Source organism: Sinohyriopsis cumingii, chromosome 17 (assembly GCF_028554795.1).
Source record: "Sinohyriopsis cumingii isolate HCF-2022 chromosome 17, ASM2855479v2, whole genome shotgun sequence".
Classification (NCBI taxonomy): domain Eukaryota; kingdom Metazoa; phylum Mollusca; class Bivalvia; order Unionida; family Unionidae; genus Sinohyriopsis; species Sinohyriopsis cumingii.
Window position 1 is genome coordinate 91898506 of NC_142977.1, and position 60948 is coordinate 91959453.

General features: G+C 35.5%; 2 protein-coding genes across 2 annotated transcripts; one reads left to right on the plus strand and one right to left on the minus strand.

Annotated features, from left to right (window-relative positions):
- Nucleotides 1–23317: 23317 nt before the first annotated feature.
- Nucleotides 23318–24339, minus strand: LOC149779422 (uncharacterized). Its single transcript, XM_089938431.1, has 2 exons — nt 24058–24339; nt 23318–23851 (listed from the first exon to the last, which is right to left on the minus strand). Exons 1-2 carry the CDS (start codon nt 24337–24339, stop codon nt 23318–23320), a joined length of 816 nt encoding a protein of 271 aa, XP_089794557.1.
- A 6984-nt stretch (nt 24340–31323) lies between these two features.
- LOC149779423 (uncharacterized) lies at nt 31324–56747 on the plus strand. The gene is made up of 3 exons (XM_089938617.1): nt 31324–31716; nt 51921–52001; nt 55406–56747. The coding sequence occupies exons 1-3, from the start codon at nt 31606–31608 to the stop codon at nt 55682–55684; spliced, it is 471 nt and encodes a 156-aa protein (XP_089794743.1). The 5' UTR covers nt 31324–31605; the 3' UTR covers nt 55685–56747.
- The last annotated feature ends 4201 nt before the right edge of the window (nt 56748–60948 follow it).

Sequence of the window (60948 nt, forward strand, 5' to 3'; positions counted from 1 at the left end):
TGTACCCTACAGTGGCTATCCATTCGATCTGGAATCAAATACAAAATTTGTTCTCTGTGCTACGTTTCACTGTTGGACTCTAGTCCAACGTACCTATCCGATCTCACCCATGTGTACACACCAGCAAGATACTTACGCTCCTCTTCTGACAATCGTATACTCATTATTCCCACTATGAAAAAAGTCACATGTACAGCGTTCTTTTGCATACCAGGGACGAGCAACGTGGAATAAATTGCCCACTGAACTTAGACACAAATATACAGTGATCACATTCAAGAGGGCTCTCAAAACTCACTTATTTCAACTGCAAGAACAAACTTAAAGACCTAATGATGTTTCCTACCTGAAATATTCTCAGCATGCTTTTTATTTTATTTTTTAATGTTTTTCTAATTTCATGGTGTTTGTTTTTGTAATAATATTATTATATGTTTTTTTAATCTTATATGTGTTGTCTAATTTTATGAAGCGCTTAGAGCTTCTAAAGATTAGGCGCTATACAAAGTCATTATTATTATTATTATTATTATTATTATTATTATTATTATTATTATTGCGTGTGGGTCAGAGAGAGAGAGAGAGATCAACATGTCAATGCAATCTACATGGCACATCTTTTATTACCTTCCCCATGATCATTAGTAACACTGCCACCTGTTTCTTGGAGTCAATAACTGCGTAAAGCATTACATAATATAGGTTAGTTTGAAGGAACATAAACTGACAATGTGCCATACACTGGATTAAAATACAGAGAATATATAGTAATTTCGACTGCTGAGACCAATCCCACCCCCACCCCCAAAAGAAAATAATTAAAAGTTAACTATTTTGAATTAAAAAAACAGCCATAAGTCTGTACAATTTCTAAATTTGTGCACTATAAATATTTTCCAGGTCAAATGAATAAGGTTTTGAACAGAGCCGGCCTGAGGCCTATTGGACCGATTTGGCCCACAAAGCCCTTGTTCATTAGTAATTTTAAAAAATATATCTATAGACAGAAAGCGATTTAAAGCACACAAAAATTAAGTTCAATATCATATAAAACATGTTTAAAAGTTTATTTCCAAATGCCGTGCTCACGGGCCGGGGGGCGGGGGGGGGGCGGGTTGCACATAAGAGGGCCCCGCCATAATGATCCAAATCGGACCCTTTGTTTACTGAGGACGTTACTGCTTGTGAAACACAAGTGAAACTTTTACGAAAAATATGATTTATCCATCAGAAAGAGATTTATCCGTCGGAAGAGAGATTTATCCATAGGAAAGATTTATTCGTAGGCCTTTACGAGAAAGGATTGTCTATCAGCTTTTATGAGACGGATTTTCTCGTAAACTCTTGGTCAAGCTTTATTCAAAACCCAAACGGAGAGAGAGAGAGAGAGAGAGAGAGAGAGAGAGAGAGAGAGAGAGAGGAGGAAAGACTAAGTTCAATCCTCTTGAAAGAGGTGTTACTTGACGATAAAGATGTGGCTACATCTGAGGAATTTGCCTTGCGACGGAACGGGATGCTGTAAAGACAGAAGCCTGTTTGAGTTTCTGGCGAAGGAACTTTTATTGAAATACTCAGCATATAAAATTACATTCCAATATCAATCTACATAAGCTTAAATTACGGATATAAGAGATACATATAAAACTACGATATTCTTTCACTTACCAACATCATACATTGTATAATTTCTGCTTTTTAAAAAATATAATAGAGATAATTAAATATCGAATAAAGAGTATTTTATTTTTAACTTAACTATTACTGAGTATGAAGTTGGTAGCGAACGTTGCTTTTTACTATAATCAGCAATATAATTACAAGTAAATGTAAGTTCTTCAAACAATTAAACTTCCCAATACATTATATTAAAGAATAGTAAAGAAATATTAAAATAATCTAATGTTTAATCATACTGATGTAAGATTAGCATCTTAACAGTAAAACTTCTTATAACACTGAAAATCCTTATACTATATGAAAGATTGTACATAGACGATAATCTTACCTGTAAAGACAGAAGCCTGTTTGAGTTTCCGGCGAAGGAACTGGCATGCCCTTGGGCTGGGGCTTTTTATATCAGTTTCTTAGGTCAAAGCCAAATATGGACATGTGCCTAGCTCTTGCGGTTGCCAGAATCTCAAGGTGAAGCTTTATAGTTTCTAAAAGACTATCGTCTGGGTCTATGTACGTCATTACGTAGGTAATTCTGCAAGATCAGCGGATTGCCGTCACGAAAAATTATTGGAATCTGTCTAATTCGTCTATTTACGCAACCTACCGAATGTACTTTTTGCTGACTTTAAGATACGGGGGAAATGTATGTATAAGACGGTTTGTATTTGTTCATAATCTGTATTAAATAGTATCTAATTGTAATACCGAAATAAATGGATTTAATCTCAGTATATTTTAATAGAAAATTACTTTCAATATAATTTAATCAAAACTTACTTTTAATACAATTTAGAGAAAATTACAATCTTATTACTTGTACTAAAAAATTCTGTCCTAATAAAACTATTAATTTACTTTACCGTATTCAAGATGGGAAAGGCAGTGTTACACAAAGTGATTTAGCGTTTACTTTTTGTGATCAATACGCCTGAGTCACAGGGCACTACGGAATAAATCAGATGCAAAGTTTCAAATAATACAAGAAAGACTCAACAAGCTCAGTGGATATTATGGTGATAAATATATAGGGTTCTTTATTTAATACAACCCAGATTAAATGTCGTTACCCTAAGCTGAATTACATTGTACCGTGATAATAGCTAGGGATCCGTATTTAATACAACCCAGATCTAATGATGTTACCCTAAGCCGTGTATTTCAATTTCTTTGTGGTCTACATGTGTGATCTAGTCCGTACGGGTTGATTTTTGATCTGGTCCCTCCATATTTGCAGAAGACGCTGTATCTGATATATTTGGTACGATCATGAGAGTTGGATAGGATAGTGTTAACGTTTCTTTTTTTTTTCTTTGTGTACCCTGCTAACAATAAATGCAAAGACTATTGTAAGCATGGCCGTCAAAAGGGGCGGGATATACAGAAGACCGCCTGAAGCGCCAAGCCCGAGGGAGGGGGCATTTCGAGGAGTTTGCGGGTATTTTTTATTTGAGAGTTGGAGTCGCCAAAGGCGAAACTCACCCGGGGCGCTCTTTCGTTTAGCCCTAACTTGCGATGGCCCTGGCTGTAGGTACAATATCGTCTGAGACGATGCGTTGTCTTCGGTTGCATTTTAGGCTGAAGTTGACAACTGCATGGCATTATGCTCCTCTAATTGTTTTAAAAGTGTGCATACAGTAAGTAGAATAAACCAATCAGAGGCGGGGAATCCAATGTGGGAGTCAACTTCCGCCTAAAAATATCCATTGTACAACACGATGTAAGATTTTCGATGGCATTTTACAATAAAAGCAGATGAATTTGTTTCATGCATGGTAGAAGCTATCAAACTGTAGTATACTTGTTAAATTTAACTCATGCTGTCTGTAGATGTATAGCTTCGAGAATTTGATCAGTCTGATCAGTTTGCTGGAAATGCAGTCTCTGCACGATATTTTTTGTAAGCATGTTTCGGTTTCGTTTTTTTTGGGTAGTTGGGGGTTGTTTCTTTTTTTCTTTCTTTTTTTTGGGGGGGGGGGTATTTTAGTAGCTTTATGTATATAGGCTTACTGGTGATCTGCTGACAAATGGATCACATTTCCGGTGTTCGTGAGACCGAATATAACTAGCATCCTCCATCGTAGTTAATGTTCGGAATCTCCGGACTTTTTCCAATGATAAACCTCACACATTAATCTAGTCTCCTGTTTAGTATCTTCCCAGTTAAGCACTCCACTACACGACTAACTAATCGAGAGGAGAAATCTAGGTACCGATGCTTTTCAAAACTGATCACTTCCATTAAGGCATTATGGGATTGCAGACTATATGAAAAATTTACTTAACTCCGCAACCGAAAAATTTGATAATGTGTAAAACAAACGCACGTTCGAAACTGAAGATCTGACAAAAATGTGCTCTAATGAACATAGCGACATTTACGATTGCAAAAGCATATGTTAAAAACATTTTAAGAAGAATTTTACTTTCTTCTAATTTCAATCAAGACATTTAGATTGACTTTAGCAAATCATCACGACAAACACGATAAAGGGGACAAATGTAACTTTTTTTCGTGTAGGCAACTGCTCGCATATATGGGTATTTTGTTTTGATTCGAATGTTTGTTAAAGTAAATTTATTTGGCACACTGGAACAAGAATTCCAACGAGTTTTAATATTGCATTTATCAAAGACGTTTTAAAAATGCTTTTTTCCCCTTCAAGATACGGGTTACATAGAAAACCAAAAATGACTGACTCCCATCATTGTTTATCATCATTAAATGACAATTTAATTGGCATATACTGGCTGATGATAGCGACGTTGACAACGATTTCTACACTTTTTAAGTATATCAGATTATTTCAGACTGGAAAGTGTTACTGGAAATACGAGTGAGTGGTTTTGAACCGGAAAATGATGCTGAATAAGAATCCGATGTACATTCATGATGAAAATAAAAAAGGGATATACCGATCAACCCGATATTAAGAGGTAGTTTGAAATTAAATGTAGAAAAGACAGAATACCAAGCTTAATTAAATAACATGCAATTTAAATGTAGAGTGCAATTTTCATTTCTTTTTTCAAACAATTCAGCACTGATGGATCTTTTAGTACAAAATTACATACCACATGAAGGTAAGGGCTAAGATAAAACGAATAAATAAGAATCTAAAAATATATTAAAAAGGAAGAATATTCATTTAATCAGAATACCTTTGTCTGAATAAGCAGACTATGGCATTGTCAGACTTAACACCCTTAATATAGCATTTTGAAGGAAATAAAAAGCTTGTGTAATAGCCAGCAAGCAAGCAAATTGTGAAAGGGGGTTCTCAGCACAGAACAATTTTCATACACAGATAAGGAATAGATTAATCTCGAAAACAAGCTACATATTAATACTTATACAGCTATAGTGGTCGGCTTTTGAGGATTTTTATTTCAAGATATCTCAAACAGACTGGAGCAGGAAGAAATTAGATGGATATGTTCAGCCATTTACTACCAAAATATCTAATAATGTACACTAGCTAAATGACTAATAATGTACACTAGATATCGTAAAGTTTAAGGCAAGTTGGGGATGGTGAGGTTTGATAATTGGTGCAACAATTAGTAGATACCAGTGTACAGGTAAGTAAAGTGAAAACGAAATAAATTATAAGATATTACTATAAGTGAACTAATTCATGATCGAAATATTATTTGTGGTTATTTCAAGTGAATACAGTCAATTATGTGCCTCACAAACCAACTATAAGCAATAGTTGATCCGATATCATCAACATGTGAAATTTTCCAATATGTGTAAACAAGGCTGTACATTTCCATTAGTGGAATAGGTTCAAATACTTATTAAGATCAACTGTGCAAACATAATTCAATTAATCATTTGAACATTTCTAGTGTATTTCTAAGACTGTCGATTTAACAAATTTCAATTTTAATATTTCATTGGAATGCCTAATTGTTACAATGATATTGGAGAGGAACGGATCTTGTTCCAAGTAAATGCACGAGGAGCCTAGTGACCAAATAGTAAACGAAGAAGAAAAAAAAAAAAACGGCCACATAAACCTCCAAATATGTACAAATGATGCAGCCGAGGTCAGCCGGAAAGGCTATGGGACCAATTCGGTCTCATTCATGTACGACTTGCATTAAAGAGACGCGTGAAATTAGTAACACAAAAAATGCTCAATGAGGACAAAGTAATATCGCTTAGAAAACATATCCACAAAAATATGACTTCCTCCTGTGGGTCGTATGTGGTTTTTGTCCTATGAATACCCGCAGGAACAGAGGCTTTAGGTACCGAAGTGGACATTTTACTAAAATGTATCAGAAAAGTTCAAATATCTGTCATTTTAGCACACGTCAATAATTCGTAGTAATAGATACTGAACTTTTGATGGTTTAAATACGTCTTTATTCAATCAGCATATTCCACAGCGTATTAAAAAAAAACACACCAAAACCTCCTTAAATACGATTAAAAAATAGAAAAGAACTGAGATCTGTGAATGAAAACAATCAGTTCTAAAAGACTAAGAATAGAAATTAAAGAGAAGAAAAAGTACATGGGTATAGATTTTATGATGAAAACGTTCAAGATTTTATGAAATATATAAACGATATTGAACACAATATTTGAAGAAAGAAATCATCAGGAATCATGAGCATCTAGACTGAGTAAAGGTTCAAATTCATTTAACGATTACGTTTATGAAGTGACCAAAGTAGTACGGACACATGAGTAAATAAAGAGACTTGTACTGTAGACGGAAAGATGAGTACATACAGAGACTTGTACTGTAGAAGGAGAGATGAGAAAATATAGAGACTTGTACTCCAGATGGAAATTTGAGTACATACAGAGAACTGCACTGCACACTGAAAGATGAGTACATACAGAGAACTGCACTGCACACTGAAAGATGAGTAAATACAGGACGTGTACAGTAGACGGAGAGATGAGTATATACATATAATTGTACTGTAGACGGACAGATGAGTACATACAGAGAATTGTACTGTAGAATAGAGATGAGTACATACAAGGAAATGTACTGTAGACAGAAAGATGAGTACATACAGAGAATTGTACTGTAGACGGAGAGATGAGTACATACAGAGAATTGTACTGTAGAAAGAGATGAGTACATACAAAGAAATGTACCGTAGACGAAGAGATGAGTACATACAATGAATTGTACTGTAGACCGACAGATGAGTACATACAAAGACTTGTACTGTAGACGGATATATGAGTACATACGGAGAATTGTACTGTGGACGGATAGATGAGTACATACAAAGAATTGTACTGTAGACGGACAGATGAGTACATACAGAGAATTGTACTGTAGGAGGAGAGATGAGTACATACAAAGAAATGTGTAGACAGAAAGATGAGTACATGCAAAGAATTGTACTGTAGACGGAGAGATGAGTTCATACAGAGAACTGCACACGAAAAGATGAGTAAATACAGGACGTGTACAGTAGACGGAGAGAAAAGTACATACAAAGAATTGTACTGTAGACGGACAGATGAGTACATAGGGAGAATCTACTGTAGAAGAAGAGATGAGTACATGCAGTGAAATGTACTGTTGACGGAGAGATGAGTACATACGAAGAATTGTACTGTAGACGGATAAATGAGTACATACAAAGAATTGTACTGTAGACGGATAGATGAGTACATGCAAAGAATTGTACTGTAGAAGGATAGATGAGTACATATAAAGAATTGTACTGTATACAGATAGATGAGTACATACATATAATTGTACTGTAGACGGATAGATGAGTACATTCAAAGAATTGTACTGTAGAAGGATAGATGAGTATATACAAAGAATTGTATTGTATACGGATAGATGAGTACATACATATAATTTTACTGTAGGCGGATAGAGGATAGATGAGTACATACAGAGACTTGTACTGTAGACAGATAGAGGATAGATGAGTTCAACAGAGAATTGTACTGTAGACGGATAGACGAGTACGTACAAAGAAATGTACTGTAGTCGGAGAAATGAGTACATACAAAGAATTGCACTGTAGACGGATAGACGAGTACATACAAAGAATTGTACTGTAGACGGATTGAAGAGTATCTGTGTGTGTATGTGTGTGTGTGTGATTTGGACTTTTTAACGTAGCTTTAACACTTTTTCAGGGGGGCCCCGAGCGGCCGAGTGGTCTAAAGCGCTCTCCGTTACAGATCACTGCCATCTCACCGCTGTCTGCGTGGATTCGGGTAATGTGGGTATGTGAGAAAGCTTGCCAGTAGCTTCTCGTGGATCGGTGGTTCTTTCCGGGGTTTTCCCGGGTTCTTCCTCCACCATTAATACTGGCCGCCATGTATAGCCTATCGTGTGCTGAATAATGGCGCTAAACCCTACAACAACAACAACACTTTTTCAGTCATGTAGCTACGATGTCTGCAGTGTGGCAGTTTATAGCGATGTCTAGCACTGGGGCATCATGGCGCAGACATGTTGCTTGATGTTCCACCCAGTCACATTATCCTGACACCAAGCCGACCAGTTCTAACACTAACCTCTTTATGCTGAGCGCCAAGCGAGCCAACTGTTAGTACCATTTTTGTAAGTCTTTGGTACGAGAGAGAAGAGTACATACAGAGAAGTAAGTGTACGAGAGATTAGTACAACCAGAGAATTGTACTGTAGACGGAGAGATAAGGACATACAAAGAATTGTACTGTAGACGGAGAGATAACTACATACAGAGAATTGTACTGTAGACGGATAGATGAGGATATACAAAGAATTGTACTGTAGACGGAGAGATGAATACATACAGAGAAGTGTACTGTAGACGGAGAGATGAGTACATACAGAGAATTGTACTGCAGAGAATTGTACTGCAGAAAGAGCTGAGTACATACAAAGAAATGTACCGTAGACGAAGAGATGAGTACATACAAAGAATTGTACTGTAGACCGACAGATGAGTACATACAATGATTTGTACTGTAGACGGATATATGAGTACATACAAAGAATTGTACTGTAGACGGACAGATGAGTACATACAGAGAATTGTACTGAAGGAGGAGAGATGAGTACATACAAAGAAATGTGCTGTAGACGGAGAGATGAGTACATACAAAGAAATGTACCGTAGACGGAAAGATGAGTACATACAAAGAATTGTACTGTAGACGGAGAGATGAGTTCATACAGAGAACTGTACTGTAGGAGGAGAGATGAGTACATACAAATAATTGTACTGTAGACGGATATATGAGTACACACAAAGAATTGGACTGTAGACGGACAGATGAGTACATACAAAGAATTGTACTGTTGAAGGAAAGCTGAGTACATAAAAAGAATTGAACTCCGGACGGAGCGATGTTTCGATGCCAAGAATTGAACTGTAGACGGAGAGATGATTATGGACCAAAAATTGAACTGTACACAGACGATTATGTACGGAGAATTGTACTATAGAAGTAGAGATAAGTACATAGAGAGGACTGTACTGTAGACGGGGAGATGAGTACATAGAAATAATTTTACTCTTGACGGAGACGTAAGTACATACAAAGAATTGTACTGTGAATGGATTGAAGAGTACATAAAGAGAATTGTACTGTAGAAGGACAGATGAGTACATACAGACAAATCCTAACGTAGAAGGACACATGAGTACATACAAGAAATGTACTGTACACAGAGAGATGAGTACATACAAAGAAAGGATCTGTAGACGGATAGATGTGTACATACAGAGAATTGTACTGTAGAGTGAGACGTGAGTACATACAAAAAGAACTGCAGAAGGAGAGATCAGTACATACAAGGAATTGTTGTTATGTTATTGTTGTTGTTATAGGGTTTAACGCCATTTTTCAGCACACGATAGGCTATACATGGCGGCCAGTATTAATGGTGGAGGAAGAACCGGGAAAACCCCGGAAAGAACCACCGACCCACGAGAAGCTACCGGCAAGCTTTCTCACATATCTACATTTGCCGAGCCCGAGACTCGAACCCACGCAGACAGAGGTGAGATGGCAGTGATCCGTGACGGACAGCGCTTTTGACCACTCGGGGCCCCTACAAAGAATTGTACTAGAGACGTAGTCAGTATATATATATATATATATATATATATATATATATATATATATATATATATATATATATATATATATATATATATATATATTCAACGGATCATTATATATATATATATATATATATATATATATATATATATATATATATATATATATATATATATATATATATATATATATATATATATATATATATAATGATCCGTTGAATATTGTCTTTTTTTACTTTGTATTTGCATGTAACAGTTCCTAGACATTGCTGTGTGAATGGTTATGAAACTTAATACGTGCATTGTCACTTATGCATCATACAGTAAACTGAGGTTGTAATGATCTACCTTTCTTGCTAAACTGGCTTTTCTGAGGTTTTGGATTATGTTCCGGTGAAAAAGACGAAATGCAGTGGTCTTCAGAGTTTGCGGCATTTCCTTCTCAACACATACCTTCAGATTTTATCAATTATAAACGTCATAAAGATAAATCCTTAATATGGACTGATTGTTTGGTACAATATTTTACTCGCGTCTTCTCTTGGTACTTTCCGAAAGTACAATGTTAGTCTTGTTAAATAATGAAACAAGTAATGACCACGTAATTAGGATGATTTCTGCACGGACTATGGCAGCTCACTGGGCATGACCGCTGGTCAGTTATTTTGGAACTCGCTGCATCGTGAAGAGGAAAACGCAAGTAAATTGCACCTTCCAGGACGAATAAAGCGAAATAATGTTATTTTCACTTCAAAGTATGGATACAATATTTTCCATGCACTTTTTTATAATTTGTATGTGAACGCGAAAAATGCATTTAAGAGTTTGAATTTTAACTTACGAAATACGATGTACATATTTAATATCATGACTTATAGTCACTTGCACTTAAACTCAAATTTGCAAACTAATTTGAAACCATTCGAGAGATAATTTATTATTCTTGGGGCACTATATGAAGCGTTTATCAAAAGAATTGCAGCATTACATGTACTTTTATATTATTAAGACTATGGGGTTCAGAAAGTGCGACCGTTTGGAATAGAACGTGCAGCCGTGTATAGGAGATAGTGCGCCCATTTATATCCTCCTTATCGGATTTTAAAGTTTATAGTCTCATCATGACAACACGAAGGGTAAGCTATGCGTAAGTCAAACTCATGAATCGATCGGGTAGAATGCTATGCCCAAAACAGTGTCACTGTTTCATGATGTTTACTTTTTCCAATTTTGCCTGTCTGTCTGAGCCCAACCTAATCCACATCTTATCTAGACAATCTCTTTGCCAATAAATAAAAATCATTTAAATTTGACACTTCTTTTATGAACATGGTGTGAATACCACCCGTTTCTTTTTTCGGTGGAGGGATTATCTTCCAAGGATACATGTATTCCCTGTGTAAAATCCGTCAATAGTTCTTTTCCTGTGTACAGATGTGCATTCTGAAGGAAATAAAGAGTTTCCAGTAACCACGTGTAAGAAGCAACTTAGAAGATGAAGAAATATCAAACTTTAATGTATTCAAAGAAAATACGACCTTTGATAACAGAAGATACATTTAATACCAATGTAGCTTTCCAGAAAAGCTGTTAAAATAGCGACGCATGGTACAAAAGAGGAGCAAAGCAATTGTCCGGTCCCTCTTCATTTATGTTCCAACTTTCATAGAGTTCTGTATAACATTACTGTACATTGTTCACTAAAGTGCAATTCACCATAGTGCATTGCCTTGTCGCTACGGTACACTACCTTGCTTACTATCTTATGTTACGTGTTTAGGCTCTAATAAAATGTAACAAAAGACAGAGTGAAAACAACAAGCTTTGAAAAACTTAACAAATATTTATTTCCCTGGAAAAACGCTGTCAAATGAGAAAAAAGAACTTACGGTTTTAAGAATCAAATCCAAAAATAATCCAAGAATAATACATGAATTAAATTTTAGAAGTCCTAGTGATGAAATGTTCTAATGAATTCAAGTTCGATTCCTGACGAAAAATCCAAATTGGAAGGCGATGACGTATACTGTAGTCAGTATAGTGCTGATGATTACATTCTTTTGTGAATCACAGAAAATAATATTTCGGCGTTTGAATTCCGAATAAAATTTAAATAAATGTTTTTGTCCAAGAATTCTGTATCAGCACTCAAATATTTCCAAGAAAAAGTTAGTCTTTTAGAATCCAACTAATCTGAATAAAAATTAAACTAAAAGTCCAAACTGGTCACAAACAAACACTTTACGATGTAAAAGCCTAACTGAGAAAAATCTACATAATATAAACAACGGTTATACAGTAACTTGAGACGCAAAACAGAGCGTGTAATGTCAATATCAAAAGCCAAACATTCCTTCTCGGTTGTTGAATAATTTCTTTGGTGCTAATTTAATTTCTTAGAAAAATAGCACACTGGATGATCAATACAATTTTCGTCACTGCATCAACAGACAGTTTAAATGATTGGATTTGGAGCTGTAAGAACTGTCGCGGTTTTAAGTATGGCTTTTAACTTATCAAAAGCCTCCAGACATTTTTTTTCAGTCCAATGAAACTTGTTTTTCTTACTCAATAAATTTATCGGGGGTTCAGCAATTATTAAAAAAAATTGGAACAAAATTTCCGATAGTATCCGGCCATATCTAAAAATCGCATCAGTTGCTTTTTTATTAACAGGAACAAGGAATTCAGAGACAGCCTTGACCTTAGCATCTATAGGTTTAACTTGTCCATGTCCCACGGTATGTCCTAGAAAAGTTACACTAGTACGACAGAGCTCACTTTCGGATAAATTAATTGTCAAACTTGCATCAGTGAGTCTGTCAAATAATTTCCGAATTGGTGCTCGATGTTCTTTCCAGGTGTCGTTTTAGATGATGACATCATCGATGTACCACAATTGTCTAGACCATATATAAACATGTTTATGAGACGTTGGAAAGTACTTGGCGACTCTTTCATCCAAAACGGCATTACTTTATATTGATAAAATCGATCTGGAATCACGAATGCCGAAATTTCCTTTGCTCTTTCCGTTAGTGGAATTCGACAATATCTTTCAGAAGATCAAATTTGGTGACATGCTTGGCATTTCCTATCTTATCAATACAGTCATCGATTCTTGGTAATGGAAATGAATCTGTTTTTGCCACATTATCCACCTTCCTATAATCTGTGCACATACGGAAAGTTTTATCTGGTTTTGGAACAAGTATGCTTGGTGAACTCCAGTCACTTTAACTGGGCTCTATCAAATCATTCTCCAGCAAATACTTAATTCCTTTTTTAAAGTATTCCTGTTTGAGATGGTTCATCCTGTACGGGTGTTGTTTCACAAGTTTGCAATGTATAATTTCAACGTCATGGAAACTTGTTTTCGTTCTTGTAGGAACATCTGGAAATAAGTGCTCATATTCAAATATTAACTGTTTATGTTCATTTCTTTCTTGCTTTTGCAAATGTGAAATTTTTTGGTCCAGATCATTCATAATTTCTGAATTCCGAAGATTTGTCACTCCAATATCAGTAGAATCCAATGATTTTTCTTCATTTAAATTTTCGCTGATACTGACAGGTACAACTAAATTAATAGCATGTTTAGCTTGGCTATCTCTTTCAGTGTACTAGTACTCCTATAATTTATTTACATACCAGGAGCACTAATATTATAATTTAACTCAGTCATTTTCTTCTTAACTTTTAAAGGGCCGTAATATCTAAACTGAAGAAAATTGTGAAGAATTAGCAAGAGAGACAGAACTATAATACCAGACTTAAAATTATCTCCATTTTGGTTCTGTCTAATCATAATTTCATTTTTAACTTGAATTGCTGGATGCCAAATTCAAGCATAATAGGCTGGGAAGTTCCAGACCTAAAATTTGACCTTTGACCCCATTGGACAGATCTGGGAAGGCCAGATTGAGTGAAAGACTTTATCAAAGCTTTTACTATTGTTTTTGATTTAATATTCGTTAAAGGAATTGCCTCTGCAAACCTTGTTGACGCACACATAATGGTCAATATGAATTGGTTACCTGACTTGGTCTTAGGTAAACTGACCAACACAATATAACGTCATTCTACTAAATGGTTCGTCAAAGGCAGTAATAGATTGTAGATGTGCCTTAGGTATCTTCTGATTGGGTTTTCCTACCATTTGACAAGTATGACACGATTTACAGTATTCACCAACATCACTTTTAATTTTTGGCCAACGGAAGTGAGACAAGACCTTGTGATAAGTTTTACTGATCCCTAAATGACAAGCCAAATGAGTTTTATGGGCCAGACTAAGTATTTCCTGTCTGTAATGTTCTTGAACTGCAATTTGATAGTTCACTGACTACTCATCACCAGCAGTTACCTCGTGTGGTCTCCATTTTCTCATAAGAATTCCATTTTTAATGAAATAACAGACAGGAACTTCAGTGGCTTCAGTTTCACTAATGAACCTGTGATACAAGCATGAAATCTCAGGATCTTTTTCCTGTTCGACGACAAGTGATTGCCGTTTTTCACCCTGATTAAAGAGAATGAGTAGTTAAAAGAGGATTACTGTGATCAATACCTTTTGATTGATCCAAACAAGGAGTGAAAGTGACCTTATCAAAAGCCTGACCAATACACGTATCAGCTAAACGAATACTTACCTTATCAACAACAGTCTCAAGAGCTTTCTTTGCCTTAGCTCTGGTAACTGCACAAGCTGGGAATACAGCAGGGAATTTTTTTTCTATTGGATCGACTTTCTTATCCAAGCAAGGCTTGTAAGTTACAAGTGGATTAACAACAACCTTTTCTCCAGCTAGGTCGTTGCCTAGTAATAAATGAATGCCCTCAACAGGTAAAATATACACTGTGCCGACGGTCGCTCGTCCTGAGACTATGTCTGATGACACATTGATTCAATGGAGAGGAAGATTAACAAAGCCGCACTCTACTCCCTGACTAAAAACACTCTCATTAGAAAAAGACTTCTCAGGAAAAGGCAAAATACCTGACAATAAGAGACTCTGAGACGCTCCTGTGTCCCTTAAAATTTTAATAGGGATAGGATTGGCCAAATCACCCAAAAGTGATATAGAACCCTTCTATATGAATGGTTCCTAATTCTCCATAATAAAATCAGAGTGGGGTTAATTAGACCCAACAAATATATTTCTTTCAATACATGACCGTGACCTTGACCTATTAGAAATAAGAGCATTTGGAATAGATCTGTCTTGATTCTGATGCCTATTTTTCAATTTGTAGCAATCAGAAATAACGTGGTCTTTCTTCTTGCAATAGGTACACGTAGTGAGAGACAATGATCTTTGGTCAAGCTTATCTAAAGCTTTAGAAGTTGTGCCAGTTTGAGATTTAGAAGGGCTTGTATTTTGTCTTGTAATAGGTAAACCTAGGAAGAGACAATGATCTTGAATCAAGCTTATTAGAAGCTTGATTTTTAGAAGTTGTGCCAGTTTGAGATTTAGAAAGGCTTGTATTAGGCTGAAATACTTTTCTGCCAGAATACTGTTGAGTGGAAGTCTTATTTACAAAGGGAACTTTATGAGTTAAAAAATACTCATCAGCAGCACGAGCAGTATTTTCAAAGGTTTCGATCTTATTCTCGTCAAGATAAATCCTAATGTCACTATGGACACAGATCTTAAACTCTTCAACCAATATGAGTTGTCTGAGACTTTCGTAATCTTTATTAAACTTTCTAGAAGAGCACCACCTATCAAACTGTCATGCTTTTTTCCCATGCAAATTCGACATAGGTCTGGTCAGCTTCTTATTTTATTGTTTCTGAATTTTTGCCGATAAGCCTCGGGGAGTAACTTATAACCCGTCAAGATATAGTCCTTAACTACATCATAGTCAGCACTCTGCTCTAATGACAGAGAAATGTAAATATCACGAGCTCTATCAGTGGGTACACATTGTAATAATAGAGTCAGTACTCACTTGGTCGCTTCAAACTCTCAGCCATTTTTTCAAAATAAGGAAAATATCTGTCTACTTCTACTTCCAGAAAAGGAGATACTAACTAGATATTTCTTAAAACATGGAAAATTAAATTTGTATTTGAAGAGGGAATGTGCTTTTCACTTGCCAGTTCCATTTCTTTTATTCTAAATTGATATTCCCTCTCTTTCTCTCTTGCTTCCAAATGCAAAATTCAATTTGTTTTTCTTGTATCTGATTTGTCTTTCTTTCTCTCTGTCTTCCGCTTGTAAATGCATTTGGTCTTTTTCTTTCTCCAATTGCAACTGCATTTGCTTTTGTTTTTCTTCTTTATCTTTCTGAAGTTCCAGCTTCCTCAACTCCAGTTCCATCTTGTATTTTAATTATAATTCCTTTACTTTTATGTCAGAGTCTGATACAGACTTACTGATCGAAACCAAAGCACTTTTGTCCAAAACATTCTTTTCTACCAAGTATTGGACCACACTATTTTTTATTTCTTGCTTCGTTAAGGAAGCCTTTACCTCAGAAAGATAGTATTTTCTGGCAAGTTGAATTAATTCATCTTTTTAGAAAAAGGTCTAATTGGTCCTGGCTAGGAAATATTTCCACTTTTGATGACATTTTGGAAAAAGCTTGCCGATTTCACTATAGATTTCAAAAACATGGGGAATTCAAATTTCAAATAATTTATTTCCCTTTAAAAGCACTGTGAAAATAAAATAAAAAAAGAACTTGCGGTTTTAAGAATCAAATAAAAAAAAAATAATCCAAGAATAATCCACGAATTAAATTTTAGAAGTTCTAGTAATAAAATGTTCTTATAAATTCAAGTTCGAGTCCCGACGAAAAATTCAAAATGGAAGGCGATGACGCATCATGTACTCAGTATATTGCTGATGTTTACAGTCCTTTGTGAACCACAGAAAATAATATTCCAGTGTTTAAATAAATGTCTTTGTCCAAGAATTCTATATGAGCACTCACATATTTCCAGGAAAAAGAATTAATCTTTTAGAATCCCAAAAAACTGAATAAAAATTAAATTATAACTCCAAACTGGTCACAAACACTTTACAGTGTAAAAGTCAAACTAAGAACAATCATTATAAACAAAGGTTATACAGTAACTTGAGACGCAACACAGATTTCCAGATGAGGGTCACGTGATCACATTCTAGAATGATTTAGAATGTATATACAAGTCGAATGGCACGTAGTCCAGTACGGTTTCGATTTCACCATTATCATTCACACATTAAAAATGAATAAAAATGTTGTTTACTTGATTCTCAATCGAGGCCAGGAATTAGGTCAAAAATAGAAGTAGTGTTTCTATTATTAGGCGTCCACGGAAAGAGTCAGGTCAAACTGAATTTTATGGAGAATATCAAATTCCTAGTAAACAAAATTAAATTACGTTGACATGTAATTAAAACAAAAAGATTTTCAAACTTACAAGCAACTAAATTAAATCAAATATACGTAACAACTATAGTAATTTCCCATGTTCATCATAGTGCACTGCCTTGTTCGCTAAGGTACACTACCTTGTTTACTATAGTACATTCCCATGTTCACCATAGGGCACTGCCTTTGTGGCGTTCTATGATGTTCTGCAAAATCTAGAATATCACATGAATAAATACAGTAGTTTACTACGAAGTAACCAAATAGCGAATTACAATATTAATTCTGACTACGAGCTAGCACTCTACATAATCATAGCTCATTTCTCAAGTACGCATGTAAATTAAACAATACAAAGGTAATTCTACGTACTAACGATTCTAGTAAGTAAATATACATATTGCACATGATTACAATTACAAATAACTCACTGACCTTTACGAAGCTTTCTGTCCTTAGAATGTAATAAGGGTTTTCCCGCCAGTTTACGAGTGGCTTCCTCGGAGTATATTGCTGCTTGACCAGCACAATGGCTTACAATCACTAATTCGTTCTCAGCCCAAATGACTGTTAAATTCTGGTTCGACTTGATGGCCCCACCCTTCCTCAGTTCCGATTGGATATCAATTCTACCCCAGTCGGTGTAGTTTAACAGATCAGCCTCAGGCCATCTGTCAACGCGGGGAGATTTACAACATCAACAAGGGTCCTTTGTTCTAGAACAAAGCTTCCAACGTCTACATATGAGTTTTGACACACAAGGAAGCGGGGCTCTTGTACAAACACGAATCGCTACGATAGCCGCAGGGGTCTACATATACACATGGCTGCTAACCGATTCCTTTGTTCCTCACTTACGTAATCGCGGGCAGGCAAACGTGACAGCCTTGTTCGCTAAGGTACACTACCTTGTTTACTATAGTACTTTCCCATGTTCACCATAGTGCACTGCCTGTTCGCTAAGCTACACTACCTTGTTTACTATAGTACTTTCCCATGTTCACCACAGTGCACTGCCTGTTCGCTAAGGTACACTACCATATTTACTATACTACACTCCCGTGTTCACCATAGTGCACTGCTTTATTCGATAAGGTACACTACATTGTTTACTATGGTACACTCCCATGTTAACCACAGTGCACTGCCTTGTTCGCTAAGGTATAATATCTTGGTTACTATTATAGTACACTCCCAAGTTCACCACAGATCACTAAGTCATGCTAACTTACACGATTTTATGCTCAAGGATGTAAATACTTTCCAATCTGTGACTATTTAGTAAAATAAGTATATCTCCTGCTTAGCTATATATATATATATATATATATATATATATATATATATATATATATATATATATATATATATATATATATATATATATATATATATATATATATATATATATATATATATATATATATATATATATATATATATATGTATGTATGTATGTGTGTGTGTGTGTGTGTGTGTGTGTGTGTGTGTGTGTGTGCGCGCGCGCGTGCGTGCGTGCGTGCGTGTGTGTGTGTGGTTTATAAATTGAAGTTCTGGGGTGGGATCATTTTCTCGAACCAGAAAAACGGGTAAAGTAGTCTAAATGGCCTAAATTTGAAAAATATGAAACTGTAACAGATATTTAATTTGAATAGATTATTAAATAGATAATTTTCTGCTGACGTTACTTAATTTGCATGATGATAACAATGATTATTCTGAATGGAAAATTATTCATATAAGTTTATGCAATGATTTTGTGAGGCACTAAAATTAATTTAAACAACATCCAAAACTACGACTGAAAAATGTAAAAATAACAAAAATCTATATTAATGTTGGTCACGAAAAATCACCCGAGCATGCCATGGTTTATGATTCTCTTTCACATACATTTAACTGTGTAAAGAACACAAATGTGTACTTACTATAATACTCCAAACACACAGACCACATATGAGTCGTAAAACACAATGGGGTTTATTGTTGGAGGAAAGAAACATTTCAGAAATGTGTCATTTGATCTCTTTCATTTGAAAGCCAAACATATGAGTAACAGACTAAATCGATACAAGGTGGATCATATATATCAGAGAGCCTTTGTTTGCTTAATTACGTGTAAACTTTGCCACTTAGTTACGAAGACAAAACTAAATCTATATGAAAACATATTAGATGTCTTTTTATCTTTGTTCTTCTGAACATTTTCGTTCAGTTTTTGGTCTGTTTGTTTGTTGAATGAATGGAAAAAGACATAGGCGCTTCAGTATAAATTTGTGGCTTAGATGTTTTCAGCACCAGATAGCTTATTTTTTAAAACCGTGGCGTTTTACGTTTTTAAAATTTAGCACATTGTCATAACCAATAAGAATTTCTCCATTGTCAAGTTTGCCAGCTGATGGTGTCATATCTTCATATCATATCAAGTGTACATGTTTTTCATGTTTAATAATTTAGAAGAGTGTCCTAGCGAATTCATTCACATTCTTCTGCTACCAAGGATTTTTGAAAGCTACAGTACCATGAAGAAACTATATAGAACCGACTGTAAAGATCATATACTCAGGAAAAGGGAAATTAAAGAGATGTTTTTGTTTTCTAATACTTTAAACAATATGAACAAGATTCCTTCTACAGTTGGATAGGACCCATACCGAGTTTGTGGTTTAAACTTCGGTCAGAATTGAGGAATAGATAGGACACACACACACACGCACACACACACACACACACATACATACTGTTATATATATATATATATATATATATATATATATATATATATATATATATATATATATATATATATATATAAACAGCTGGTCTAATATGGAGGGTGTAAAGAGACCTTTGGGAAAATCTTCGTAGTAAAATAAATAGTGATGACCCAAGCGCGTAGGTATGTCACTAAAGGGATCATAGGGATTATCATTGTATTAAATTGTACTCACCTACTATTGTGGGTTTCTCCACCAACCTACCTACATATCCACCAAGCCTAATCTTCCCATCTGTTTAGCTAGCTAGCTATAGTTTTCTATTGGACCTATTTGCGTCTTGTAACCCTTTTTCACCTGACTAAAAACAGCACAATACTGATAAAATTTGCTCGATAGCACAAAAAATTAAGTTTAGAGGTATTCGGTTTGACACACTTTACCATAAACAGATGATTTGATTAGAGTTTTAGACCACTGTACATCAGTTTCTTGCATATTTTAGAACTTTCTGGATAAGCAACACAAATAAAGAAGAAGAAAAACAACACTTGAGGTAGACAAATTTAGTTAGTATATTGTGAAATCTGAAAATGTTGATACATGTAAATGTGCATACATAAATAATAAGGACACATGCTCCAATTGTAATGTGTGCATCAAAAATTAATCGCACTCGAATACGACTTTCGCTAATTTAAAGAAAATTATTTTTTTGCACATTGGGCGTGACATTTTTTTAAAAAACAAGTTTTTTCTCTATTTGCATTCGTATGTAAATCATCTGATTAGATTTTCAGACCATATATAATGTTTTTTATTCTACTTATCATTTTTATTGTTAGTTCAAAGTTTGAACCTTGATTACTTGCAGAAAATTTATTTAATTTTAAATATCTTCTTTTTTAAAATCATCACATGGAGGAAGTTTACTACTTTGTGGGAGCTAAAACACTGGAATAAGAAATTATCTGACATTTAAAACCATTTATACATCATATAAAAATATTAATTTCTTTCAGTGTTTTGACGGTCAGTTGTCAAGGGATGGTTTTAACTTTGCGAATGGCATGTCTTTCTAATTAGTATTGTTTAAGTGTTTAGAAAGCAATGCAGCGCATGCGCTTAATATCGTCTGACTGAAATACAACTTTTTACGAGAACAATCGTGACTGGAAAAAGGAACTTTAGCTAAAGTAGTCATACTACTCGCAAAATAACTCTAGCTCCATATAAAGTTTGGAATTCAATGATTTATTCGACATTTGTGCTGATGTAAATGTATACATTTCATAAACCTATCCCAACTTATTCAGACATTAGACACAACAAGAACAAGAAATACAACCAACGAAATGTATGTATATATGTATGTATGTATGTATGTATGTACGTACGTACGTACGCACGCACGCACCCACATACGTACGCACGCGCCTACAAGCGTGCAAACGCTCGCTCGCACGCACTCACATGCCTACGTACGTACGTATGTACCCGGCATGTTTCCTGGGCACTTCATACCTGTACTGTGCTTTTTTAATCATTCATACTCTAGTTTATATGATCTTGTAACATCTGGTCCAGTACAAGATTTTACTCCTGTTATGTCTTTGAAACTTGTGCAGATGCAAAGAACAAATCTTAGAATAATCATTACTCTTAAAACATTTCTATTTCATTGTACATTTGAAAACTATAAATGTCGCAGCCCCAAAAGCACAGCAGTGCTAGCGAAAAGAGGTTATCTCTCAATTGATCCATCGATCAAAAATTAAAACACACACATCCTCCAGATTCGTTTCTTGAATTAATTCCTATCCTTTTACATATTTCCGTTTCTGCAAAGGGGTGCATTTACGTGGATTGTAACGAACGAGTAAAGATCTATTTGATCTTGGTAACTTCATCGTTCATTTACGCCAAAACTAACAAGCTACGACTGTTTGAATTTTTAACGTTACAAGCCATGACGTTATGACGAAGCAATTGTAGTTAACGTCATCGCATTTCTTGTAAATTAATTTAATTTTTTATTTAATGTTTGAAGCATATACTAGATAAAATTGTAGATATCCAAATAAAATATCTCCATAAATAACACACAAGTGAACTGACATATAAATGACACTAGTGAAATGACATATAAATAACACACTAGTGAATTGACATATAAATAATACACTGAAGAAATACTATAAAAATAACACACTAGTGAACTGATATGTAAATAACTCACTAGTTGTTGTTGTTGTTGTTGTTGTAGGGTTTAACGTCATTTTCAGCACAAGATAGGCTATACATGGCGGCCAGTATTAATGGTTAAGAAAGAACCCGGGAAAACCCCGGAAAGAACCATCGACCCACGGAAAGCTACTGGCAAGCTTTCTCACATAACAACATAGGATGAACCCGCGACTCGAACCCACGCAGACAGAGGTGAGATGGCAGTGATCCGTAAGGGTGAGCGCTTTAGGCCACTCGGTCATTCGGGGCCCCTAACTCACTAGTGAATTGAAACAGAAATAACGCACTGATGAACTGACACATAAATAACACACCAGTAAATTTACATAAATAACACAATGATGAACTGACACATAAATAACACACCAGTGAATTGACATAGACATAACACACTGATGAATTGACACATAAATAACACAACACTGAATTGACATATAAATAACGCACTGATGAATTGACACATAAATAACACACCAGTGAACTGAAACATTAATAACACATCAGTTAAATGACATATAAATAACACACTGATGAATTGACACATAAATAACACACAAGTAAATTGACATATAAATAACATACTGATTAACTGACACATAAATAACAACCAGTGAATCGACATATAAATAAAACACTGATGAAATGACACATAAATGACACACCAGTGAAATGACATATAAATAACACACAAGTGAATTGACATTTAAATAACACGCTGATGAATTGAGACATTAATAACACGCCAGTGAATGGACGTATAAAAAACTCATTGATGAACTGACATACAAATATATGTTGGTTGACCATTGCGGCTCGATGAAGTCAATCCTGTGCTGCTCTTTGCTGATGGCTCTTCATATGGCTGATGAGTCCGATGCGAGATGCGCATGTCCTGAAGCAGTGTGTACACATGAAGCATGGGTTGGTTCTTGACGCTGAGGCCTTCCTGCGGGGAGCCTCGAAGGTTTTTCACCCATTACGAACAGCTGCACGCCAACTAGATCTATCCTTGACGCATGACTCGAGGTTTGTCACAGATATCGAGCAGCATCTCAGTCTGTCCTTGATGTAGCCTCTGAATCTTTTCTTCGGGCAACCACTTTTTCTGTGTCCACTAGAAAGAGATCCATACAAAATCTAACGTGGCATTCGAGACTCCTCCATACGGATAACATGACCCGTTCACCGGAGTTGGGCTCTCATGACCACTGATTCGATACTGGTTAAGCTTGCTCTTTTCAGCACATCTAGGTTTGTCACTGTGTCTTGCCACCTGACGATGTGCTTCTTGTAAGTTGTCCAGGTCTCACATCCATATAGGAGGCTTGTCCTTTATATACTTTTATCTCGGTGGACAGTTTGATATTACTGTGGCTCAACATGCGAGAGCGGAGACGTCCTAGTGATTGACTGGCACTGCTGGTGCATGCCGTTATCTCCTTGTCTAACGATCCATCGAACGATATGATGCTTCCAAGGTATTTGAAGTGATCGACATTTTTCAGCTGATTGTCATCGATAGACACAATCGGGGGACGAGCTATGGTGCCTGGGACAGGTTGACGAAGTACTTCTGTCTTGCTCAGACTGATAGTGAGTTTGAAGAGTCTCGAGGCTTCAGCGAAGCGAATAACGATGATCTGGAGAGCTGCTTCCGTGTGTGACATGAGAGCACAGTCATCCACGAAAAGTTCTTCAAGAATAATTTTCTCCATTGTTTTGGACCGGCCATTCAGTCGGCGAAGGTCGAAGAGAAAGCCATCCAGTCTGTATTTTATATACATTCCTTTCTGGAGATTACGTGTACCATGGTCCAGGACAAATGTAAAGAAGATGTTGAATAATACTTGGGTGAGAACGCAACCCCGCTTCACGACGTTAGAAGCGTTGAATGGCTCAGATACATCCATGTTGTAAAAAGTCCCGTCATGCCGACGTGGAAAGGTCGGATCATCCTAATGAACTTCCGAGGGCAACCGAGTCGTGCTAGGATTACCCATAGTGCATCTCTGTTGACCGTATCGAAGGCATTTGTGAGGTTTATGAAGACATCGTAGAAGTTCATGTTTTGTTCAATGCACTTTTCCTGTATCTTTCTCACTGTGAAGATCATATCGATCGTGCTCCGATCTTGTCCGAATCCAAACTGGGTTTCCGGCAGTATGGCTTCCGAGACATCAACTACCAGACGGTTGAGAAGGAAGCGGGCCATAATCTTGCCTGCAAAATCGACAGAGTTATATGCCTCGATAGTTGTCACAGTCAGCTTTGTTCCCATTGTTTTTGTGTAAGGTGACAATCATTGCATCTTTGAACTCCTGTGGTATGGACTCCTCCTCCAAGATGCTGATCAGGATACTGTGCAGTGCCTCAAGTACCTTAGGGCCAGATGCTTTGAAGTGTTCAACAGGAATTCCATCCGAGCCTGGTGCCTTGCCAAAACTGATCATGATGATGGATCGCTCGACTTCTTCCGTGGTAGGGGTCAAGTCCAGGTCCGAGATAGTTGGCTTATTGCGTATTGCTGGACTTCGTCTGCTTTGTGGTCCCAGCAGCAATTTTGCATAATGCGGAGTTCTATCTGGGCTTTGCTGTGCAAGTGGTTGAAGCGATCACGTTTTGAGACTGGGTCAACGTCGTTCTGCCATTCTACATAGGCCTCTCGCTTTTGATAAAAGAGAATGCTTATCACTTCGTTATTTTCGTCAAAACAGTCTTGGCGGACTTTTCTTTTTGGTCCCAGGATGACCTTTGCAGACTCACTCACCATGTCCTTGAGCTGGTTCCACTTTGAGGTTGGGTCACCAGTCAGAGGTCCGTGCGCAGTCAATAGGATTTCAATGTGAGTTTGATATTGCTCTCTCACCTGCGGATGGTTCAGCCTTGTAGTGTTGAACTTGATTCGGGTAAGCTTCGTCTTTTTGCGCTGTGGCAGGACAATGTTGAGATCAAGGTAAGCCCTGGCTAATCGGTGGTCCGTCCAGCACTCGACATAAAAATAACACACTAGTAAATTGACATATCAATAAAAGACTAGTGAATTGACATATAAATAACACACTAGTGAATTGACATATAACTAACACACTAGTGAATTGACATAAAAATAACACACTAGTTAACTGACATATAAATAACTTACTAGTGAAATGACATATAAATAATACACTAATGAAATGATATATCAATAACACACTAGTGAATTGACATATCAATAACAAACTAGTGAATCGAAATATCAATAACACATTAGTGAATCGACATATCAATAACACTAGTGAACTGACATATAAATAACACACTGGTGAATTGACATATAAATAACACACTAATGAAATGATATATAAATAACTCACTAGTGAATTGACATATCAATAACACACTAGTGAATCGACATATCAATAACACACTAGTGAATCGACATATTAATAACACATTAGTGAATTGACATATCAATAGCACACCTGTGAACCGATATATCAATAACACACTAGTGAATCGACATATCAATAACACACTAGTGAATTGACATATCAACAACACATTAGTGAATCGACATATCAATAACACACTAGTGAATTGACATATCAATAACACACTAGTGAATCGACATATCAATAACACTAGTGAATTGACATATCAATAACACTAGTGAATTGACATATCAATAACACACTAGTGAATCGACATATCAATGACACACTAGTGAATCGACATATCAATAACACACTAGTGAATCGACATATCAATAACATAATTGTGAATCGACATATAATGCTGGTTCGTTGGTTATATCATGCTGAGGAAATGGGAACCAAGTGCTTTTCCCAAGTATACTCCGCGGCAGCCAGGCTGGTTTTGGTGAGTATCGAACCCGCGACACTTGGATAACGATTCCGACTCTCTACAAACACAGTTAGATCACAATGGAATTTAAATCATATCATCGTAAGCTTAGAACGAGTTTATAGCAAAGCTTTTTTTCGACAACCTCGCAAAGATTATAAGGGAACTGTATGACACCCCTCCCCCAAGTCTTTTGTTGTTTTGTTTTATTGTTGTTTTTACAATGAAAGCCTTAATACAATGTGTGTCTTTGAACTTCGCATTTGCGTATAGTTTTAAAGGCCTCTTTTCATTTGCATATTAAAACCAATTAACGAGATAGTGAAAGAAGGTGGGAGTGGACCTTGAACTGTTATCAAAACCTGACAATTAATAATTTTTTAAAAGAAATCAGTGGAATAAGAGTAAAATCATCATACTGTATACTAAAGAATACACGGCACTCTCTACTGGACAGATGTAAAATCATCATACTGTATACTATAGAATACACGGCACTCTCTACTGGACAGATGTAAAATCATCATACTGTATACTATAGAATACACGGCACTCTCTACTGGACAGATGTAAAATCATCATACTGTATACTATAGAATACACGGCACTCTCTACTGGACACATTGTTTATTTCTTGCTCTCTTGATCTAGGTAAAGTGAATGACAAAATGTAAGGATGTTAGACACAGTTGCACATATATTGTAAATATGAATTTGAACTTTACATTAAATTTTCCTGCTTGATTAAGAAAATAGAATGCATGACTAGTTTTTATTATAGTAAGTTGGCTAAAATATATGACTGAGAAAAATACTGCACAAAATATTGCCAGTTATGATAACTTTGGGTCGAGGCTTCAGTATTTAAACCCTTATTCCTCGCGTAAAATGTTTACCTTTATTGAAAACAAGGTTTAATAAATAAATTCAGGTTCGATATCGACAGTGTTATCCCGAACAGAAAAGTCATATGGACTTAAATTTCATGTATATCCGATATACCTGTTTAAAACTGTAGGCCTGCTTATTCGTGCTTAAGAATACCAGTCCACTAAACCACTTCTGAACGAACGTAATTATGCATTTCATGCTACAGTTAGTCTGGTATGGATATGAATACATTATTATTTTATCTTTATAGGTATCAGGTCAAACAAATACATAATGTGTTACTCAGAAATAATTTCAACACGTCCTTGAATAGATCTGAGTGTTATGATAATGGTTCAGATTTGTGGTAATTGATACATAGGAATCATATATCTTTTTTAAAAATATACATGAATTGATAAATGGATGGACAGAGGGATAGAGAGAACGATTGATTAATGATGAATAGAGAGATGGATACATGGATGGATGAATGGATTTATAGATGAATAGAGGGATGGAGAGATGAATAAATGGATTGATGAGTGGATGAATGGAGGGGTGGAGAGATGGATTGATGAATGGACGATGGAAGGATGGAGAGATGGATTGATGAATTTATAACAAGAAATGGAGAGACGGATTGAGAAATGGGTGAATTGAGAAATAGAGAGACGGATTGATGAATTGATGAATAAGGAGATGCAAAGATGGATTGATGCGCTCTTCCAAGTTGGCGGGCACAGAGTATACTATCGTCACTATCCTTTTGTAAACATACCGATGAGCATGGATCATATTTATTAGTGTACCATTTACTTCATAACTTTACTTGCATTATAAACATTTATGTATGACCATCTCCCTGCCAGATACAAAGGTTTGATGCAGTTGGTTTCTTAAATTCAGGTCCAGATATCTCACTTTTTATGTCATAGTACTAGTCTCATCATCAGATCTCTAAAATAGGTCAAGGTGTCATCCATTAGTAGCCATCCATCCATCCATCCATCTATCCGTCCGCCTATCTGTCTTTAACTGGTCACCGCACTTCTCTTTTGTTAGCTTGCATGCGAAGAATGTTTTCCACCCTCTATGTAAATGTACCTCACCAGCTAGTTATATAAAATTCAGTAAATTATGGACAGAGATTCTTGCTAAAACATTTTAGTCAACGTTTAAAAAATTACCATCTTATCTGACAACAATAAGGGTGTCGCAATTTAACATACATGCATATACAGAGTATCTTACGAAAATATGAAAACTTCACCTAGCAAACTTGATTATAACGTTGTTGGACATGAAAAGTTTGCTAAAACTTACAACTTCCCCATTAATGTGAGTCACAAAAAGTCTGAATGTTACAACAAAGAGATCACAAGTCCTAATTGTTGTGGTCTGGTCCTTAAATCTTATCTCACTGAGAAGGCTTAGAGGAATGAGGCAGTTTTATAATATAATTTAAGAAGGATTTAGTTTGATCCCTATAAGTGGCAAAGTATATATGCTTTAATTAAGCAAACAAAGGCGTTGTGTCCTATATGACCCAGCTATATCGAACTGTCTCGCATTTGTTTGGATTAGAAAATCTAGGAGATCAAAGTAAACGTTATAGAAAGAAATTAGATTGTATTCTAAGGTCTTAAATGTACTTAATTCGTTCTTTTTATGAGCCAGAGATGGTTCGTAGTTCGTATGAACACGATATTTTCACACAGAACGGGTACCGTTTATTTTTTTGTATCCTGTCTGTAGTTTCATGACCAGTTACTTGTATACTCTGGCGGTTTTATGTGTCCCATACATAATGTGGTTTTATTTGTCCCATGCATAATGTGGTTGTATGTATTCCATACATAATGAATTGATTTTGGCCTTACTTAAGGTAACAATTGGTGTAGTATGAAGTGATGTGCAAGATCATTATGGAAACTTCCTAATGAAGGACTTAATTTCCGTAACGATCTAATAGAGCCGAAAGCAACATCTCTCTCTCTCTCTCTCTCTCTCTCTCTCTCTCTGTTTATTTGTATTGACCTTGGATGATGAAATGACATGTACATAAACTCAACCGTAAAAGAAGCGAAAGTTTTGCAAAATACCCTGCCACAATCTCCTCCCCGAAAATTATATGAACCCAGTTGAAGCATTTCGCACAAACATTTTGTCCCATTTTTTATGAGGCACGCTTTATTCAAATTATGTTTGCAATTTAATATTTGGAATTTTGTGGGGGTATCATTCTTATCCATGGTTATTGTGTGTGTGTGTGTGTGTGTGTGTGTGTGTGTGTGTGCGCGCGCGCGCGTGCGTGTGTGCGTGTTTCCCGATGATCACCTGGACCTATTTAAATTATTCGACACTATCACCGCTGTCGCCCCCAATAAGTCCTCTAAAATGTGTAGTATATCTCTTAACGGAACAGAAAATATGAATAATTTAAGGAAAATTCGTGTTTTGACTTGAAACTCGGTCAATCAGTATACCAGTGAAACGGTATATGGAAAGACCCTTTTCATCCGCAACTCATCAACTTCTCAAAGTGAAAAATAGTATATAGAAATTTTTTTATCCTGTTACTCAGTTAACCAGTCTAATCTTGGAATAGTATACTGGAAATCCCTTTTCTCCTACAACTCAGTTAACCAGTCTAATCTTGGAATAGTGTACGGGAAATTCTTTTTCTATTAAAACACAGTCAACCAGTCAACCAGTTGAATACAGGAATAGTAAAATCGAAAGTATCAAAAATGATGGAGAAATGTTGCTTTCTTCAGTTTTAATGGGTAAAGTATTTCTTGAGTAGTTTAAGTTTATTATTGCATATACTATGTACACATTCAATAAATATTTTCTGTATTGTTTGAAGACGTCTACCTATCATGTATTCAACTCTGGCCCATACCTAACTTGATTATTATTGGATGACTCCCTCTTAATTCATCAAGTCTGAATTTACATTCTCTAAAGCTGACACTGACGGTCCAATAAACAATGAATGTATGAAACCATCAATATTGCTTCTACGTTTTGTGGCTAATAGATAAATGGAGATTACATTCGTAGGAAAATCAAGAATTAAAGCTTTAAAATGAAAATGAATTTTTAATAACGGTACATAGAAATAACCAAAAGAGACAGAATCCAAAAACCTTTACGGAAAATTAATTTTAAAAAATACCAGTAATTTGTATGTTCGGGAATTTTTAACGGCTTTTCGTCATCCATTCCACAGCCGCTTTGACCCACATGAGTACTTGCCTACATGCAAGAACCACTTCTAAAATCAGGTCTCATTACACAAAGAAGAAGTGGCTGAGTGGTCCAAAACGCTCACTGTTACCGATCACTGCCGTCTCACTTCTGTCTGCGTACAGCGGCAGTTTTAGGGCTATGCAGGTCCGGTACGAAAAGAAGACAATGGGCTCCCCAAACGTAGTTTCTATATCACTAAAGAAATTCTGTGAAATATTCATAGAAAAATACAGGTTTGTTCTCAAAATCAAATTTATTTTTAAATAATCTGCTTTGTTTATAATGTTTAAAACAAACTCCAAAATGTTTGCCCCCCCCCCCCCTGCTTCCGGACAATGTGTTTCTCACTTCGCTAATACCGCTGCTGCTGCGTGGGTTCGACTCTCGGGGGTCGACCAATGTGGGTTCATGAGAAAGCTTGCCAATAGTAGCTTTCCGCACGTTGGTGGTTCTTTCTCGGGTTTTCTAGGTTCTTCCTCCACTAGTTATACTGGCCGCCAAATATAACCTATCTTGTGCTGAAAAGTCGCGTTAACTCCTGTAACAAAAAAATAAAAACAGCAACATTAAGTAAATATATATGGTTTCGTTTATTGCTTTTTGGCACAGCAACACAAGTAGGTAATTTAATAATGATGCAATTAGAGTAAAGTGACCTACCCAAGAACACATCGTGGTAGCTAACCCAGTTTGGTTCAGTGGTAGGATTCGAACCCTCACAATTTCGGTCGTGAGTCCGACACGCTAACCACTGAGCCGCTCCTAGTAGGTACGTTAAATAATGCAAGAGGAACCGCCCGACTATTAACACGCGCGGACGAACGCACAGTAGTATCTGGTCCCCTACATTTACTTATTTTTAATTTTTATGTAGGTTGGACAAACAGAACACAATAAACACTGTGCATATATATATATATATATATATATATATATATATATATATATATATATATATATATATGAAGACAGATAAAATAAAAAAAAACTAGGTAAGTTGCTTAGGACAACTTTGTCGACATTACTAGCATGGAAATAATACAAGGACCTTATTTGAAACTAGCTCATGAATTATTTGTTCAGAGGAAATGCTATGCTAATATTTTCTTACGTGTGTTTTTGACAGAAAAGTGATGAAAACAGACGGGAAGATGAAATCCAGCCGTCGTGCATACAATTCAGCTCAGATAAATACAGGTGGATACGACCCACCCTAACTACGGTTTAAATGAATGTTACCGGTGACAAATGATCCAGTGAGACATCTGGCGACCGCTTCAATAGGGTACGTTGTCCCAAGACCTCAGAAGGGGGTATTTCTCGCCCCGTTGTTTTGTAGAGACACCATTCAAATCTGTTAGTCACCAAGACCAAAGATAAGCGCATATTAATTGTCGGGAAAGATTTGTTACAGTGTAAACGATATCGGCCAGGTATGCAAGCTTAATCTGTTGAACAGAATATTTATTTCCCTCGTGCGGCGGTTTAATTACTGTGCGCTATTGGCTTGGACTTGACAGGAGTCCTACAGCAAGCTTATTTGTTGTTTTTGTTGCGGAAAACGGACGAAATGAGGCTTAAAAGAAGGAGGGATAATCATGATACGGAAGTAACACCAGTTCAAGGACTGGGCATTGCAAACTTCACTACTTCGAATTTCACCAATAAATGTATACTTCAGGTGAGTCTGATCAAGTTTTCTTTCTTTTGTCACACACACACACACACACACACACACACATATATATATATATATATATATATATATATATATATATATATATATATATATATATATATATATATATATATATATATATATATATATGTGTATGTAGAGAGAGAGAGAGAGAGAGAGAGAGAGAGATTGTATTGAATATTGTACATAACTGTTTCCTGATGTCTTTGTACTGGATATTGTACATCACTATTGTCCAAGCACTTAGCCTTTTTGTTTAATTACTGTTCCAAAAGGCATGAAGAATACAATCAAAATCTGTGGGGTTTTTTTTTAAATTTACTCTTCGAACATTGACTGTAACTAGAGCCGGAACGGTCATAAATCTTTTGAAAGTCTTACTCACTCTCCTTCCAAAATCGAACAAATTCTAGATATCACTATAAAAGAGTAATGGATAGGTAATGAATATATTTAATAACGTCCAAAAAAACAAACATGAATTATATTCATTCGATTTATTGAGATTCATAGTCTTAAAAAGTTTAATCAAGTAACAGGTAAACGTTAAAAAAGGTACTGTTCAAGCAATGACACAACATTTATTCTTATAAGCAAGAAGTTCCATGATCTTAAATTATTTCACAACTTTCTCAGGTTTTGACTTTCTCTCTTGGTTGGTTCGTTTGTTGGTTGGTTCAAAACCTCACTTTCAACACTTTGTAAGCAATAGAATACCGAGAAAATTTTAGCTTTCCCAAAGGACACAACGAGGCAACTGACCCCGGACTACCCTCGACGGGTAACTAACTCTCGACCTAGGATTACAAGTTGAACGCTCAACCAATGGCTACATTATTAGTTTATTAAAACTTTGTGAATAGCTGTTACTGATGAAAATTCGTAATGAATACATACTGACTGTACTCCATTCCACTGCGATAAAAGAAACTTGTTTCTTGTCTATGAATCCTCTTTCTCAACTGATTTATACTTAATTAGTGCCCCCCCCCCCCAAGTGGCCGAGTGGTCTAAAGCGCTCTACGTTACGGATCTTTGCCATATCACCTCTGTCTGCGTGGGTTCGAGTCTCGGATTCGGCTAATGTGGGCATGGGATAAAGCTTGCCAGTAGTTCCTCGTGGGTCGGTGGTTCTTTCCGGGGTTTTCCGGGTTCTTCCTCCACAATTAATACTGGCCGCCATGTATAGCCTATCGTGTGCTGAAAAATGGCGTTAAATCCTACAACAACAATAACAACAACTAAATTATTATAACAAAGGATATTTTACACATCAATGATATTATTCATAATAACAATCCTAATTTATTTGCAAATCTTCTTTTGTCACTTTCACAAACATTTTATTTTAAAAAAATAGTTTCGAAGCTTAAGTGTTAGTGTGTGAATATATTGCGTTCGGATCATGATTTTAGCTGATGCTGGATAATTCCGTCGTATGGAAGTTTGTACATCGTGTTGACAGGATCAAGGTTTGTGTATTATATGCTGAGCTCGTTAAGTATGGATCATTGATCTGATATGAGAAATCAGTTACCTTTAACGGTAAATGGTCTCAATGCTCAAAGCTGTCAAATTTCCATCGTGTTTTCCACTCAGCGAATTCTCTTCATGCAAGGTTGATTGAAAGTGTTCTCACGTGAGGTTACTATTTACACCCTCTCTAGTGGTGGATGATTTATTTTAAGTGCAAAGTGGATATTTGAGAACCCTCGAGAAATACCTTCGGTTCACCTTGTCAAGTACGAAGTGAAGAACACCCGTACTTTTTGTTTCTTTTTTTGCGGGTGTGGGTATTGCATTGTGTCTATTATATCACTTCATTGAGTCTTAAATGCAGTATTGAATTCAGTACTATATTTTCCTAGAAGTTTATATGCTAAGAACAGCAAATTCAAGAAACCCATTCACTGTTAAATTTAAGCAAAAAAAAAATTATAAAAGAAAAACTAAGTTAGTATTTTAAAAATGTGGTTATGAATAACAATAAAATTAGTCACAAGATGTATACATTCCATATCTTAACTTTGTTACCTGACGGTACAACCATGCAAATCAGCAAATTTTGTATTTCATTTATACATTCTAACTTTTATTATGTCAGCACAACTGAAAGATCGAATGAATGAGTTCTGTCACGCACGCTTACATTTATATTTTTGTTTATTTTGTGCCCTTTCTGTCTGTGTCTGTATTTTTCCATCCATCGGTATGCATGGGTGTATTTATTGATACTTGCACTGATGGATGGGTGTGTATTCAGGACGATTGGTGTTTAATTAGGTATTGGGTAGGCAGAAAGGTATGTGATTGGTAGGATGGTTAGTAAATAAATAGGTTGGTAGTTATTGAAATAAATAAAAAAAACAACTGAGAGATATTTCTTTGAGTTTAATAACTTGATCCAGTGCTGCAAAACAAGTCTATCGGTTTCACTCATTTAGCAATCAAAAGAAAGAGAAGCAGACAGTACAAGTATTCCCTTGTATGACGATTTTAACCACACTGATTTATTATGCCAAAATGGTGAAATGATAACCAGTCTCTTGATAAATATTTCATAAAATGTATTCGATGTTGATAGTTTAACGTCAAAGGTTTTATTTGCATAGAAACTCATTGATAATGAAGTCTGCCATTACCAATCCGATTTCATGAAAAATATATACATATTGCCAAATATTAAATTTCAGACTTGATCACTCTATAGTGTTGCTTGTTTTAGTTGCTGCTATTGCCGAATTAAAATAGTTATGAAGGGATAATATAAACATATGCAAGAAATATTATTCATGAGATGCGATCTGTAAGCAACCCACGGTCCACTTTGTAGAAACCTTACACAATGTTCCCTCTTCTTGCAAGAGGTTTGTGGGTTGGCGGATTGTTGAGGTTGACCACCCTCGATGTTATTGCCCGGTTCGAGTAAATATAAATATAAGTGGTGAAACTTATAGGTGGAATAGATAGAGATCTGAGCAGATATAGAGAACAGACCAACACGAGCCCCCGTACATGTAAACAACAATTTAATCAATTACACAAAACAACTGTGAGAATTCATTACGTCAGGAATATAATCTGCTTCTAGAAATAAAGCTTTCACCGAATTACAAAACACAAATATATTTAAATAAAGTAACCGATCTGTTTTACTGATATATTTAGTTCATCATAGGATCGAGTGAACAATCGAAGTCAATGCCTTGTACAATTGCATAACCTGCTTCTCCGGTTCACTCCACTTCCACTGTAGCTGTTCCTTCGACTCATCTCTGTCTTGTCTCTTTCGGTCCTCAACTCTGTGCATATCACGTAGATTCACAGATTCCTGGATCTCAGGATAATACGTCTCATTATACGTCTCAGATATAATACGTCTCAGGATACGTCTCAGAGATAATACGTCACAGGATACGTCTCAGAGTTAATACGTCGCAGGATACGTCCTAGAATTAATACGTCACAGGAGCTATTTTCTCCCTTTGAGCTTTCAGCGTTCCTCGCTTCTACCGCCAAATTTGTTCGTTGATTTTCCTCGACAACAGCCCTCTTGGACAACAGTTTTACGAGAGAATATCTCCCAAATTTATTCTCGTAGTATTCTTACACTTGTTTTCTCTTGCAGAAAAGCTTAGACTGATTAAAATTTTCGATGTGGCGATATTAAACTCGGAAATTTAGTGTGGGAAGCACGCCACTTATTTGGCGTAGCCAATCAGAACCTAATATATTTGCCGCCTTTTTCCAGAGGCGCCAAAGTCGTGGTCATTTTGACCTTGTAGTTTGAGTAAAAGAGTTCTGCAATCTTTCAATCCTGACATTTACACTATGGAATCGAAGTTATCTTTTGTCTCCACCAGTCTTCTGTTGGCTAAATAAACGAATGCTTAATTAAGAATAAAATTCTCCCCTCGATAAGACTTTACCGGTCATGGATGTGTGGCGATTTGATACGCGCCTGTCCCCATAAATCTAATTGTTCTCTGGTCTCAACTAATGTGTTCTGCATAGATCGCCAGAAATTTGCCCCTTCACACGATTCCATACTCTTACATTAATAAAACAATGTGTTACATTGGAAGATGCACTGCAATAAACCCATATATACAGTTCTCACTAGTGACATATTAGTGAATGTGTTTCCATGCATAGTGAGGGCGCGTGCATGCGTGTGTATGACTGATTTTTAACGTAGTTTTAAAAAATAATTCAGTTATATCGCTACGATGTCTGCAGTATGGCAGGTTATATTGATATCTAGCAGTGTGGCATCATGCCGCAGACCTGTATCATCATGTCCCAGCTAGTCACATTATCCTGACATCAGGCCGACCGGTCCTAGCACTAAACTCTTAATGCTGAGAGCAAGCGAGTCAGCTATTAGTACCATTTTGTAAGTCTTTAGTATGACTCGGCCGGGGATCGAGCCCTCGACCTCCCACGTCAGAGGCGGACGTTCTAACCACTAGGCCACCGGAGCGGTCACCCAATCCTACTGCTTTTTTTAAAGTCCCTGATAATTATATGAACAGCCTCTGAAAGTCCGTTGAATCTACTAAAATGAGTAGGGGTGGGGTGGAATATACTATAATATAGTGATTATACACAGTTTGCCAACATTTTCATTGGAGCATCAGGAACGAATATAAGTCAAAAGAAAGTGGCCTGACATACAATTAAGGATCCCCCTGCAGAATTCAGAAATTACCCCACACAAACACACACACACACGTAAAAACTTGAGAGTTGGGCTCCCTTCTTGAATGGTCTAGCTATATAAATCAATTGCAAAATATGCACACAAAGGAGATTTTAAACACAAAAGAGACTAAGTACCTACACAGCAAGCGAAATTCCAAGCTTGCCAGTAGCTTTTCGTGGGTCGGTGTTTCTTTCCAGGGTTTTCCCGGGTTCTTCCTCCACCATTAATACTGACCGCCATGTATAGCCTATTGTGTGCTGAAAAATGGCGTTAAACCCTACAACAACAACAACCTGACGTCACAAAACACATGACGCTTAATCAGCCGCAACAAGCCCCATCAAGTTAGAACGATCTGTAAGGTACGCTAACAATGCCACAACAGGTTCCCATGCATGAATTTTGTGCATTGGTTTTGCGATTATTTGTAATGTCTTTATAGGCGTATTTAGTTTTTGTAACGTAAAAGTTTCACATCTTCTAACATCATAATATTGCGCACATCTATCGAGATTGTCAGGCTCATCTTCACCATCAAGAACGAGCGTCTATAAAACTGGAATTATTTACAGCTAAGCGGAGCTGAAATCTTGGGAAATTGTTTTGATTAGCGTTAGCATAGGTCTAGAACCGATGTGTCTTGAATACTAATGCAACTGGGGGGAAACTGACGGTACGTCGAATTATTTCCCAGTGTTACTAATGTCACGGCCGCTAGACAGTTGTATTCAGATTTGATTTTGGATATACAGGTCAAAAGCTGGTCTTCATTTTATTATCTAAACAATGATTTTGTTTAATCTTTTGAGTAACAACTAAGTTAGACGCTTATGGTTTTATTTTTTAGTGAAGTAAAAGGATGAAATTAACAAGCATCAGGAATGGAAAATTGGCACCCAGTCCCTTTTCTCGACGTTTACAGAAACGACATGGCACCATTCCAAACAGGCGTAATGTGACAGTCGTAACATACATCCTTCAACCTTTTCGAGCAAAGAATGCTTGTTAAAATTTAGTGTTAGTATATTAAGACAGTGGAAGATACCGCTGTAAGGCTTGGGTGGAAGCTCTCGAACTAGATCATGGCTATCAACTGACATTAAAATAGTTACATAGAAACGTTACTGGTTATGTCTGGAATGTCCCGTGTGCAAGACAACGTTGACTTCGCTTTCTCTGCCCATTCAAGTCATGCACAAACTGCATAGAACATATATGAACATTTACATAATGAAAAGGGACGAACGAATATCAGTGAAAGTTTTTTTCTACATTTTACATTCACACTTGAACATGATATATACATAAGGACAGGATTGGATGTTCGACAGGATAAAATAATTAACATTTCACATCGATGAGTATCAATCGCTCAGAGAAAGCTAACACACAGACGTGGATACAGAACATGAATGCTTGTCTCGATGTGAAAAATAATGACTGTAGATTTTTCTATGATGTGGAGTTTGTTCCAATCCACACTAAGTGTTCATATAGACAGGCCATCAAGAGCAGTTTACATAGATACATTGTTTGGTTTAATATATGTCCGTTAAAACGGATATTCGTAAATAAATTTGATGTATTTCTTAATGTGTTTGAAATAGAGATATAAAGAGACAGCAGCACAGCATGCTTCAGAAGATAAACAACTTAAAACTGGTTGGAATAACTGGAACAGAAAGTCAAATACACGTTGACATATCAGTTTTATTTCAATATGGTGGTAATAAAATCCCGTAAAGAAATCAGGTACCATTACATTAGAATATTTATTTTCGTTTGTCATTGGTATAACCACATAATATAAATATACATTAGTGACAAAACAGATCTGAAAATGAAATGCTTGAATGTTTTATATACATAAGAGAAATATCAGAATAAAGGCAATGATACAACGTATATAGTGCCTGAAATAGGTTCAGCGGTAAAATGAAGAATCTGTCAACATCAATTTAACGTTCTATATATGACTTACTATGACTTTGAAAGTACCACAATCCCATATGCACGTGTTGGCAATCGACGATCTCACATACAATGGACAATTAAAAGAGTTAAATACGTAACATCAGGTTTTCCTTTGCACTTGAAAACATTCCACAAGAGACGTGATGGGTTAATTTTTTGGGGGTGAGGGGTGGAGGGGTATTTAGCGCGCGTGAGAAACACCAGCAAGAAGCATCAACCCACCGGAAACTACTGACCAGCTTTCTCGCATACCCACATTGACCGAGCCCGGGACTCGTCCCCAAGCGGAATAAACTACTTATTTAGATAGTAGCATAATATTATTAAAGTAGTTTGAGATGTGCTGATTAAAATCTCAAAACTAGTCTTAGAATATAAAACGAAAGATACAAAACCTGTTGTGTTCACAGACGAAGATCCAAAAGAGACATTTATGACAAACTTTCAACGAAACCCTTCTCACAGACATCAAGTTTTATATGGCAGAATAATTTAGCTTTGGACAGTCTGCATGGCAGCAATTATTAGCATTGTTGATTTTTCTCTAATTAATTTGGCCAAAGTAAACGTGTACATTGTTGAGATTCAAATATTCAAAAACAGTCATAAACAGTCAAAAATACGCCAGAGCCACACATTCATTATAATATATGGTTGCAAGTAGATTAAATGCACCGTGTAATTGTTCATCAGAGTGATATAAACTTTAAATCTGTGTTTCAGACATTCTGCATCTTTAACACTTCCTTGTACGCATGGACAGTCATTCAATCTTTGAACTTTATAATGCATATCTCAAGATTGACTAATAATAATAAACAGCATCAAAATGTATTCATATTCATCATTCGCTTTTCCTAATGCTTGCATGTCAACATAGTCTGGCCATCCATGTGACCATACTTTATTGATTTCATTCTGTCTCTTCTATGTATAATGTGTAATTAGGTTGTTCAGATAGCTATTCTTTTAATTCGTTGTATTTTAACTTCGTTTTGTCCTGTTTGATTTGTTCCCACTATTGACGGATATTTGCATAAGCAAGGGGACCTTTAAGTTTATCGTAAAAATGCATTGTATAATGTTCTTTGTCAGTCGTGTAACAATATTTTAATATTCAGATAATAGAATATACCTAATAATTTGTCTTTATCGCCCAGGAAATCGAAACATGCGAATTTAACGTTTTCCCAATACTTTTGTGAATGATTCAAGATTTGTCCTAAACCTTGGCTATTCGAATGGCTGAGTCTACTGCAGCAACATTATGTATTAAATCGCCACATATTGCTTAAATCAAACTTTATTTTCCATTAATTCTAACCCTGTTTTTGACGAATCATTGTAAGTTACCGTGTAAAATTTACGAGATCTTCAAGTTGTAGAATAAATTTAGCCGAATACAAATTTGTGTATATACGTCAATTTCTTTCTCAGAGTGCTCTGTTTTAATCATTACGCTATTAAGGTTGATGCTGCTTATTTTAATGGTATCGCAATTCGGTGTCATCACTAAGTCTGCTTCCCTTTTATGTTTGAATCAATAAAATATTTCTTTTCTATCATCATCGTCGTCGTCGTCATCATCATCATCACCATCATCAATCCCTTAACTCAAGAGGTCGTTCAGGCACCACAATTGACTTTACAACAAATTCGCTCCATCTTTCCCTGTTCTCTACTTTTCTTGAATGTTATTTATCATGACAAATTTTGATCACACTTTTATCCCGTATAACATGTGGGAAGAAAAAAAAACATTATATGCAGATCACACTTTTATCCCGTATAAAATGTGGGGAGAAAACATTTTATGCAGATCACACTTTTATCCCGTATAAAATATGGGGGAAAAACATTTTATGTAGATCACACTTTTATCCCGTATAAAATGTGGGGGAAAAACATTAGATGCAGATCACACTTTTATCCCGTATAAAATGTGGGGGAAAAACATTATATGCAGATCACACTTTTATCCCGTATAAAATGTGGGGGAAAAACATTAGATGCAGATCACACTTTTATCCCGTATAAAATGTGGGGGGAAAAACATTATATGCAGATCACACTTTTATCCCGTATAAAATGTGGGGGAAAAACATTATATGCAGATCACACTTTTATCAACATTATATGCAGATCACACTTTTATCCCGGATAAAATGTGGGGGAAAAACATTTTATGCAAATCACACTTTTATCAACATTATATGCAGATCACACTTTTATCCCGGATAAAATGTGGGGGAAAAACATTATATGCAGATCACACTTTTATCCCGTATAAAATGTGGGGGGAAAAACATTATATGCAGATCACACTTTTATCTCGTATAAAATGTGGGGGAAAAACATTATATGCAGATCACACTTTTATCAACATTATATGCAGATCACACTTTTATCCCGTATAAAATGGGGGGGGGGGGGACATTAGATGCAGATCACACTTTTATCCCGTATAAAATGTGGGGGAAAAACATTAGATGCAGATCACACTTTTATCCCGTATAAAATGTGGGGGAAAAAAACATTATATGCAGATCACACTTTTATCCCGTATAAAATGTGGGGGAAAAAAACATTATATGCAGATCACACTTTTATCCCGTATAAAATGTGTGTGTGTGTGGGGGGGGGGGGAACATTATATGCAGATTCCGACATTGTAGTCTTCATGTTCAGCTCATGAAATATATCCACCGCATTTCTAAATGTTACTGAATTAAATAAAATACAACATTGTACCATTATTTTTGTTGCGTAAAACATTTTATATTATTATGCTCGTTCGTTGAACTCCACTAAAAGCAAATAGCAGCTTTAATAATTGTCATAATAAGACTGATTGCAAATTCTTTTCTTTTTTTTTTTTGGACGGGAGGGGGAATGTCGAAAGTGAAGTAATTGGAATTTCTTAATGTATTTATTTACTGAAGGTTGGCGAAGCCCTCTGGGAAACATATGTAACGTATTAAATTTTACTACAGTCCAATAACCGTGATATGTATACTGCTGATATGTTTCATGTTGAACGATTGCTAGCAGCATTCTTTTCGCGCGTGCGCGTTTGTGTGTGTGTGTGTGTGTGTGTGTGTGTGTTGAGCTTAAACGAGTTCGTATTGTTATGTTAAAAGCTGGGAGCCGAGTATATTTAATTTTAAACAGAACGTACTCGACCGATAATATAATCTTTATTTTTAAAAAATTAAAATTTTTGAATTACTTTGTGAAACTTTCAGTTATTCATTTGTTTTAAAAAGTAGCCAATCGTATGGTGTCAGAGCACTATGATTTGTTCTTTAAAATTATAAGACATTGAGGACTATAACACCTTGGAAATTGTTCAGAAATGAAGCGCTAAATTTTTAACTGATTACTAGTTACCGTGCAGCGACACATTATTTTCCTCTAAGGTTGACAAGGTATAAGATTTTTATTTAGACACACTTCAATGTATCATTTCCTTGTTTGTCTTTAAACTGGCACTTTAAATATTTACATAGACCTCCTGATTTAGACAGTCTTCATCAAAATTAAGGCACAGTGCTAAGTGGTAACCACTTGTAGCACAGGTGTATCGACGCCGTATGGAGTCCAATGAAAGTCAACTATCTGACTTGAGCATCTTAGAACGGACAGACAAGCACTTACGGATCTGGCGTGTATACTTTTTGGTTAGTTTAAAACAAAACCTTGGTCTAAGAACATTGAAATGCATAACAAATTTAGCTGTTATATTCGAACAATTCGACTTTGGCTGAAGGTGAGATGGACTTAACCTAGTGGCTACGACACTGAGGTACCCAGGTACCAGCGATACCTTGTAAGAGATACAGGCCCGTTTTATTAAATTAGAAACATAAAAGGGTTATCACCTTACGAGGTCTCTAACATCGGATTTAGGTTGCACTGTGGTTTTTCCTTTTATGTTAATTGTGTACTTTTTCAAATCATTTTCCCTCTCGGATGGCATTACGTCAATCATTGCGTCATACCAAGGTAGGTGTATGACAGATGGACAGTTTTCTTAAATACTTATTAATTTAATGATTGTTTGTGTATGTATGTATGTATGTACGTACGTACGCACGTACGTACGTGTGTGTGTATGTATGTATGTATGTATGTATGTGTTTATGAGAGGATCTGACTATAATTTGAATTTATATAACCTGTTTCATTTGCTACAGTTTGAATTTAGATAAACTTAGCTTATTCTCACTGCAAACAAAAATGATTAGAGTAAGATATAAGATATTCGTGATAATGAAGTACACTTCCAACAATTGTATTTGTGTTTGGAGACTTTCTTGAAATCATGAGTGGAGAAAATAAGCTGGAATAAATGTTTTCATGCCTTTCACGATGCTTTTTTTCTCCTGACAAAAACATTTCTATTTACAAATAATACTGATGCTTTGCATGTTACAAGGTGATAAACCCCACGAGTAAATCACCTTTACAACAGCATATATATAATCATCAGCGTGGGATTAATTGGTTGAGTCAGTGATGTCACTAATGAAATTATGGTATAGATGTTGACATTCATAGACGAGTCATCAAAATATAGTCTCTAGGTGGCGCCGTTTAATAATTTGTCTGGGTAAGAAAACAAATGCCGACCCAATAAAAAGTTCTTAAAGACTTGTCAACAGATTTGGGGCCCCAATAAATATCACAAAGCATTTACATTTTATTATTTGTCACGTGTGCTTATGGATATTAATATAATCTGAATACGTTCAAAACGTTCTATGTGTCAATATTATTTACAATTAAAGTATACTTGTTCTGAGAAATGACGAAAGACACATGGCAGGTATTAAAGAAAGCATCCTTTTATCATCCTAAATAGGCCAATTCAGCATTTCATGCCATAAAAATCATAAATTCTTGTAGGATAAAAAAAATCACCAGTTATCGTACGTATGTATTTATTTTCTTCCATGTGTCTTTCGTTATCCCTCAAAACATTTATTTAAAAAAGTACATTATATATCCATCTATCTCTGTATAAAAAAGAGATGTTACAAAAATAATGTGGCATGGCTCATAAAAGCGCATATTTCCCTGTACGCATTATAAATATGCTGACATGCAATGAAAGTGTGAAATAAAAGGTCACTATATATATATATATATATATATATATATATATATATATATATATATATATATATATATATATATATATATATATATATGAGAGAGAGAGAGAAGTGAAAAGAGATGAAGCAGATACAGACCTTACAGTTATCTACGTATTTGCCTTTGTGGCAGTGTATGTCATGGCTAAAGTTGATTTTCTTCAGAACGGTTAATGTAATTGATAAAACAAGAAACGTATCGAAGAATTAATATTGTCCACAGAATTTGGCCGATCACACACACACACACACACACACACACACACACAATTCTAATAGTTACAAACACTTACAATAATACAACATATTAAAATAATCATCTATAATGAGAAAAGGAAATCATACATGGAATAGGACGATGTTCTTCTAGATCATCTTGTGGTTAAGTTTGCAGTCTGATAAAAGAATAATTATCACTCAAAACAATGTATTCTTGTAACAATGTATTCTTGTAACAATGTATTCTTGTAATGTAGCAACAATGTGAACAGAACATACTGAAACAACGTCCATGCATACGACGACTTGTGAGAATGTAACATGATACTTTGCTGGGGTACCTATGTTACAAATACTCCATGAGTGTTCATTCAAAAGTAATTTATTGCTGATATGAATACACAAATGTGCTTGGGCCGTATTAGTCATTAAACAATAACTACAAATTACTATATCATAACACAAAATATACTTCGTCAAACTAAGACTCCCTCATTTGTCATACAGACTGACCCAAACTTTTTAATGAGCGATCCTGACAGTAAATATTTTTTAACTATTTTTCTTTTGGAGGATTGGTTAAACATTTACATGTTAATAAGCAGCACGCTTTAGCGACGGTGTTTTAAACGTGAACAATTATTTGGAATGCTATGGTTGATACATATCAGACGGTGATTATATCAAATCTATCTCAAGTACTGCTCCCCTGGGGATAAGTCAGTTAGGTCAGTCGATGTGAAATTGTCATAGAGCTGGCAGCACGTTTAATAACCTGTTGATCGCAGTAGGCAATGGATGAAATGTTATATTATGTACATTGCCTGATTTTTTGCATATTGTTACATATACGCATATTAATTAAAGGAATACTGAATTGCGCAACCCAGAATAAGAAAACAAAGACATAATTAAATGGCAAAAACCCTACAATAAATACAAAGGGCCTCTGTGTGTGCGTGTGTGTGTGTGTGTGTGTGTGTGATTTGGATTTTTAACGTTGCTTTAACAATTGTTCAGTTGAATCGCTACGATGTCTGCAGTGTGGCAGTTTATAGTGATATCTATCACTGGGGCAATATGCCGCAGACATGTAGCATGATGTCCCACCCAGTCACATTATCCTGACACCAGGAGGATCAGTCCTAACACTAACCTCTTAATGCTGTGCACCTAGCGAGGCAGCTGTTAGTAGCATTTTTTATATAAATCTTTGGTATGATTCGATCGGGGCTCGAACCCGCGACCCTCCCCCCCCCCCCACCGTATCCGAGGCGGACGTTCTAACCACTAAACCACCGGAACGGTCCAAAGGGTAAGACGGAGTCTCCTAAGGACTCGACTGTTCTTCAGCCACAATAGGCAACCCAGTGTCCTTATATCAGTAGGTTTAATAACTACATTAGATGACCAAACACAGAAAAAAGTGATTAATGCAGAAATGAATACATTGTCGATAATATCTCCTACAATTTTTTTTCTATCTATCATTATGCACGTGTTCAAAAATTGATTATTTTGACGCATGTATGTAAAATCACTGCAAGTGCCAGACATTTCCGAATCGGAGATACGCTTTTCTTTTGAGTCGATATTATAAAAGAAAAATTCTATAGTATCTGCAGTACACCGAATTACCGGACTAAGAAAGAGAGATCCTGTCAAGTTTCGAGTGTGGTCTCCAATTCAGACCCAGCCCTAGGATATGTGGGGCACAAGACAGCAATCGATGAGCACTGGCCCCCGAACAAAACAAAATTGCATTGCGAAGTGCGGAGTCCAAGGCGGTTGCCTCATTCGCCTTACCCTAGGGTCACGGTGTGCAGGCGTGTACAAAAATGTCACATGTTCATTGATAAAATAATTTCAAAGTTATACGCAGTTAACCGAATTACTTGAGTACGAAGGAGAGGTCATATGAAGGTTGGAATAGTTTCATTATAAGTGTTATGGTCTGTATTGTTGTACAAAGGTATAACATGTTAATTGATTAATCAATTACAAACTTAAATTACTTTTTTCCCATCGATCTCCCAAGTCACAGGTATGGTCTAGTTGAGTATATTTTGCACGATGTACGCACAGCAAGATGGTTTTGTATGGTTTTATAAATTATTTTTCATGTTTGCTTGTGAGAGCAAAATGACACAACGGGTCATTTTCAACAACAACGACATTTAAATCATGAAATTAAAGAAGCGCAGTGTTTGTACGAGTTAATGCGAGAGAGAGAGAGAGAACGCATATATGCTTACAGAATACCACAAGCAGTTATTTTGTGTGCCCTTACTGATGTAACCTTAAAGAGAATGTTAAATGGATCAGACATGTATGAAACCTATTTATATAGGTGTATGTGTGTGTGTGAGTGTGTGTGTGTGTGAGAGAGAGAGAGTGGGTGGGTGGGATCGGCGTGGGCAAGTATTTAATAGTGTAACTATCTGTGTTATGAAATGAATCCAATATCATTGCAAAATTATTGCCCAATACGTAATTACTAATATAAATAAATTATTTTTCAGCCGATGCTAAGTTTGTGCTTATAGGTACGATTTTCTTGGCATGCATTACAGTTTATACAACTTGTAGAGCTTTTGTAAACGGACCTGTGACAACTATTTTTGTTTCAATGTGCCACATTTACAAACGCTTGCTCAGTTTTGAATAGCCCTAAGAATTGTTCATGAGAATGCCCTTGGACTAATTGGCATGGCTAAACAAATCAGACATATGCCAAACTAGTTTCAAATCAATATCGGAACACGGTTTGCCAAAGTGTAACTCCAAACTTGCATGCTTTAGGAATTTCAAAAGATATAGGGCTTATATTTGATTAATATGTCTTAATTATAGTATTTGTTTATCTTGTATGCATACACTGTGCGATATAATTACTCTTTATGCATACGCTGTGTGATATACTTACCTTGTATGCATACGCTGTACCACATACTGATGTAATTACATGGATTTATCTTGACACATAAATTTAAAAAAATCAGCTATCAGATTGACCATCAGTTTTCTTTTTCTCATATTTGTTTAAATTATCAGCTTCCTCGTCGTCATCTACTACTGCTATTGCTGATGTACCAACATTTCTAGTGCTTTAGGTGTACCATCACCCCGACATATAAAGTTGGTTGGTTGGTTGGTTACTTGGTTGGTTGGTTGGTTTTGGTTGGATGGCTGGCTGGTTGGTTGGTTGGTTGGTTAGGTAGTTGGTTGGTTGGTTGGTTGGATGGCTGGTTGGTTGGTTAGGTGGTTGGATGGTTGGTTGGTTAGATGGATGGTTGGCTGGATGGCTGGTTGGTTGGTTAGATTGTTGGTTGGTTGGATAGTTGATTGCTTAGGTGGATGGTTGGTTGAATGGCTGGTTGGTTGGTTAGGTGGTTGGCCTTTATCATGCATAAGCATGGGAGTTAAGTGCGTTTCCACATGGATTCGATAGGGCAGCCGACTTGGGCGGGTAGCGAACTTGCGACTTTATGATTACGAGTCCGTGTGTTTTACCGTGGCTCCATACGACGGAAAAGACGTATTTATATAAACAAATTAGTCATGATCCTAAATATTGCTAACCTTCCAAATCAGGTGGAAATTTGTAGCACGTATACATTTTAGGTTGCAATACTATGAAAAATACTGAAGGTCTTTCTATAAACAGTTTTCAAACACGCATTATTTAAATCCTTTCACCGCTTTTAAGTGCTACTTTTAGCAAGAAAACGTCCCGATAATCCTAATAAATGTCAAGACTTAGAGAAAAATGTTTTAATTGAAGATTTAGGACTCCGTGAGCCTTTGGAGCCCCCGGTGACATCGAACTAAATAACGTTCGTATCATGACTCAGTAGTGTAGGTTCTAAACATGCACATGAATGTAGGAGGTTTAACAGGAAATTCAGAATATTAGTGATTAAAATAGGATCCAATAAAGGGTAATGTGGATCTTGGAACTTTACAATTGTAGAAGGAAAAAGTCAGAGGGGAAATAATAAAATTACTATTAAAACTTTGCCAGATAGTAAATTTTCTTTCTTTATTTCTTTCTTTCTTTCTTTCTTTCTTTTTTTCTTTCTTTCTTTCTGTAGAAAGTTTGTATGCAAGTGATATAACGCATAACATGCATATTATCAGGTGCTACTAGTGACATAAATTTCAAAGTATTTCTTTCTTTCTTTCTTTCATTCTCTCTTACACACACACACACACACACACACACACACACACACACCTATTTAAGTGACACCAAAAGTAGAGAACTTAATATGGAGGATAAAGAAGTTGTTTTGACTGATGTACAGAATTTCTTCTCCTAATCTTCCCATAACGTGGATTACTAAAGGTCGTACATTATCGTGATAAATTAACACTTCAAATACACAGAAGCTGATAAGATCCAGGTGCAAACCTTAGTAATGAAGAACTTGATATGAAATGGAGATAAAATGGGTTGTACTCATGGACTGAATGTCCCTTCGTACTCACCCCCCCCCCCCAAAAAAAAAAATATGTCGTAAATTATCGTTATAAAAAGAAATTTAAAACACTTTAAGGCGATCTATGATCCAGGTATAATCAAAGCTTAGGATATCGTTGACTATGCCGTGTTTATTGTACATGATCCTTCCAGCAACTTCAGAACTGCCGAATACATAATCATGTCGTACGTATATAGGAATGAGACAGAGATCCAGAACCCTACACGCCTATTTGCATAGTTGGTGTTTCTTGACGATTTATTCCAACGTGATTCGCGCTGTTAATTTCGCTTTATTACATCCTTCACTTCCTTGATTGATATCTAATTATTGTACAAATAGTTTACTTAGGAGGAAATGAAAATTATGTTTAGTGGAAGCATTTTCAGTTGCTATTATATACTGAGATTGAAGTTCCCTTCAAAATTTCAACTGATTAAACTATCAGCGACAAGATTCTCAGTGGCAACTTAGTACATTAGTATAAAGATGCCAGTGATTTTTTTTTAAAATGCCAAATTAAGTGAACACATGAGTTGCGTGGCGCTGCAATTTATGTTTCTTCGTGGACGATATTTTACCTCTTAAGACTACATGCAATTTTGATATGAAAGTTTAAAAAATTTCTTGGGGTTGGGGGAGGACACACTTATCTGTACAAAAAATATATATATGATATTCCGTCAGTATAGTAATTACAGTTAAGAATTTGCTATTTAAATTCGTTGCATATATATCGACGGAAACAGACGTGAAAAATATTCGCCTGCTCCTCAAGACATGGGTGCCCGCACACAAGGGCAAGACTTTGTCTCCCTTCCCGTCGCCCCCGATTTCACCTCTAAACATGTTTTGGCTTACATTAACTTAATAGCTTACCACTACATGTTTTCCCCCTCTCTCGAAATTATAATTTTGCGGGCGCCCCTCGCGTCCTGATGTTTTTAATAATCTAAAATATTGATTAATTGCTTATAAATCAAGTCCAACTGCCAACTGCCAGGTCTACGGTCGCATAATGTGCCAACAGATCTGGGTCTATGCAGTCTGTAGGAGTGATCTGTAATACAAATAATATAGACCTTGGTCTGCCTGAGAATTATGCGATGGCAGGTCAGGATTTGTGTTGTTTGAAATTAGACCAGACTTAAAAAGAGGTATATACGGTATATGTACTCGAGTTCAATTTATGCAAATGAATCTCCATCCTGTAACCTGCCAACCAGCCATGAATATTTTATTTTAGCCGAACGTAAACCATTGCATGGAATAATAAATGCGGATCTTCTAATTCAGTATCTACGCAACTGAGACACATTAATGCATTAAGATTCTAATCATCTCGAAGTACCTACCTTATCAAAGTCACATTATTTGGCCGTTTCCATGGTTTAATTTACTAAGCAGACTTAAACAATGATATTAGAATGGTTCACTTTGCGAACATTGTTTTTCTACGAAAGACAGTTGATTGGAAATAGTTTCGATATTTACGCTGTACTGACTCTGAAGAACATACTATACAGTTTTGTTTCGTAGGAATTACAGGCTCTGCAAAAATGGTTTTGTGCAATAATTATGTGATGGAGGTAGGTACAGCTGGATAACCATGTCTAAGATAGAGTATTTCTTTATATATAAAAACACAAAAACAAATGGTGATGCTGAATCAGTTTTTAACCTAACAATCTCCAAATCGACCTTTGGAAGTGAATATTCTGCTATATTTCATATTATTTTTATCGATATTGTAATACAATATGTAAACTTCATCGAAAATCGATGAAATGCTTTGGTTAAAGCGGCCAGTATATTTTTAAAAGTAGATGTCCGTTGCATTTATGGTATTATTAATGTTGAAAAATGCACAGAAGGAAAGTGATAATTCGCATCGAATCTTTGAGTGCCAGGAGTTAACCTATGGAATAGTTAGACCAACATTCATGGCTGCTATAGGTGTTAAACCAAGGGAATAGTCAGACCAACATTCATGGCTGTTGTAGGTGTTAAACCCATGGAATAGTTAGACCAATATTCATGGCTGTTGTAGGTGTTAAACCCATGGAATAGTTAGACCAACATTCATGGCAGCTATAGGTGTTAAACCTATGAAATAGTTATACCAACATTCATGGTTGTTGTAGGTGTTAAACCAATGGAATAGTTAGACCAACATTCATGGTTGTTGTAGGTGTTAAACCAATGGAATAGCTAGACCAACATTCATTGCTGTTGTAGGTGCTAAACCAATGGAATAGACCAACATTCATGACTGTTTGTAGGTTCTAAACCTGTGGAATAGTTAAACCAACATTCATGGCTGTGGCAGGTATTAAAAAGTTTTCATACAGCGCATATTACATATCCTTTACACAGATATTTTAAGTAAAACATTTTATGACTATCAGTAAGACGTTATATGACTATCAGTAAGACGTTATATGACTATCGGTAAGACGTTATATGACTATCAGTAAGACGTTATATGACTATCGGTAAGACGTTATATGACTATCAGTAAGACGTTATATGACTCTCGATAAGACGTTATATGACTATTAGTAAGACGTTACATGACTATTGGTGGAAAGAAAATTGTATAGTAGATGTGCTGTTGTCCATAATTTCCGACAGTAACCTGAAATCTCTCTCTCCTATCCCCACCCCAACCGGATAAAAATATTTTTTTTATAGACATAAAGTGCAAAATTACGTAATATGCCAAATACTTTGCGCATTTCTTATTGTCTGTTCGCGACATTTGCTAATAAACATGAAATGTGTGATGCTTGAATTATCGGTTCATATGTTTCCACGTGCGTGTAGATTTCAGTATGTATATTTTAGTGCCAACATGCTGTAAACATGTTCTCTACATGGAACATCCTTTCGAAATTAAATGACCAAACCAGATACATTAACAAAGATGGTTTGGCAAAGCATTCCAAGAATATTCAGTGAACAGGACTTTATTAACTGTGAAAAGGTATATCAATTTGTGAAAATTGCATCAGTGTATATTTCGCAGACGCGGTAAGCAATCAAAACAGAACATCAATGCTATTGAACTGTAACACCATTGACGCTAATTAAGTCATGCACCTAATGAGAGGCAATTATAAAGACAAAATTAGAATTAAAATAATCCACAAATACGTTATGATCGTAAGAACAAACTATACTTGTTTATATATCTAGAAAGAAGGAAACTTAGTACATCAGCTATTGAAAAAATCTAACGTTTATCGAACAGTGTAGATTTGCTTTAGTGTCTCTGAGAATGCTGAGGTAGAAATTAGCAACATGTTTAATTTCGAGACGATAAACAACTGATGTATATAAATAGTTTATGTATAGAGATTTACAGAAGATTAATTATAATGCTAAATATGTTATCCTCTTAACATAAAGACTTTCATATTATTTTAACGAATAAATTAATAAACTTTTATTATTATTATTATTATTATTATTATTATTATTATTATTTAAACAAAAATGTTCTTAAAGACACCTATTTCTAAATTTGTCCGTTTATTACAATTTTTACCAGAGTGTAAAGTTTGCTTTTATGGGAATGTTTGTTGTTATTTAGACATAATTAACTTTAAAAATAGGGTAAAATTAACCACCGATGTTTATTTTCAGGAGCCCCAAACCTCCACAGATAGTAAAATGGAGGTCAAACCAAAATCAAACAAGGAATCGTTGAAAGAAGTTGCAGCTGAGGTACGTTTGAGCCGGTAGTCAGTTTAGCAAACTATGACTAATATATTTATTAGTTCATCATAGTAATATTGGTATATTCAAATTAGTCACAAACCGTTTATAAATGTCACCATAGCTTGACATTGTTAATACAACTGGAAGTGCTCTAATGGTATGGCCCTGCCTCCCATCGTACATTATGCGCATGTCAAGATTTGCCATTTTAAATTTCTTATTAAACACAGCTGGACAAATTGTAAATAATTAGTTTGAGAGCATCCTGGCATGAAGAACTGTCAGATGTGATCTTGATCTTCCATTATTTAATATAGCCGCGGTAACTAGATATAGGAAAGCCTTTAAACTGCTCCTTGTCAAAACCCCGATCGACATAATCCGACCAAATTTGACACGAAGCATCATAGCAAAGAAGACGTTTACTTTGCTAAACAATCTCACAACAGAATTGGACGGAACCTGCCAAAATACATCCTGGTTCAGAGGGCATCAATTGGCAACAGATATTAGTAATTCGCCGTCAGATATTACCGCCACTGCTAAAAATATAAAAATCTTTAATTGGCTTCTAAAGATAAGCGCAGGAAGAAATTTGTACCAAATTTGACAGACAGCAATGAAATGAAATTTTGATTATAAAAGAAAAAAATCCACACATTTGGATTATCTTACTTCTACAACTATGACAAAAATCAGTGCATTGCGAAAATATCTATACAGGTGGTCTATCTTGAGTTAAGAAAGATACACAGATTGGTATGGTATTAGGAAGCAATTTGGAAATAAGATTTTGTTAATAAAAGAAGTGATGGAGAAAACATGAGCAACAACTCATCTTTTATTTCAAGCGACTTGCAATATTTTGTGTGTTTCAGTGTTTTGAGCTGTTCCATTTCTCTGAGGGTCGTATACATCGAAAACGCTAACTGTACATCATTAGTTTAAATAAAATCTAACCCTGAATAAATAATTTATTTTTAAAAATACATAATAAATCCAGAAAAATATAAGAGTGATACAAGTTCAACACGTTTAGTTAAAGCAATGAAACATACAAATTTGAATTAATGAACAGAATGGGTCATCATTTTAAATTTATTACCTTCAAATACACGAGAACAGCCCATAAGGTATTAATTTTCTTACATATTTCCTGTATTGTTCTACATTTTGGTGAAATTCAGTTGATTATTTATACATTAAGATGCACCAAGATTGTTTTTCTCATTTTAGGCATTAAATTAGACACAACCGATCGATAAATCAGTATAGGTTATAAAGCATTTTTTGGTAAATAGTTACATTTGAATGAAATGGCTGGAACAATGCATTTTCTACCAATAGTTACATTTGAATGAAATGGCTGGAACAATGCATTTTCTACCAATAGTTACATTTGAATGAAATGGCTGGAACAATGCATTTTCTACCAATAGTTACATTTGAATGAAATGGCTGGAACAATGCATTTTCTACCAATAGTTAAATTTGAATGAAATGGCTGGAACAATGCATTTTCTACAAATAGTTACATTTGAATGAAATGGCTGGAACAATGCATTTTCTACCAATAGTTAAATTTGAATGAAATGGCTGGAACAATGCATTTTCTACAAATAGTTACATTTGAATGAAATGGCTGGAACAATGCATTTTCTACCAATAGTTACATTTGAATGAATTGGCTGGAACAATGCATTTTCTACAAATAGTTACATCTGAATGAATTGGCTGGAACAATGCATTTTCTACAAATAGTTACATCTGAATGAATTGGCTGGAACAATGCATTTTCTACAAATAGTTACATCTGATTGAATTGGCTGGAACAATGCATTTTCTACAAATAGTTACATTTGAATGAATTGGCTGGAACAATGCATTTTCTACAAATAGTTACATTTGAATGAAGCGACTAGATATTTTTTTAGTGCGAATGACTTTTTCTGATCCGGTCGAAACATATTTGTTTGCTGTTATTTCCAGCACAGCATCCATCAATCTGAACGCAATACATATATCATTTTCTCTATAGGTTTTAATGTTCTCTCTATTGAATGCAAGTACCAGTCTTTACTGGTTAACTAATCTCCCGAAAAGATTAGAGGACAAGTATTTATGATTTTCTTTAGGACGACAGCAGATGAAATAACAGTTGATTGGCTCAGTTAGTAAAACCATACCTATGGCGTTTTATCTAATTTACTTATGTCGCACTGTTATCACTCAGAGGCTTACACCTTCTGCATCGTACTAAACACACTTCAAGCACAAGAGGCAATACCCTAAAACAGTATCAGTAAAAAAAACGGAAGTTTTAATTAATCAACATCTGTAGTATTCACGCTTTCTAATACGTTGTTGCTGAAGCACTATAGAAGATTACAACTGGAACTTAGAAGAAGAAACTACGTTCTCCATCTTATCGGCCAGAAGTGTTTATTTAAACTAGCTACATGGAACAAAAGCCCCACCCACCCCATTATTTAAACTAGCTACATGGAACAAAAGATCCCACCCACCCCAACTCCTCGTACACAACGTGTTAAATGGCAGAGAAACACATTATTAAAAACAAATTTTTTAATGACTTCTTTTAAGAAATGGCCGAAATTTTGACAGAAAGCATCTTAGTATGAAAAATTGTCAAGGTTATACAAATGATGCCGATCTACCATCAATGATAGATGCTGTTGCTAAAATTAGAACACAACTTTGTCAGCTTCTCAAAACTCAGTGAACAGAAGTTGTCCATATTGAAAAGAAATCAACCAATCTTCAGTGTCTTTCAAATTTATTCAAATGATGTCATTTCGCTGTCAGATATGTCCACAATCCTGAAATACAATAATCCGTCCCCCAGATATATAGTTGTATCTATTAGAGAAAATTTAAAATAAATTCTACCAACTTTGACAGAAAGCAACCTGAAATTAAAACTTTTCAATATTGGAGAAATAATTCAGATACATTAGCCAAACCTTTAAGCAGTTGTTTTCACTTTATACGCTATCAAAAGTCCGGAAGATATATTTACAGAGAGGTCAGTACGGACTCAGATGTCTTGTCCGAATCCTCTTGAATTAGGTTATTAGGCAGATGTAAGCGAGGTAAGAAATCTCAGTTTCATTTTGAACATCTTTTATCAGATGTGTCAGAAAGTAAACGCATCCATTCAGTATTACGATTTAGCATGTTTCTTTTTTAGACCTGGCCTCCTTTGACTGGACGGTTAGTTAAGAACTGGACTCTTGCAAACCAATTTCATCAACAATCTTTAATCTGTAAAATTCTTGGTGATAATGTATTACCCTCTTTCGTTTTTTTACCTCTCTGAACTATTATTATTATATTTATTATTATTATTATTATTATTATTATTATTATTATTATTATTATTATTATAGCAGGCGAAGAAAGATACAGGAAGGTTTTACCGGTTTGTGAGAAAACATTTCCTTGGCCAGGGTCGTGAGAAGAAAACGCAAGTTAAAGAGATTAGTATTCTCCCAGAAGGCGAAGAACTTAGATGGGCAAGTAGGTCGGCAAGCAATAGTGCCGCATCACGTTCCAGTGTAGAAACAAATAGTTCCACAAACAGTAATATAGAAGTCGTGCATGACATGGACGAAGAAAACACATTAGAAGCATTAAAATCGGAATCAGATTCATCAGATTTGTCTTGAATTGCATTTGTGAAAAATTCACTGGTGCTAATTTCTTATTTTATTTACATGACTTAATATGTTCCACTCGCCATGAAGCTTGCCGTTGCTAACACGTTGAATACACGTGGTGAATACGTGAGTGTCACAGCGCATGACCATCATGGGAAATGCGAGACAACTGGCATTTGGAAAATTTTAGCTTTTTCGTTTGTTTCAAATATTAGAGGTTTGACTTTGTATTGAATGTCATGGTTAAAACGCCATTGTTAAAGACTGCTTTAAAAATGTTAATAGTTTCCTCAATACAGGTAATGTTAGATGACTTGTAGAAATCACTGTAAGATTTTGGTCTTGTGCAAATGTTTGTCGATCTTCCTCTAAAAGTGTTTCAAAATTCTAAACTAAGTTCTTTTATTTATCGTTCCTCTGACAAGTATCGGACTGACAAGTGCCCAAAGTCAAATGCTTTTTTAATTCTTGAAGAAAATATTTTGTATGTCATCTGTTTTCATAATAGAAAGAATAACCAGTGGTTTGTATGTAATAAACAGGACAAGTTTCTCCTATAGCAAGTTTCTCGTTATAGGTTCAAATTCTCATTTTCTTTCATTGTAAATAGTCGTCATTTTATTTATTTAGCTTGAAGTGTTTTGTTTTACAGATTATCAGCTTGTTGTTAAAGTATTACTGTACACCACTGACAAAGTTTTGGGCACACGGTAAATAAAAATCACAGCGTTTGGATGTGCTAAGCATCTTCGATCCTGTTGATAAAATAATTGTGATAAATAAAAGAAAGAGTAAAGAAACTTTATTTGCACGAAAAAAGAAGGAATTTGCTAACACCTGCCGTAAGCGTCACAACATTATATTCCATGTAGTTATTTTGATTAAATCCTTATGATAATGGCTGATTTTGGGAACTAAAACAATTGCTAGTATTTTTATTATCATCTTATTGAATTTAAAACCATGTTGACTTTTAAATGATTAAGATTTAAATTTTCTACCATCATTACGTGGTTTTCTTTTAAATTCTAATGAAATGTAATCAGTATTTACTAATAAAATTTTATCTGATTTTTATGTTGATTTTTATATTTTGCCATTTAGGAAATTGTTTTGAAAAAAGGAAAGGACAACTTTAAAGATTCCATGTTAATGTTAATCTGCATTCTTTTTTGAGGATTGTGAATATTTACGGTATTTAGATAATCCGCAATTCAATAAAAGGTAACGTTTAATTAAAGATTGCCAGAACGACTTCATTATTAAGTTTGTTTGTATTACACGGAATATTTTGGTGCTAATTTGATATCTTTAAGTACAGTTGCACTTACTTCTTGAGCTGTCTTTCTCATCATTGTAAAAGAATGGTTGATAATAATTTGAAAATGTCGAACTCGGCACGCGCATGGAATAAAGCAAACATCTTGGCGGACAATATTGGACTACTCGCATGATATAAAGCAAAACTTGTGGCGGACAATATTGGACTACACGCATGATGCAAAGCGAACATTGCGACCGACAATACTGGACTACTCGCATGACATAAAGCAAAAATTGTGGCGGACGATATTGGACTACACGCAGTATGTATAGCTAACATTGTGACTGACAATATTGGACTACGAGCATTATGTACAGCAAACATTGCGACCGACACTAGTGGACTACACGCATGATGTAAAACAAATATTGTGGCCGACAATAATGGACTATCTATGTCAGCTTTCAGCAAGAGAAATACTGACCACATTAGGAGAATGGTGTAGCCGGAACGTAGGATGCAATGAGTACAGTATACCTGTTACGACTGTATGGTCTTAAACAAAGGACAAGAAAAGAGCGAAAACCTACAATCTTTGTAAAGTTCAACAACTAATGTAGTTACCTAGAATACAAAGCGAAAATTTAAAAAAAACTTACATTATTGTGAATAAAATCCCAAATAGTCCTATAAGTATAGAGTATTCCGAATGAATTCCAGCGGTGTTACGAATTAACTCCAATTTAAAATTTGTGGTTGTGTCAATATCAATATGTGCTACTGTGCCAACAGTCCTGATATAGATATAAATGACATATAATCATGGTAAAAACCAACACACAATGTACATGAAATATACATAACAATACCCTTAAAAATAATATCATTGATGTAATGTCCTATTTGCGCTTCCCGTTGATGCATAGTTAAGGTGGCGGGTTGGAGTTCGGGTAGAGGGTGATGGTTGGAATTGTGCAAAACAGCATTTTTAAAACAAATGTTTGACCTAAAAAGAAAATAAAAGTTTGCTTCTAATAGTTAATATTTTCTGCACCTGAGCTTGTGTAGTGCTAACGCATCGGATCATCGGACACATTTTAGGCTTAACTGGATGGGAGGGGAGGGTCTGACTAAAAATATATCCATGGAAACTTTTATTATGAAGTTTACCAGCTAAAATTACGTGCAATACGTGAGCCAAAAACCCTTTCAAATATATCAGATATATCAAGCGATCATTCATGAACTTGCTACGGCAAAGTTAGCCAAATTCTCTATGATACTTAGTTCATTCATGTAGTTGCAAAAGGCATAGTATGCCAAAATATCTTTGGTGCGTAGTTACATCAGGCTGCATTTTCTCACCCATACGACAGAGTAATCTAACTGTTTTGCTACCCTAGCTTTTCTCATCTCATTCTGGTTGTCTCAGCCGGGTCGTTTCAGTCACAGAGTCCACGCGCTGTTGTCCTCTGCTTTGACTGACTGAGAATCAACAATAGGTATATAACAAAAAGATATTCACTCATAAAGCAAATTAAGGTCTATCCAACTTTGATAAAACTCCTTACAACAGATTTTGAGGGGCACAGACACGCACATGCACACAAAGTTGAGCTGTTTGGTATTATGCTAGATACTACAAACGGAATGGCGAATTTTTTTATATCTGTAACTTAGTAAATTTTCAGGTCAGCGACATTAATTGTAGCTGAAAGTATCTAAAGAATTTTCAATACTTCCTTGTGAAACGAATTAGGTACTTTTAGCTAGATGTAATGACGCTGACTTGAAAATTTACTGAGCTACAGATAGGATAAAATTCGCGATGCTATGTGGAGCGAACTATAACAGAACATACTGTTCCAGCCACAAGAAAAAAATACACATTACTGGCTACAAAAACTCCAAAATCTCTCAAGAGCACCTGCAAAGCTGGCAACAACAGGAGATGTGTTATGTCAGACCTGCGTTCTTCAAACACCGCCAACAAGCCCCAATGTAAACAAATGAAAACTCCTGCACTTACCAATCAGTGTGGTTCATTAATCAGTACACACGTTATTCCACAAGGTTTCCATTAAGCGTATCATTGAAACAATAACAGCAAAACGTGCCATATTTCCAGGACAGAAATATAAATTTCCAATAATATTATGAAGAAGAAATCTTTTCACAGTCATTACACACTTTGTTAATGTTGTATACTTTATCAGTTGAAAGTTGTCAGTATAAAATATATTCATTATTTATTGTTATTTTCATATGACATTCATCGATTAAATGTGATAATACAGTAATAATAGCAAATGATTTTATGTTTCCATTTTCTCATGCGTAGAACTAGTGTACTTAGAGTCGACGTGGCACCCCATTGCCCTCATTACCACATTCGTATTAATGTGCGTTTACAAAAAAGTACGTGGCTCGAGACGCTAATGATGCAACATGTAACAATTATAACTTTTTTCTTGATTTTTTTGTGTGTGTTTCCTTTCTAAGAACAACATATATAGCTGAATTCTACTTAGATACTTATTAAGATTTTTCGTAAAAGAATTAAAAACCTGATGCCTATCGAGTGAGTGGCACTAATAGTACCTAATGAATACTGTGTTTTGAATATACTAATTATATTGCAAACGTGCAATTTTAATTTTAATTTAAATTTTAAAAAAATGGGTGAGAAAAATAATATATGTAGGTATTTGTACCAAGGTAAAGAAATCCCATTCACCGGTTAATATTCGTCTCCTCCCTAGGCAAAGCTTCGTGGGGAGACAAATAATGTAACCCCTTGACTGGGATTTCCTTGTCTCGGTGCTAACCCCAAAATGGATTCTCTTATTTTCACCAATGTGACTGAGAAATCTTGCTTTTTGCTAACCTCACTTTTGCTGTCTCAGTCCGGTCGTTTCAGCCAGGTCGTCTTGGTGTGCATTTGGTAAGAACTACTTTATCAAGGGACGCAACCATTGATATATTCTTCTTGTCTCGATGGAGTTGTTTTCCAATCAAACAAACGCTGACATTTTCGGAAATTTACCAAATAGGTTTTGGAGGAAAGCGACACATAATTTAAAAAAAAGATTTAACGGGCAAGAAAGCTGAACTCACTAACAAAAAAACAAAAAAATGGCTACGAAAGCAAACTTATCAAATTTGGTCTCTAAACGCATTAAAAACTCCAGCGTGAGAAAATATATATGTAAATAGAAAACGATGTTTCAGACACACCGGCTATACACATCTCTGGACAAAAGTTCATAACTCTTTCAACAAAAAACGAAAACTTAGTAACATACGGAAATGTAATATCACAAACCTGTTTTCTCTTAACTGTTGAACATCCCCAGTGTGCCCCTTGGAATCAAAGATGTACATGCAATCAGAAATGACAAACCATACACTTACCAATTAGAAGGAATAATTTATCGGACCACAAGTTATTCCACAAGTATATTTCCCTGTAGCATGTCCTTGCACTACTAATTGCAACACTAACCCTATTTCTAAGACAGAAAATATACATTTTCCAAGAAACCGTGAACTTGAAAGTTCAGCACATGGTTATCTGCTAGGGACTTTGCTTGGAGGGTCTTTCATACAATAGGGGTAATTTTACAATCATTATCAATTACATCTGCTAGGGACTTTGCTTGGAGGGTCTTTCATACAATAGGGGTAATTTTACAATCATTATCAATTACATCTGCTAGGGACTTTGCTTGGAGGGTCTTTCATACAATAGGGGTAATTTTACAATCATTATCAATTACATCACCAGTATGCCACATTTTCAATTCCTCCAAAGAAAGGGAGACTTATCCAATAATCACACACACACACACACACACACACACATATATATATATATATATATATATATATATATATATATATATATATATATATATATATATATATATATATTTAATGAATAATCCAACGCACGGTCCCTCATGCTACTTTTACTCTACTTTATGGCCTAGAGCTGTGTAACCATTAT

Excerpts from the sequence above, each read along its gene's own strand:
- LOC149779423 (XM_089938617.1), top strand. The coding sequence starts at position 31,606 with ATGAGGCTTAAAAGAAGGAGGGATAATCATGATACGGAAGTAACACCA. Across the intron at positions 31,717-51,920 it reads CCAATAAATGTATACTTCAG|GAGCCCCAAACCTCCACAGA; the intron begins GTGAGTCTGATC and ends GTTTATTTTCAG. Across the intron at positions 52,002-55,405 it reads TGAAAGAAGTTGCAGCTGAG|CAGGCGAAGAAAGATACAGG; the intron begins GTACGTTTGAGC and ends TTATTATTATAG.
- LOC149779422 (XM_089938431.1), bottom strand. The coding sequence starts at position 24,339 with ATGGGAACAAAGCTGACTGTGACAACTATCGAGGCATATAACTCTGTC. Across the intron at positions 23,852-24,057 it reads TCAACAGAGATGCACTATGG|AAAGGAATGTATATAAAATA; the intron begins GTAATCCTAGCA and ends CGTAATCTCCAG.